The sequence below is a fragment of the Protomyctophum bolini genome (genome assembly GCF_963924005.1).
Source record: "Protomyctophum bolini genome assembly, chromosome: 20".
NCBI lineage: Eukaryota > Metazoa > Chordata > Actinopteri > Myctophiformes > Myctophidae > Protomyctophum > Protomyctophum bolini.
In genome coordinates, this window is record NC_137881.1 from 15,557,385 (window position 1) to 15,618,332 (window position 60,948).

Here is a 60,948-nt window from a genome sequence, read left to right on the forward strand (position 1 = left end):
TCAAAATGGGATTCTTCACCGCCTCTACCACTCTAATCTGAGAAAGAGCCTGTATGGCTTTGCAGGGTTCCTATTCTAAATAGTTGGTCGTCGGTGAGATTGTGATGGAAAAACATGACCATAACAAACTATAAAATGCAGATGCATGCCACCCAGCTGAGGGACAGGAACAGTCCGACAGACACCCTGGTCAGAACAAAAGCCATTGATGTGCAAAATGGTTGATTTAAGTCAAGTCAAGACAGGCCTTCAGACCAAAGTGTAAACCAGCTAGACCAGACATCACCACGTGTGTGTGTGTGTGTGTGTGTGTGTGTGTGTGTGTGTGTGTGTGTGTGTGTGTGTGTGTGTGTGTGTGTGTGTGTGTGTGCGTGTGTGCGTGTGTGGCGCGTGCTTGAGTGCGTTGCACAATCTATGTAAAGGCGCTATATAAATGCACCATTTACTGTACTTAATCTAACAAGAACATTCTCGTATGGGCATTTGGAGGTCATTGACATGAAAATGTTTGAGTAGTGTAAAGTGTACCACTGGTCTAGGATGAGCATGGAGTGAAATGTAACCGTTAAGCCAGAAAGTTTGTTCATTCTTTATTTTGAATATTAGAAATACATTGGTATAATGTCAGATTAGACAAAAGTGTCAGTGGCCTAACTTAATGTGTTTCCAAATGTAACTCCAGTCTACCTACCTGGTCTTATTACCAGAATGAATGCAACGTCATTTCAATTTAACATGCATACTAAACATAATAATAATGCATACTGTTAAAAAGTGTTCTTTGTAAAGTTTCAGACTCCTGCACTGCCCTCCCATAACCCCGTATTCATAGGAAACAACACTGCAGTGTCTTTTACATGTCATCCCGACCAAAGGTAAAAGAACCTCTGCATCTAAGCCAAATGCCTAGCTTAAGTCTAGAACGCTTTGTTATATCCGCTATGCGGGGCAGCTGTAAGAGGAGACTGAGGCATGCTTGACAGCTGAGTCAAGGTCCAAATCCTTCCCGTTGATCTGGATCTTCTCCAGGCAACCTCTCAAGTAGTTGGAGCCCGCATAGCCCTCACCTTCACATGAAAGGGGAACAATGCGGTGGAAAATGCAGACAAATGTATTGTTGTGTAACAGTGGTTTTCAACCCTTTTCATATCACTTATTTGGCATTTGAGGCCACAGACCACCATTTGATGAGATTTAGCCTCTCAGACTCAAAACTTGCTGTTGGTACCATAGGAGAGACTACCGGCAAACGTTGATCAAAATGACAATTATTCTACATTCTCTAATTGTGTAAGTTATGCTGTCTGATGTTTAACAATAATGTAACTCTTGAGAGCGTAAAATGAAACGTTTTACGCTCTCAAGAGTTAAAGATCTACAAGGGTTCATTTGGTTACCATTTAGCTGGGGACCACCTGGAACCCCCTCAAGGACCACTGGTGGGCCCCGGACCACTGGTTGAAAACCACTGTTGTATAAAATGCATTGCTTAAAGGAGCATTCAGTGATTTGGAAAACCCCTCGGTCCGCCCTGGTAACAAGATATGCACATGCACACACTACAGTGGGGGGTACACGTGACAGGCCAACCTAAGGTTTTTTGACCCCAGGGGTTAACTGGGGACATGGAGGAACTCCTTATATGGTCAGCACACTCTATAGTAGGGAGGATTATCACAACAAAACAAAAAAATAAGTGATATTTTAATTATGTGAAATCACTGAATATACCTTTAAAAGGAATGACCAGCTTTTTGGTACACTCACCTAAGAGGCCTCCGATGGCAAAACGTCCCTCTCTCCACATAGCCAAATAGCCAGGCAGGCTCTCTGTAATGATAGACCCCCTTTCGGGCTCTGTGGGGTTCTCATATGTCAGCAATTGCAGTGAGTCCTTTTGAAAGATTATTGCCAGTCTATTGAAACTCGGTGCGGTGACGAGTTCCTCGCTCCCAAATATGAGTGTGACATCCTGCAACTGCAAATGCAAGAGAAAGAAAGGCCTAGTTTACTTATTGTGCCGTAAAGCGATAAGAATCATTATAGTTCGTTTTTGTCCTTGTCTCTGTCTGTCTCCACTTGTCTCTGTCTGTCTGTCAGCCAGCAGGAAATCCAAAGCAGTTATGAACAGATTCACTTTTAACCCAACTGGCCAAACATGCACATAACTTTAGCCGAGTGGTTAGAGTGCATACCACATGGGCTCTAATGGCTGAGTTCTGTACATTAATTACACCAACAGAAAACGTGAAAACAATTTATCATGGTCCGAAGAAGAACTGATACACTGCTCACACCGTTTTGCTGTCAACCTCCGGAGGCCACATTATACCCTAATGTTCTAAACAGGATGTGCCACCAGAAGCATCACAACTGACACCTTGAAGGCAAACTGACACCATTCTCGAGATTTCTCTTTGGTCGGAAAATTAAATGGTATTTCGCTACCCAGCATTGTCTGGGTTATTGTGTGGGTGAAATTGACTCCCCCCTATCTCTCTCTCTCTCTCTCCGACTCCCTCTACCCCCCCCCCCTGCCCCACACACACACTCTACACTCCTCTCTCCCTCCCACTCTCACTTTTTGTCCTTCTCCATCTCGCTCTCCCTGCGTTCCCCTCTCACTGACATCAGGCATGTGTCAGTAAATATATGGGCATATCTGTGCACCTACCGCAGACAAACCGACAGACAGACAGACAACGCCAACCTGCCACAACTTCATAGACTTAAAGATAATAGCTTTGTAGTACCTTTGTGTTATTATTGGCTGCCAGTGTTAACTCTTGTCCAACGGCTCTGATGCTCAGAATGGTCCCATCCATCTGGCTGAAATCTCCCCACATTTCCATCTTCACCTCAGTCGCTTCTTCCTCAAGAAAAAATACTAGAGGAAGAAATATTATTTTATTGAGTTAATAGAATTTACTTTTGACAGGTCAGTTAAACATCCCCCCAATCACTGATGTAATCGCCAAAAGCCAGCTAAATTGTTCGTTAATGTTTCCTCTGTTCCTCTATGATGCTAACCATGCAGGGCCTTACATGAAATAAGAGTGAAGCTATCTTCTGAGAGTCAAATACAATACAATGCTAATTTCTTTTCTAATATTGATTCCTCGGGTTGTCATGTAAAGCATGCCTGCCTTATCTCAGGTGAATACAGGGCTAAAGATTAAACCAGGGGGCTATTTAAAGCCAAAATCATATACAACCAAGTGCTCTGTTTCCACCTGAGGTGTTATAGACAGCAAAACCATTGCCAGTGAAGTAGCTGCCAGGTCGGATGTTTTGATAGCAGGGCCAGAGCTCCTCCTCCTCCGTCTCCCAGGGAGTGTTGAGGTTCAGCCAGTTGCCTTCCTTTACACAGGCATCCATCGCCGGATGTAACTGCAGCAGCAACAAAGAGGGTAAATTACTTATGTGTATATATATGAAACACGCATGCACACACACACACACACACACACACACACACACACACACACACACACACACACACACACACACACACACACACACAAAGAGTGCATTTCTTGCCATTTTGCGAACTGGTTGAACCATTGAGTCGGGTTGAACATGCAGTACTCTACCGGGAGAATTAGCCTCCACGTTTCAGGATCCCACCGACGTTTCAGGATCCCACCGACGGCCATCCGGAGCTGACCCGCCATACGTTCAAGCTCATGTGCTTCTTTAGTGTCCATGCCCACCTCCAAGACCTTGGACCCGTTCACATACAGAAACACAAACTTTCCCTGGCTAGTCAGACCAAGCTGTGTTGGGCAAAAGAACACAAAGGCCCATGTGTAATGGCTGGGACACAACTTTGTTGGTGGGAATTTATTTCAACCTGACCTTGATTGTGACCATGGCCTTGTGTTTGTGAAATAATATAGCATGCCTTTTATCTGCATGAGCTGAGCTTACCTGGTGCCATTGTCCATCATTGATTTTAGGCCCACCTCTTACACTAACTTGCATGTTCTCTTTGCTGACCTCCATCACAGGGACACCCTCATACAGGGATAAGACAAACCAGTCATCGCCACCTTTGGTGTCTCCGTAGAAGACTGTGCCCTCAGGGTCAAATGTCCGAAAGAGAAATGTTGACTTATAACTGCGGAGTAGGAAAGAATGCAATGCATTTAGTGCAACAGTTAGACTGTAGCTTGCTGGCTGTGGACACAGGTTTGGTTCTATTATTAGTATTACAGCATGTCGCTTTGTTGAGCTGCACAGTTGTAAAAATCAGGCTTACAGTACTATATGCTTGACATGATGACATACCTTCTAATCTCTGAGAGGTTAGCTGAGATGTGTATCAGAGGCTTCCAGGCTTTCCTCTGCTGGCCAAGGTTCATGGATGCCTGCCCTGATACCTGTGTCTGTTTCAAAAGGTTTACACTCTTCACAACAATATATCCAATTATATTCTTCATCTTCTTGTACTCACACACACAGAGGATGTGCTGTTTTGCAATCATGTTTGGTAGATATGCAGACAGATACAGTATATCAGATTCATACAGTATAGACTAGAGTTCACCACCAATGCAGACAGTGACTTGCATATTTAAAGGATGATGACATCAAATCAAACTGTATGAAACTTGAAAACCTTCAAATGATAAAACATTCAGTTGACTTAATACAACGGTATGCTACAGCCAAACGTATGAAGCATGTAAAAGCTTCCATGATCAATGTTGATCATCCACCCAACTGTTAGACTCTAACAGTTGGAGGACATTTCCGCAGGTCAATCTCACCTCTCAATCTCGCCAAGAAAACAACCATGGGTTTTCTGGTCATGTACAGAAATAAAAGAAATACTTTGAAGGACAACCTGCTGCTCTCCATGTATGTTCACGTCAGACGGCACCATGGACATGCAGCTGTTGTAACTACAGTAGTACATAGCACATAGCAGGCATGTTGGAACCAGCCGATACAGTTATCTAATCTAATATAATTACCCATCCTGATGGGATGCATATTATACATGCATATTATACATCATTCCGCAGCTGCATCGGAAGGTTCAGCACTGGAAGTGTATGTGGCTTGGGGAAGAATGTTTATATTCTAACCTTTATATTTAACCATCACTTATAGTACTAATACATGATGATATGACATGATATTTGGTATAGCTTGTAGGAGCCAAGATGTCTCTGCTAGGCCTGCCTGTCTTGTTATGGTTCAGCTTGTCCTTGTAGCAGCGAACTATGGTCTGACTCTGATCCCTGTGCTCGTTGGCAGAACTCTGTAACACCGCCACGAGTGTTATTGTACTTCTCCGCATGATATCATGTACAATTAAAGCATATCTTTATCTATCATCACTATAGATTAGAATATTGCCGTCGTCCTCCTCTTGCCTCATCAATTAAAGTACTGATTGATCCAGAATTCCATGACAGGCTGCAGCATAGGGGACTGAATGACTGACTGACTGACATATTCAATGGTAAACCTGGGTGAAAGCCATGAGAGCCTTTCGGAGTGTAGAGGCCGAATCCATTTGAAGAGATAGAACGACTGGACAGACACTGCTCGCCTCCATTCCACTGGGCGACACTAGCTAGACCAGTAAGACGCGCAAACGCGGGAAGCGAACGCAGCTCGTACATATTTGGGTTTTTTTAAGATTTATTTTTAAGTTATTATTATACACAGACAGACGTGATCTGCTAGGTCTCCTAGCAGATCATGTCTGTCTGTCTGTGGGTCCGTGTCTGTGTGCCCATATATGGAGCTGAGTGATTTGTTTGTGATTGATGCAACACACTCCATATTTGGACGTATAGCTGCTTTGGGGACTCCTTATATGGTTATGGCTAAGTTAAAAACTTAACTTAAAAATAACTTCACTAAAATAATAACTTAAAAATAAATCTTAAAAAAACCCAAATATGTACGAGCTGCGTTCGCTTTCCCGCGTTTGCGCGTCTTACTCGTCTGCTAGGTCTCATAGTAAGTGCTCACTGCGTTCGCAATCACTGCGTTCGCAATTATTCCTACACCTCTGACTTTTGAGGATGATGTTGGGGGAGAGAAGTTTGAGGCTGCCATCGGGAGGGCCAAGATGATGTTGTGGCTGTTTCTTCTGATTATGATTATGATTATGAGTGGGAGCATTCAGATGCTTCATTTATTTCTTTATTTTATGAATACAAATCAACAAAAAGACCTTTCTAGGTTTTTGAAATTTCAAATGGACTAATACAAAGCGGTCATGTGACCTTTGCCTCGTGGAAATAATAGCAATAACACAAAATATTTAATATGTATAACGTCCCATGCATGTGCATTGTATTATTATAATCACTATCATTATATAAGTATTTTCTTTTTATCTTCCTTTGAATTTATAATCCTCACCAAGCCATACCCAGGGCACGCAACGTTTTTAAGGCAGTCAAAGCCAATTGGAATGGAAACTGCAAAATGACAGATGAACGCTGCTTCATAAATAAATAAGAAGAAATAGATAAAAGCAATAAAACACTATAAAAACAAGAGTTGATATACATACCATACCCTGTCGGTTCCCGTGTGCCTCCGCTCTCGATTGTAGAAGAATAAGACTCAAAGAGACCAGAAGCGGACCTGTAATAGCTTTCAACGCAGCCATTCTTCAGTTTGTTCAGCCCCAGGCTTACCAATAATGTCCAAGGGATCAACTCAATCCAAACCAGCCTGAGGTAACAGTGGTGGGACAAGCTTTTTGCACTTGTACACACGGCAGTCGTCCACAGAGCAGAGGGCAAACAAGGCAATGGTCAGTGAATCACTTATCGATTCCCGAGATAGTTCATGTTTGCATCTGTCTGGATGTCTGTGGAAATGTGTTTGAGAGTTGGTATAGGGTAAACACATAACAAGAGAGAGAGAGAAAGAGAGATGCAGAACAAGACCATAATGGGAAATGTAGGCTACTGTTTACACACATTCATCCTCTGTAATGTACCGGTATATTACATAATGCATAGCCCTAAATATTATATTATATATTATTTATCTTGGAACTACATTTTACTGTGTACATATTTTGTAATATTGTTATTATTCAGTGTAATGCACCAACCTCATAGAGGCAATTTTGCTTGTGCAAAAATACATACTTTAACTAATTATATTAAAATATATTTATATTATGCCATGTGTGCGAGCAAGACAAAGTTTCACAATGTCACTAAACATTCTCTGTCTCTGGGCACAGTAAATTGGAAATGTCTGCAGGCTGGTTGAGTGACCCATCAAACTGTTGGAGTCTGTTTACCCATCACTCTTCTGGACCCTTGAATGTTCACTGAAGGCTATATGACTCAGTGTGTCTGCCATATAGGCTATGACTCATATGTCTGTGTGTGTGCGTGCGTGCGCACGGAGAAAGCGACTAAGATGAGGAAGAAGCTTATACAATTAGCGCGCGCATGCACGCACACACACACACACACACACACACACACACACACACACACACACACACTCACTCTCTCTCTCTCTGTGCTCTCTGTTGGCAACATTCCTATGACACAATCTTCTTCCAGGAAGGCCACTGTGATGCTCGGAATGGTTTGACACGCACACATGCATGCGTTCGCACAACACACAACACACGTACTTTATCTTGCACCAGAACAAAAACAAATCTTCGTCATTCAACGTTGCATGTTTAGTAATTTCATTTGGATAAGTCTAATCAATTTCAACTAACAGATTTGAGGTTTATTTTCCTAGCCAACTAGCTTTGAGCCTAGATATATTTTCTCTATTACAGGTTTGTGGCATTTAAGTTAAAACTGACAATGCCATAAATACCACATTATATTCCCTTACCACCAAAAGTACAATTTATATTTCCATAACCAACAAGTGATGATGGTTTTAGGAAACCCGGACACAGCCCTTTGACCATTGCAATCCGGCCTTCGAAGTGATTTGGTATATATCAAAAAGTAAAGTGTTATTTCTCCATGGAAATTAACTACTGTAGCTATAATTTCAGCCTATTATATCACAGTTTAGAGGCGCGAGAAGTGTGAATTTGTGAATTTCAGACAACATTCTATGTTTCGTTTATATTGTTGGTTTATTCATATTTGGATAGTGAGCAATTCAAGTTAGGCTTTCTTGTCACCTTTCCCCTATTTGGACTGGCCTAATTTGTCTCTTTGTCAGAGATTGGGGTAGGTCTAAAGAATAACCAAAACAACATGCCCCCAAATAAGTTCACAGCAATCTATTTCAAGAAAAAGCATGGTTGTGTTTTGATCTATCTTTTGAGAGGGGTATCTCAAAAACTAAGGCCTGTTTTGATTACTGTGGTTCTCGTTTAAACCACTGAGTGTCACTAGTGAGAGGGTGTTCACACTTTAAGGCAGTGGTTTTCAACCTTTTTCATATCAAGGCCCATTATTTATTCTGAATTTAAGCCACTGACAACATTCAACATTTGATGACAGACACAAAACAAAATAATATTTTGTTGTCGTTGGATAAGATTGTGTCCACAATTCAGGCAAACGTTGATCAAAATGACAATTATTTGACATCTAATTGTGTAGACTTCTTGTAAATGAATTAGCCTGCCTAATGCAGGTATTTAACACTAATTTAACTCTTGAGAAAGTAAAATGAAACCAATTGGACAGGTCCATTTGGTCTCACTTTACACTCAAGAATGAAAGATCTAATAAGGGTCCATTTTGTTATACTAAATTCATAATTTAGCTGGGGACCACCTGGAAGTGGAAGTGTGGAACCCCTTCATAACCACTGGTTGAAAACCACTGCTTTAAGGAATACATGCTGTCTCCAGTCTAACTCCACACAGTATATTGCTGGCAGGATATAACATACCATTCAGAAAAAAAACATCTGCGTGAGTGGACCCACAATAGAGCAGATTTCTGCCTAAAAATGCCTCCAGCTTTTATGTTGTGCTGCCTCTCACATTACCCAGTAGGATGGAAGCTTGCTACGGCCAACGACTAGTTGGTGAACCCATAACCAAAAGCTGTTTAACAGCGTAACTACAGGTCGCCTGGTGATATGTTTCAACTTTCAACCATGCCACATCCTCAAATGTACACACACACACACACACACACACACACACGCACACGCGAGCACAAACACACACACACACACACACACACGCACGCACGCACGCACGCACGCACGCACGCACACACACATATAATGGGTAACAGAAAGGCATGCATCAGATGAGGGCACACCAGTGATAGAACTACAGCAGATGATGAGACAGGACCAAAGCATATTCTGTTGGGTCATCAGGTTAATACTTTATTTTTGTTTGATTTGCAGCGAAAAGAGAAAGAAAGAAAGGGAGACGGAAACAAGAGGAGAGAGAATGTCAGAAAAGAGACTACAGACTTTGGGATAGCTGTGGCTACAAGCCTTTGTATCAAATCTAAAGACAAATTCGTCAGGCAACATTTAAAACATCTTTTAAAAATAACATTAACATATTTTTGTGGGCTCTATATGGCACAGTATTATCCTAAACATGTACACAATACCAAACAGTGTAGCCACACCCCTACATCTATGACCAGCTTCATAGCAAACTAAGCCACAAGATTTATCTCCAGATCATGACATTTTTCAAGAAATCGCTCATTTACCATATCAAATTTCTTATGCCATAACAAGGCACCTTTAATAGCAGTTGAAATCTGGCAGATCCACATCTGACTATAGATAATTATCATTTAAATATCAAAGCAGAGGCACATTCATTTAAACTAAACATACAGTAAATGTTTGTATATAACCACCAGATTCCAGTCCAGTCACTACAATACGTCGATTTGCATGCTGTTGGTCTATGATAACCATGACGGCAAACTATGGCATAAGAAATGGTCCAAAAACACAAATGTTAATCTACGGGAATGGCTTCCGATAGTGTTTGGAGACAGCAAGGCTTGGCTGGAGAGGTTTACACTGTTTCAAAAAAAAAAAGGAAAAAAAAGAAATCGGCCCATATATTCCCACCGGTTATGTTGCTTAGGCAGATTTATTTTGGTTTTCGTATTCACACATGCAGAAACACTCATTCACAAATACAAACATACACACGGGCACACGCACAAACGTCTTGTAACCATACACCAGAGGAGGCTCATCATGAGCCCCTACAGTTTCACACGCCTGTCTAAACTAAACAGCGTCCCAGTGCTATCTCTCTCACACACACACACACACACACACACACACACACACACACACACACACACACACACACACACACACACACACACACACACACACACACACACACACACACATACTGTAATTAGGAGTTGGTGCAGTGTGTTAGTAGGTACTGTTTGTCTTGTAGTGAAGATATACGTAACTTGACAGCTCTTATATAATGTAGTGATTGTGACAAACATATGATGCAGCTAATTTCAGTTTGAGACTGAGAATTCTGAATAATAATGGAAAAGATTTTTTTTTTAAAAAGAAAGAAAAGAAAAACAACTTAACAGATCTGGAAGGTTGAGAGGCCAAAAAGTGTAAAAGGTAAGAAGACACAAAAGCTGTGCGTGTGTCAGACTTTTTGAGGATTATAAACTGTTAGGAAGCAACTGTTGCTCATGCTTTGTGGATACAGAACCCAAGTTTATTGACATGTTCCTAGGACTACTGCATATATGCATTGATACCAGACATTATAACGGTTCTTAAACAGGTTATTTGTTTCAAAAAACAAAGGAACTGAAACCAATCTACATTTAATGCAGTTGTACTTCATTAACCTCATGACTAAATTTACATTCATATGTGTAGTGTCTGTGTGTAGTGTAACCCCCACGCGTGTTTTCTTTCCCACACTGAAGCCACTTCCAACCAGTAAAAGGGGGCTAAACAACATGAACAAACAACATACTGTAACAAAACAAAAAATAACGGAGATAACATTACACGTAACAAAATAAAAGGCCCAGGGGGCATTCAGGGAGTTCTGACCACCGCTTGGCTGATTTCTTCCAGCCGTATCCTAGCAAATTACACCATTCCTCTCTTCTACAAAAAGCAGAAAAAGAAGGAAATGGTCCAGACTCTTTCCAACAGACATTTCTGTGTCCGGAAAGTTCGTTCTGTAGGAGGTTCTGACTCTGACCCCTGACCTTTCTATGCCCGACCCATTTTTCTTTCCCTACCCAGAAATAACTCAATACCCTGAATCCATTTTCTCTCTTTCCTTCCTTGCTCTCGCTTTCTTCCTGGCCAAGGAAACAGAGTGTGCCTTTGGAAGAGGAAAAGGCCACTGAAGATGGAGGTTGAATGATTTTTATTATTTTCTCTCTGTGAAGGAAAATGAGATGAAACCTGGAAGTGCAATGGTCTATTAGCCTATGATTCAGTGGCCAGCTACATGTCTGGAGCAGCTACGAGTGTTGATATTACCCAAGTGCTATTTTTTTCCTATTGTGCAGATAAGGTAAAAACTAAGGTGAATGCTAGGCAAATCCTACAGAATGCCATCTGGCCACAAGTCATGGATTAGTCGAGACATTAGAAGCTCAGAGGACCTGTTGTTGTCGTGGATTCAAATCCAGCCCAAAACACTTATCGTTGCTGTTATTCAGTTCAGATTTTTATTTATTTTGGGGATATAGAGGAATCACTTCTAAATGCACTGACCTACTGTGGCTAGTCCAACTAGCATAGGAATGCTGTGCACGCCTCAGAACCATTAATGGAATGATCAGCGCGTAGATGGCATACACCAGCCATTCATGCACGTACTCCCGCAACGCACATGAGGATAAGCATACACAATACACACACACCCAGCAACACAAATAACTGTGTAAGCCCAATTCTGCATGCACACATTCCTATATACTGTGCATGTATGTACTCACATACAGCTTTCACAGACAACTTCAACATGGAATACGCCAGTATTTTGACTCATTCACTCACTCACTCACTTTCTCTCTCTCTCTCTCTCTCTCTCTCTCTCTCTCTCTCTCTCTCTCTCTCTCTCTCTCTATCATACACACAGTCAAAAAAGTCACATGTGCACAATACGTTGTTTAATGCTCTGCCACCAAGTGTGTTGAGAAAGGATTTTCTGTCTCATCCCTTTTCCTTGCCTACACAAGCCTTCCCAGAAGAGCTTTTATCCTCATTATGCGGCTACTATAAAGGGAAGCAGACTGAACTTCTTTTTTTCTTCACAGAACACACACCCTGTTAGCAGTTCTTATTCTTATATTATAGATAATATCATAAAGAGTCCGAGAGGGAGGTTAATCAAGCTCTAGAACTACAACACTACAGAAAGACAGGAGAAACACAGAGAAAGGTGAACAGGAGGAAAGAGAGCCCGGGAGGTAATGATACGTCACTGTAATGTTTGTGTCTCCTCCCCGTTTTCCTTCGCTCTTTCTCCTCCCTTCACCCTCACTCCTGATTTCATGCGTAGCTCTGATCTCTACTGAACAAAAGAGAGGCAGGGGGAGACCGTGCGGATGTACACACTAAGCCAACAAGCTCAGAAACCCCTAATCCACGACAGGCCAGGTCGTCTTTGACATATTATAGTATATTCCTCATTTATGGTGCTTCTGCATCCTAAGGTTTACTGCCGTTGCCGTCCCGGTGTTTCTTGCCACTGCCACTGCTGCTGTGATAGAGGTTAGGATTGGCGGCAAAGGGATGAGACGCTGTGCTCATGTAGGGACCAGCGGCGGCCGCTGCGGCTGCGTAGTTGAAGATAGCAGGCAGGAAGGGCAGCGGCTCCACCTTGTCCCCTCCAGGCGCCATCATGTTCAGAGCCATGGGGAGAGCGGCCAGGTTATAGGGGTAGGCCAGCAGCTGGGGCCCGTAAAGCAGCTGGTATGGGTCGTGGTAGAAGGGCAGCTTGGCCAGATCGCCGCCACCGGGGACCATTACCTTCCCTAGTGGCCCAAAGGGAAGAGCTCCCGCAGGATACGACGACATGAGCAAGTTGTCATCCTGCTTCTTCCCAGAGCGGTATCCGCCTGGTACAATAAGGGGCAGGGGAAAGTCCTGCATGGGGTAGCCCATTGAGTTGGCCTCGCCCTGTTGGGAGTCTGAGGAAGAGCCTGTGTCCTGGTGCTCAGGTGGCGGTGGGGCGCGGGGGAGCAGAAGGGCATGGGCAGAGGGGCGGTCGCCGGTGCCAGCTGCACCAGTGGGCAGTGAGAGCCTGTCTAAGGCCTGTAACGGGTGGTGGGCCTGCTGCCGGCGTTTGACTGGAGCTAAGAGATCCCTGGCTGTGGGGCACTGGCAAGGAGATTTGGGAGGGGGCCTGGGCGATGAGGGTCCATTAATAATAGTGGTTTGAGAGGTGATGTGCTGGGGGGATGGCACAGGGCTCAGAGGCTCCTCTTTAGGGACCAGGAGAGTAACTTCCTCCTGTCGGGGGTGGGCTGAACTACTCATTTGCCGGGCCATGTCTGCCTTCTCCCTTTCTCTTTTTCTCTCTAGCTCTCTCTGTCTCTCTCTCTGTCTCTCGATCTCCCTCTCTTTTTCTCTCTGCCTCTGCATCTCTTTCTCTCTGGCTAGTATTGAGGACATAGTGAGGTCTTGTGCTTCGGTAGGAGAGGGGCTCCTGGGGAGGGAGCTGGGGACTCTAAGATCTTGAACAAAAGGTGGTTCCTCATAACCTACAGGGAGGAATGTGCCATTCCCTAACTGCCTGTCTCTATCCATAATGACACCTTCCCGTTTCATGACTCCCGCCTCTGGGCTGGGAACAGTTGTCATGGAAACAACAGGAGCAGCAGTGGTTATTCTGGTCTGTGAGGTCATGGGCATGTTCGGAGAGGTGATAACAGGTGCCATGACATGTGCAGGGCTGGGTATTCTATGGATTTGGCTGTCTAGGCTCTTCTTCCTGTGGGTACGGTAATCCAGACATTCGGAGCTGCTCATGACCAACACACTCTGAAGAGTGGGGGTCGAGGTGGGTGTGGGAGGAGTGAACTCAGGTTTGGTGGGTGTGAGATTAACTGGGCTATCTAACAGGGGCTTTATCCTAATCTGTGGGCTGGGTTCTCTTTCAGGACTTGTTGTTTTTAGTTCTGGCTGATCAGTTTTGTCACAAGTTTCTGATAAGTCCTGCTCCTCTCTAAGCTGGATGGGAGGGTTTTCACACTGCTGGGTTTCTAAACAGTCATCACCACAGGGTGGCTCTGTTGTTGAAAAGCTGATAACTGACACAGACTGAGCAGCGGTAGGAACGCACTGGTCTTTTTCGATATCTGGGTCTTTGCTAACAGTGTCGACCACTGTCTCTGCCTCTTTTGGCTGTGATTCAACCTCCTCCCTCTCTCTTTCTGGGGAACTGCTTAGTTCATGACGTCGAATGTGCCGTGTGAGTGCTGAGAGTGTTTTGCACACCTTGTGACATTGTGGACAGGTGTGTCTGGCTAACGCTCTCCTGCTAAGGCGACTTGGACTGGAGGTGGCCCTCGCTACCCTTCCCGCCTTCTCCTCATCCTCCCTTGATGTTTCTGCCACCCCCACTCCAAACACATCACCTGGTTCATTAAGTGCCATTTTGGGCGGTAAGGAGACGGCCTCGGGGGGCTTGGGATGCTGGGCTCTCTGATGATCCTCCAGCTTTGCTCTGGAGGGGAAAGTGGCTCGGCAGAAGAGGCAGACAAACTCTAGCAGGTGGCTCAGTTCGTGTTTGTCTCGTTTTCGTGGGCTGGAGAACCAGCGTCCGCACGTACCACACTCTGCTGCATTCCCGTTAGTCCAGGGTCGGCGCTTTATTCCCCCAGGAGTGGCTGAGGTAGATGGAGGAGGCTTTGGAGAGCACAGAGGAGGGGTGGAAGCCCTGGAATGAGCTGCCTCAGTGCTTGCCTCACAGGCATCTTTGCTTGTCGCTTCTTTCTCCATTTTCTCCTCATCCTCCTCCTTTTCGCCCTCGTCCTCTTCCCCACCCGCCTCATCCGCTTTCCCATCCTCTTCCTCACCGTGCCTTTTCTCTGTCTCCTTACTGACATGGTTCATGAGTCTCTCTGCCCGCCTCATCAGCCGGAGGGAGCGCTTGTACTGCAGCTTCCGCTGCCAGTTCTTGGCCCTCTGGAAATGTGCTTGAGACTTCCTCTTGGGTTTGTAGGCGTAGTAAGGAAGCCACAAGTCCTCTGCATCATTCTCACTCTCCCCTTGCTGGCGCACCTCCTGGCGGAAGTAGTATTCCCTCACTTCACTTACTTTATCAGGGCATTTGGAAATCTTTTTCCTGACCTCAGCCCCAGAACCTTCTCCTCCTTCCTGTTCTTTCTCAGCACCCAGGCTGGCAGAGCGGTGGGCACGGTGCTTGTGGTGATGGTGGTGAGAATGCGTGTGGCGCGGTTCCTTGGCATCTGGTGGAGATGAGACTTCGCTCCGCTTGCCTTTCGGAGGAGAGTGGCTCTTGTCCCTCCTGAGGTCCGTCTCAGAAATGCTACGCTTGACCATGGCCTCCTCTCCGATGCGCACCGTAATCTGACACAACGGCCCTCCTGATGCGGACACTTGCTTGGCAGTGGACATGTCACTCTTGCTGTGGGACCTGCGCAATTTGTGATGGGATCTGCCTGTTTCTGCATCCTGTCTGCCTCTCTGACCATCCTCTGTTGTGTCTGAACTGTCTCTGGACCTCTTTCTATGCCTCTCTGTGCTCTCTCTTTGTTTTCTGTTTAGCCTTGACGTGGAGCTGTGAGATGTCTGACTGTCACTGGTTTCGGGGGAGGGGCTGTTCACTGGGCTTTTATCACTACCAGAGGCCACTTGGTTGCTATGGACGATGACTGAGGATGACAGTGCTTTTCCATGGACAATGACAGAGGGTTTTGTGTGGCCATACGTTATCACAGACGACATGCCCGCCTCTGTGCCCCTACTGCTTTTGGGAGATTTGGTTTTGCTGCTACTGGACATTTTGAAACTGCCTTCTCTTCTCAAATGCTCTAACTCAGGGGCTTCTGTTTCATGCTTTCTAACTTCGGGCGTGTCTGTTTGGGGGAGGGGGGCTAGTGTGGACAGGTCCCTGTGTTCTACGCTCAGAGAAACAGGGAAGCCATCGAGGAAGGCATCCGGGTCGGGCTTCATACTCTGAGGGTGGGCCCCACTAATGAGGCTCTGGAGGTCTCCAGTACCTAGGCTGCAGTCCAGGCCCAGAGACAGTGGGATGGAGGGTGGGTCAGTGGATGGCAGAAGGAGGCCATTTGGCAGGCCATCGCTGTAGGTCTTATATGGTCTCTTCTGGGAACGCATGGGGAGAAGGCGGTATAGTTTCAGGGCATTCATTTTCTGCTTGTAGCCACCATTGGCAGTCTTCTCACTGGAAATGAGCCCGGGGTTGATGCCATGAATGGTCTTCTGGTGGGTTTTGAGGTTGTAGTAGGTTGCAAAGGCGTCCCAGCAGAAGATACACTGATATCGGCGTTCCCCTGTGTGCCACACTTCATGCTTGGTGCGGTACTCTGCCAGGGCGAAGACCTTGTCGCAGAAATGGCAGGGGTACTTGCGGCGCCATGAGTGTACATTGGAGTGACGTTTCAGGCTGGATATTGTCATATACGACCGCTCACACACAGAGCAGAAATAGATGACATTGCCGTCTACCACCTTCACAAAATGGTTCTCATCTCCCCCCAGCAGCTCAGCGGCTGCTGCATCATCACCTTGGATCCGTGCCAGAATGCTCCGTGCCTTCTTCCCTGGCCTTGCCTTGCTGTCTATTACTCCCCCTGCTCCTACGATGACTCCTCCCTCCACCCTCACCTCGCCCTCTTCCAGCGGCTCTTCCTTGGGCTGTACAGTGAGTGAAGGAGGGCCCAGGCTGTTGGACCCCGCTAGGCCCCGCGGGGACCCGCAGGCAGCCTCATGGGACTGCAGTCTCTTGCTGTGGATGAATGCTTTGCCACAATAGCGGCAGCTGAGGGCCCGGCTGCCGCGGTGCAGCCGCATGTGGACCGTCAGTGAGGAGCCAGAGCTGAAGAGCCGGTGGCACACCCCGCAGATCAGCTCTGGTTTCAGACTGTCGCTGGTGGAGGAGGAGAAGGAGGACGTGTGGGGGGGAGCGGTGAGAGCCTCAGAGGGGAGAGGAGGAGGTGGCTGTGGAGGTGAGAGATGGAGGGTAGGCGGATGAAGTTTCGGCCTGTGGGGGCTTCCCACCTTCGCGCCAGGACCTCCTGTTATTTTTTCCTTTCTTTCTGCGTCCCCACTTCTCTGGCCCGGATAGGCTGCGTTGCCCAGATTGAAAAGAATCTGGGCAGTCGGAGAGGGCGACGCTGTGCCATTAGCCACCCTGTGCCTCTCCTCCCACCCGTCGCCTGTATAACAGCCTCCAGTTTGCCCACTGGAGGACCTGGAGACTAACCTGTTGAACTGATTCTCCGGACTGACTTTGGGGGAACACTTCAGAGGGGGTGGGGATTTGATATCCCTCCTGACGAGCGTGTTAACAGTCATGGGAGAAGAGGAAGAGGAGGGTGAGGAGGACGGAGAGCTATCGTGCCTGGGGGGCTTAAAGGGTCTGTGCTTTACGTCCATGGTGGCATCCAGTTTCCACAGCGAGCCCTCATCGGAACCCTTAGAGCCAGATGAGGAAGGCCGTCGTCGGTGCGGAGACGGACAAGAGGAAGAGGAAGTGCGACAGTGGTTTGGGGAAGTGAGAGTGGCAGGAACAGGGGCGGCACTGAGTGGGAAGCTGAGGGTGATTTTGGCATTCTTGGGCCCGTCGGCCATGTCCTCCAGCCGGTCATCCAGCATGGCCTCTCCCCGGCCCCCCTGCCTGCTTTTACCCTTCATGTCCCACTGCTCGGCCTCCCCGCCCCCCTCCTCTGGTACAGGCTGACCGCCTACTCCAAGTCCACAGCTGCGCTTGTAAAGTCGCCCGGTCCCACTGGGGCTGCAGCGGGTAGTGTCCAAACTGTCAAGCAGGTGGGACAGTCCCAGTAGGCCACAAGAGGAGGCCTGCGCTGGGTGAATGTCCGGAACCACCACAGCCTGTGGCAGGGAAGACGGGGTCGATGAAAGTCGTCTCTGGTGCGCGTCAGCGTCCTCGGTTCCAATGTGCGCGGGGAGTTGCCGGGTGGCTTGGTGCTGCTCGCTCAGACGCGACCGAAGGAAGCCCGCATGGAGTGGGTCCCACACTTTCTCACCGGACACCATGGCCAGCCAGCAAAATCTGAAAGACACAGCAGGAACAGCTCCAATTAGCGTTTCACAGATTATCCAGCACAACCGCAAAACTCGCATAAACGCACACATGCAACATGAAGCAAAGAACTGACGGCAATACCGAGAGCTTGCACAGCAGCCATGATGCTGATGGCACACTTTGTCATAGACGGCAACGAAACCAAAATGCTCCAGCAGTCCCAGGCTCTAAAAGCTCAGGCAGGAATGACATGGGCGAGGAGGGAGAGGCTGGGGGTAAGGAATGAATCTGCGGCAGTGCTGGTTTAGATTTCAGCGTGCCACGGCCAAGCCTTCAGAAAGGCATTCCAGAGATCCATCTCTCTCTCGGCTGTGACACAACATTCCCTTTGCCTAATTGGAAGGCGTTCAGATTTAATCAAGGTTCCCTCAGAATAGTGTGTTGACTTGCATCCATGGCCCTGCTGCACACAAAAATAGTCCTTCCTTCTCCCTCTCTCTCTCTCTCTCGCTTTTAGCAGACTAAAGGAAAGGGGGTGGTTCTGATCAGAGCCTTGTTAGCCATTCCTGGCAGTGGCTAGTATCTGCCGGGCATGACTCTAACCATTTATTTGTGAAGGCAAGGGAGGGAGAGAAGGAAGGGGGGGGGGGGGGGGGGGGGCATTTGTGAGTGCGTGCGGAGAAGGGGTGTTTTGCTGCACTTTGCATCCGGTGAAATCGCAGCTAAGCTCGGGAGAGAGATAGAAAGAGGGACAGATACAGAGAGTGAGAGAGACACAGAGGGAGAGAGAAAGACAGAGAGAGAGGAGGATGAGCCACTGTCGATGGGCACTTCCCATTTCTATTCTAATTCCGCCGCCATGGCTGTGGCTGGATACACAGTCCTAAATTTATTCATGCAAATGCCAGCTGCAGATTTGCCCGCAATATGTTTGTTATAACTCATTTACAACGGGATCAGGTGGTGGGGTCGGCCGACGATTGGACATGGGATTGGAGACGGCATATGGCCACAGTGATGCGACGAGGAGAAAAACCCTCAGTCATGCTTTTCTGCCTGCGTTTTTAAAGCGGCGAGGAAGCCAGGAAGGCAGGCCGCTGTAAAATTCCACAGGCAGCCCTGAACAGGCAGAAACTAGGTCAGCACTGTTATTGCAGAGGGAAGAGGAGGGAGAGGGAGAGCGAGACAGAGGGAGAGAAAGAGGGAAAATGAGAGAGTGTGCATGTGTGTGTGTCCGTGTGCACATGCGTGTATGATAGAGAGAGAGAGAGAGAGAGAGAGAGAGAGACTAAAGGAGAGATAGAGAAGAGTGGAAAGAGAAAGACAGTGAGGGTAAGCCAAAGAGTGATAGAATGGAGGGGGCTGAAGCAGGCACAGTCAGACAGACAGGAGCCCAGGCAAACACATGCGCGCGCACACACACACACACACACACACACACGTGCGCACACACGCACGCGCATACGCATGTCTCACCAGCGCACGCACAAACACAAACACACACACACACACACACACACACACACACACACACACACACACACACACACACACAGCATAAACCTATACATTACCCATGGGCAAGGCATTAACAAACTAGTTTTACACGGATGAGCCCAGTTGGAAATGTCATGCAAAATAAAGTGAATCTCAATACCATGCACCATAAGGACAGGTGGAATGAACTAATGTCAATTTACCACAGTCAAGACGATTCCGAAACAACTGTGCATATAATAATAATATCTGGAATTTATATAGCGCTTTTCTAAGTACTCAAAGACGCTTTACATGTGTATGCGGGGGCCAGGGGAGAGGAGGAAAAAAAAGAACAAAAAAAGACAATAGTACTAACATACTGAATTAAGGTTTCTGTCCTGGATTACAACAAACTATTTTACTCCACTGTATGGCCACCTGTTTTTATGTGCATACTGAAGTAGGCCTTTTGCTGTCACCTTTACCGAGCAGCATTGTGCAGGAAATCCCTCATGCCGAGCGGCAGTCAGGCTACAAGTGGGCGGACGCATTGTGAGACGGCGCAAGGGCTAAAAATGTCACAATTTCATCTAGCATTTGTGTCGGGGACAGGGAAATGCGTACGACGCCCCCTCGCACTTTCCCTTCATCTGCCTGTGACGCACATAGACTCAGCGTTAGCAGAGCCTGCACAGCCACACAACAGACACATAGACTCAGCGTTAGCAGAGCCTGCACAGCCACACAACAGACACATAGACTCAGCGTTAGCAGAGCCTGCACAGCCACACAACAGACACATAGACTCAGCGTTAGCAGAGCCTGCACAGCCACACAACAGACACATAGACTCAGCGTTAGCAGAGCCTGCACAGCCACACAACAGACACATAGGGCTGTATTTTGCGTGTCTTAAGTACCAGGTCTTATTCCCTAACTTGAGTAAACTAAAGACCTGGAGGCGTGATCAATGCCATTTGGCTATTCTGAGTGGCCAAAGAGCATTGATCACGCCTCCAGGTCTTTAGTTTACTCAAATTAGGAAATAAGACCTGGTACTTAAGACACGCAAAATACAGCCCATAGACTCAGCGTTAGCAGAGCCTGCACACAACAGACACATAGACTCAGCGTTAGCAGAGACTGCACACAACAGACACATAGACTCAGCGTTAGCAGAGCCTGCACACAACAGACACATAGACTCAGCGTTAGCAGAGACTGCACACAACAGACACATAGACTCAGCGTTAGCAGAGCCTGCACACAACAGACACATAGACTCAGCGTTAGCAGATCCTGCACACAACAGACACATAGACTCAGCGTTAGCAGAGCCTGCACACAACAGACACATAGACTCAGCGTTAGCAGAGCCTGCACACAACAGACACATAGACTCAGCGTTAGCAGATCCTGCACACAACAGACACATAGACTCAGCGTTAGCAGAGCCTGCACACAACAGACACATAGACTCAGCGTTAGCAGATCCTGCACACAACAGACACATAGACTCAGCGTTAGCAGAGCCTGCACACAACAGACTGGCTGCATGACCGTGACAAGCTGCCTTGAATGCGCCTTAGCGGTGTACACACTATATAGTGCATACGGGCAGACACGTAAAGGACATGCATCTATTCTAAAGCATGATTATCGCTCTCGCAAAGGCACAGATGTGTGTATACAACAGATATCACAAACATATACTGTATACTATATATACAGTACATGTACACACCACACATGTACATATACATGTATATATGTAAATTATATATATATATATATATATATATATATATATATATATATATATATATATATACACACACTGTATATATATATATATACACTGTGTATGTGTATATGTAATATATATATGACGGAAACCCCTAAGCCTTTTGGGGCTTTTACATTTCAAAACGGGAACCCCGTTTAGGTACAGTATGTACAGTATATAGCAACATAATGTTTTTCAGAAAACTTAGGTCAGAATTTAGAAGGCATTTTTAGAATACGCCTCTAAACGGGTCTAATTGGGATATATATTCACATACAGACATACATATACATAGTACACATGTAATGTACGTATGTATTATACAACAACAAAGCCCAAAACAGCCTTCCCCATCACACGCAGACAACCAAGTGGCAACTGGCAAGGAACCTAAAGCAACATCAAAACAAAACCCTGTCCTCACGCCTGTAAGGGACAGGATGTTCTGCACAGACAAACATGTTAGCCTGACCTGTTTTCAGTTAGTGCTACTCTGAAAAACAGATTGTAGCTGTAAAACTCAAAATGTAAGTAACAATTTGGAGTATGTATGATTCTCATGCGTAAGCTCCAAAAATACATAAACAAAAAAACACTTTTTGGGGGGGGGGGGGGAAGTAAGTCTTTAAAGCTTGCATCGCTACAAAACACCACGGCCAGAACAGGTGCTCAGCTGGTGTGGGACAAATTAATAAATAGCCTCACAAAATTGAGGGGAAAAAAGGAAAGGGATACGCATAGGCTAATCAGCAGAAAGAAATTTTCTACTTTGTAGTACACAGATATAACTGGGGCGCCCGCTGGCCTAGTGGTCCAGGCGCATGACACATATAAGCTCTGGCCTGACAGCGCGTCGCGTGTTTGAGTCCCGTTTATGACGACCTTTGCTCCTCTCCCTCTTTCCTGTTATTCTTCACTTGTATCCATCAAAAAAGGCAGAAAAGCCAAAAACAAATCTTAAAAAAAGAAAGAAAAAATTATCTGTATAACTACAGAAGGATGTGCCTTGGAAGACATACGTCACTCTCCATGATATTGTTGAGATCTGATGACGGTTAAATAGGATAGGTGACTGATTTAGATCCAACCTATTACATTCTAAATATTGTTTTTAATTGCTCTATTTTAACTGGCTGTAATTATGTCACCTTAATTAATTAATGTATTATGCTAGCTATTTGAAATGTCTGACCAACAAACCATCAGTCGTGATCCTTTTTAACACAGTGGTTTTCAACCCTTTTCATATCAAGGCCCATTATTTATTCTGCATTTGAGCCACGGTCCACAGACCACCAATTCATTACATTTAGCCTCTCAGACCCAAAACTTAAATATTTTGTTGTCGTTGGATAAGATTTTGTCCACAATTCCATGCTGTATTGATGTTGATACCATTAGGAGAGATAACAGGCAGACGTTGATCGAAATAACAATTCTTCTACTAATTGTGTAGATTTCTTGTAAATTAAGTAATGCAGATGTTTAACAATAATTTAACTCTTGAGAGTATAAAAGGAAACCAAATGAATCACTGATGTGCATTTCAGCCCTGTATTGACAATTATCGTAGTCTACAGAAATGACAATATGTATGATAGAACCCATATTGACACAATATACTCCCGTGGCATGCCGATGCTTTCTATGTCTGCCATTACATCAATCTGATTCATATGTTCTGAAGTAAAGATCGCTAGTATTTAGCCAGGAAGTAACTGTTGTGGCTTTCACATCCACAGATTGTAACTCTGTGACATTATTACTCCAAAACTCTTTCAAACTGAGCTCCCTGCCATCCTTCAGTCAGTTCAAAGGAATGCTCCAGAACATTTTTCACCCGCTTTAATTGATTTATTTTACTGATATAGTTCCTTTGTAATTTATCCTGATTTATAATGTTGTTTGATGTATTGTTTTTTGACTGTATTTTGTGTATTGTAACCTCGGCTACGTTGAAAATGAGGGCTTGGGGGGCACGGTGGCACAGTCGGTAGTGCTGTTGCCTCACAGCTAGAAGGTCCCGGGTTTGATTCCCGCTGGGGACGCCGTGGGCGCTGGAGGCGTGCTCCCTCCTCCGCGTCATCAGTGCCCATACCCGAGGTGGGGTTGGCGAAAGGGCCCTTCTGTGTGGAGTTTGCATGTTCTCCCCGTGTAATCCTCGTCTATAAAACTACCTTCCCCTGGCCAGCCGGTGCGCCTGATGGAGGGGAAAGGAACTGGTCGGAATAACTTGTTCCTTTCACGCTCTACATCCGGCCTCGGAAACTCCCCCCTGTCAGGTGAAAAGAAGCAGCTTGGACTCCTCATTGAAGGAAGCATGAGGTCAGTCCGCTGCCTCCCCAGGTTGGCAGAGGAAGCGTAGCGCCCAGGATTACATTTGATAATTGACACTGGGTGGAAAAATGGGTTGCAAAAATAATGGGATAAAGATTTATTTAGAAAATGAGGGCTTGCCCTCAACTGTATTTCCGAATATAAATGGTGGTGATGATGATTACTGGGGTAAACTTTTCAGCAACATTTCAGAGACATGCAGAAGGCCATTACCCCTATAATAAATATAGACAATATTGATGGTTGTTTTTGGTAGATGCTATAGCTTAGGCCTTGGACCTTGTCATAGTCATACAGCTTATTCCTCACAGCACTGTTTCTACAGATGTGGACTTTTATTACAACCCTGGCGTGAGAGTGTCACAAATAGAGCTCGCGAATCGGACGGTGTTGTTAAATGCAAATAATATGTAAGCCAACACTCAATTGTCTTTGCTTTTGGCATAAAACACAGATTGATTTGTTTTCTGTCAGACTACAGTATGTTTAAGAGACTAATTGCTACAATGCCGCCGTCATGTCCCAACATGCACATCAATAACAGCCAGGATCCTGTGCTTTCATGTTATTCTGAATGACTGAAATGAATCGTGACCAATTTTCCTGATAGCCTCGACGCTGTAACTGTATGTCAAGCTGTGATATACGGCCATTATGCGAGTTTTTGGCGCTGGGGGGGGAAGGGGCGCGGGGTCGGGAGGGAGTGCCTGCAAGGCGGAATGCGGGGGGCCTCGGTGTTCCAGCCGGCAAGCCAGTGGCAGGGAGCATGTGGAAAGAGGAAGGTGTCGGTTGGGCTTTCTCCCCAGCGAGGGCCGGCCAGAGGGGCCCAGCCATTAGAGCAGCAGTTGGTCTGTGAGGGGAGGTTTTGGAGGGGGGGGGAGGTGTAACGTGCATGTGTGGGAGTGCGGGAGGGGTGTTGTTAGCAAGAAGCGGTACTGAACTCTCCACAACCCCCCGGCCAAGAGAGCATGGTGGAGCCAGCCAGATGGGATAGAGGGTGGGAGAGGGAGGAGAAGGGAAGCTGGTATAGGAGATTGTATATGGCGGAGTGGAGGTGTTGGCTGTATAGGTGCTAGAGGTGACTTCAAAAGCATCTCCTCCACGTTCAAATTTCAGTTTCCTTGTGTTTCAGATGCCGTGCAGCATGTCTGCGATTCCCCTTTCCACCCGCCTCTCCTTCCACAACAGTAAACTGTGGTGATTCTGCATGCCACTCCACGCGCCGGCAAGCCAGCCCGTGTCTAAAACGGCATACTCTCCATGGTCTGTTAGCTCCCAACCCAGCACATAATTCCCGTAATTCTGTCCCCCGTAACAGAATCATGGGAAGCATTAGCAGAGAGCAAGACCGAAAAAAGTACCCCAGGAGAGAGGTAACACAACACCAATGACCTCTTTGAGGTAATTTCCCCAAAATCATTTTCAATTTCGCGCACAGTCTCTTCTTGAAGGTGCAGTGAAAGCCTCTTTGGAAGTTTTCAGTGTAAAACAACTGAGGGCTGTTTGTGTGTTAGCTAGCTATGCTTTTTCAGAGTTACGTTCCTACGGTCAGCATATCCGCTGTTAGAATGGCGGTTTAGGCAAGAAGAAATGCTGCACCAGTTTCCACTCAGAGCACAGTAACATTCACATCCCCAAAAAAAACAACAGCAATCCACCATTTGTAGTTGAACAGCGACTCTGAAAAAAGGAATGTGCACAATTTATCCTCCATGAGTATACAGTATGTAAATAGACCACACAGAGGACACCTAATGTTGTTTGCCGTCCTGCATGGCCAAAACACACACACGCCTCATTTCAAAAGCCCACACACTTCCACAAGGTGTGACATCACTGAGCAGACCAGCGACCACACCACGTCAGAGGTCAGATGGTGGACCTGACCTCTGACCTCCAAAGCCCCAGTGGCATTGTGGGTCACATTTTCCATACAGTGCACACAGTGCAGGGGCTTGGGTCGGCACCATGGAGACCAGGGCTTGGGTCGGCACCCATGGAGACCAGGAATGTGGAAGAGATGGCTGCATAGTTGGCTGTTTTTTTGTTTGGGGGGGGGGGGGGGGGGGGGTGGGTGAAAACAAGAAGAAGGGAGAGAGCTGGGGCAGCACCAACGGAACTGTGGTGACATCAAAATGCCCTCTAACGCTGTGCATGAGATAGTCCCCTCCACAACATACTGCCAGGCTGCTGCGCTGTAACACGGAGGACTGGTTTTGCCACGGTTTCACCCGTAGAAATGAGGAAGGGGATTGCAGATGTTTATCGTATAAGCCACATGCAAGCCTTTTCCCCTCCTCAGAACTATTTCTCTCTCCAGTGTTGTTGGTAAGTTGATGTACACAGAGAGGGAGGAGATCGGGCCTGCCACAGTAACACAGCATAGGCAAGGTTTCCCCTCAACAACAAAGCACCACGTCATGTTTTCTGATGTGTGCTTGCTACCCCCCCCCCCCCCCCCCTAAACGAAGCACCCACCCCCTCCGCCCCCCCCGTCTGTCCTAGCTGATTCACAGGGACGTAAGCGCCGTCTCTAAATTAAAAGTTTCATCACAATCTCGAAACGAGTCATCACTCCTGAAAAAGAATTGCGTGGTGCGCCAGCGAGGGGATCGGATGAGGGAGACAAGGCCTCTCTTTGGCTCCATACAGGACACACTGACACTACAGGGCACACTGACTGCACAAACACATACATAAACACACACCCATGCACAGACACGCACTGCACACAGCCATGCATAAGTACGCACACCCCCTCCCTGAGCACTCACACCCAGGACATGCACATTACATAAAAACCCTGGTTTTCTCTTCCTATTCGAAAACAACAACCACAGCAATGGAGTGAGTAGCAAAAACAAGCAGGAAAACAACAGCATTCAGCCTCTCTTCCCCTCATTCCCCCCCTCTACCTCTCTATCTCTATCTCTCTATCTCTCTCTCTCTCTCTCTCTCTCTCTCTCTCATGAAGGCAAGCACACAAGAGAACGTACCTCGGAAAACCTCCTGCTGCATCTCTGCTGCGATGTGTTCTCTCCCTCTCCCCTCACACTCCCTCTCTCTCTCTCTCTCTCTCTCTCTCTCGCTGGCTTGCTCGCACGCACCCTCTCTCTCACTCTCCCTCTAGCTCTCCCTCGGTCTGTGTATGCGCGCGTCCGACTGCGCGTGGCTGCGTGTATGAGGGAGAGAGTACAGGGAGAGGCACGCGCACACGTGCGCACAGGCGTGCACACACACACACACACACACACACACACACACAGGCTCACACACACGCACACAGGCAGCAGTGTGTGAAGACAGAGGGCAGGAGCGATTCTCACACTCTGACTCGCTTGCTCGCTCACTCCCCCTTTCTCGCTTTAACTCTGTCTCTGTTCTCTCTCTCGCTCTTTCGCCTGGACTCTTCTCACCAGTTTTGTCTCTGACACACGGTTCTTAGTGTTTTTGCCCTTTTTCCAGCAAGTGAATCCCCACACGCACACACGCACGCATGCACATACACGCACAAACGCACACACGCACGCATGCACATACACGCACAAACGCATACACGCACGCACGCACGCACATACACGCACACACGCACGCACATACACACGCACACACACACACACACACACACACACACACACACACACACACACACACGTACACACTACTTTATATACACAAAGCCCAGTGATAGGGAGAGGGAGGGAGAGAGAGGCAGAGGGAGACAGAGTGGGAGAGCGAGCAAGAGGACGCCATTTAAGCAGTTTGTTACGAGCACTGCAAGTCCCCAAAATGGCTGAAAACAAACAGGAGCCGTGCCAACTACGAAAAAAAAGAAAGAAAAAAATGGGCACAAGGACAGACAGATAGACCATCGAGTGAGAGCAAGAGAGCGAGTAGGTGAGGGACTGTGTGCGGTGTGCGCGTGCATGCACGTGAGAGAGAATGGACAAACTGACAACGGACAAATAGCGGATGTAGGTGCTCCGTGCTAGAAGAACGCGAGTTGAAACAAAAAAGGCAGATGATTAGAAGGAGAGAAAGAGAGACAGAGACAGACAAGGACAGATAGATAGGGGAAGACAGAGACAGTGAGAGAAAGTGGGACAGGAAGAGACAGACTTGGATTTCGTTTTATGGCCTTAGTTGAAAGGGTTCAAGTGTAACATGGAGCTATGGCAACAAACAAGTGAAGTGTGTGTTTTAGGACACCGTGTTTATGTGCATGCACACTGTGTGTGTGTGTGTGTGTGTGTGTGTGTGTGTGTGTGACCCTTTAACTCTTGGCTCTGTACCTTTTCGCTGACGGGCACCTGTTTGATTTTGCTGTGTTACTCAACCGCACTCTCCCTCCCATCGACCACCACACTATCCCACCACCTTGACCTCTGGTGTCTGTCGTGCTGCACAATAATAAGCCACGTGTAAACGTTACCGTATAGCACACATACATTCTGATTCGTACACAACTGCAAACGCTCGCACTAAACAACTTTAACATGGACTTTCCTCATACTTTGCCCCTGAATAGCTGTTCTCCACCACGCGCGTCATGGTAAATGGAAATTCCGCATACCTCTCCTCTCTTGGCTGCCATGCGCCACTCAACTGCCTCAGACTGAGATGGGGAGGGGGTATTCTCTCAGCCAGAAAAATTACAGAGAGCGTGGGGGGGAGGAGGGGGGGGGCAAAGAATGTTCTCTAGAGCTGCTATCCTGCAACACCATCACACTTCCCCACTGTCCTTTAGTAGTTGTGCAGGACTGCTGCACAACTACCCCCCCCCCCCCCTCCCCTCCCACCCAGCCACACCCCTCCTTCTCCCACCCATACCCACCAACCGAACCTTGACGCCAGCACCCTACCCCCCCCCCCCCCCTCTCTCTCTCTCATTGTATGCTGCCACACTTGTCTCCATGGGAACTGCTCTGGGATTGGATAGTTCCTGTGACCTCTCTGGCTCTCAGAGTTGGAGCTGGAGTTAGAGGACCATACCCCCCAATGTACTGTTTCACGTTTTCACAGCATGTTGGTGTGTGTGTGTGTGTGTGTGTGTGTGTGTGTGTGTGTGTGTGCGTGTGCGTGCGTGCGTGCATGTGTTTGTATACTATGCAGGGGTGGGTAGGTTACAGTGATCAAGAGTGGTTCGAAGATACAAAATAGAAAATGGACCTGTGGTGGTCCATTTTTAATACTCTCAGAATAAAAAAATAACCGACGGTTTCGCTGTGTGCGCACGTGCGTTAATTAGTTTGTGTGTGTATGTGTATGAGAAAGACAGAGGGTGGGAGAGAAATTGTGTGTGTAGCAGATTTCCCGTTGGCAAAGACAATAGTGTGTGTGTGTGTGTGTGTGTGTGTGTGTTCCAGGAGTGCAGCCGGCCGCTCTACACATGTGTGCTAGCATTGTCCCGTGGCTGCAGCCAGCCAGCCACTAACTCTGTATTCAGAGGCAGCCCCCGTCGCCCAGCCGTCTCTATTCATGGGCTTTTGCCCGAACGTGATCATAGCTTTTCATGCTGTGCTACCAAGCGACACACATCAGACTGAATGCACAAAGATGGCAGAGCTAAGGGAGCCATCTTGTTGGAAAATGTAAGCCATTAACTCAAACAGTACCTTGCAACACTTACCCCCTAATATACTTCTTCAGACGTAAAACAACACTGTTTCACAAACAATGGACTGTAGGTCACTTTTACCAAGCCTCAGCATCATTTAAAAAATAGTGAAAATAGCAGATCCACAAGTTTGTAGAACTATCTCTGCTAATTTAATAACATTTATTTGAAAAGTTTTGACGCTTTTTGCCTGGAATGTCAAGCCCAAAACACTGAGGGACACCAGGTTGCAAGTAGATAAAAGACGTTTTAGTGTGACACTTGCTGTGCATTGCATGTCTATATTAAAAATATACGTAGGCATTATTATAATATTATCTGCTCATTATACGAACTCAAATACTAATAATGTTTCATAACAATAAGACATTATAAAGCATTTTATAATTACTTATAAGTTATAAGATCACATTTCTATGCATTGTAATCTTCTACTAATGTTGTATAATTACAAATATAAGCACCCACCCATAAGTAAAACTGGGCTGGCCTTATCTCGCCATTCGTAGAGAACATTGTATTTTATTTATTTATAAGGCCTGTGTGGCAAGCTTCTGTTGTATTTATCCTCACTTTTAATTACAAACCTCCCCACAAGATATCTAATGCGTTCACAGACTTACATTTCACTTAAAAGTTAAAACTCCAAGAATCAACAGTGAACAAGGTTAGACTGCCTCCATCTTTTACGCTCCAGAAAAATGGCAGAAAATCCAGGACTCTCTGAAACTGGACAAGCTGATCTCTATAATAGTCATTTAGGCACTATATTTGATGATGCAACAAACCAGTAAAACGCGCAAACGCGGGAAGCGAACGCAGCTCGTACATATTTGGGTTTTTTTAAGATTTATTTTTAAGATATTATTTTTTTAAGTTAAGTTTTTAACTTAGCCATAACCATATAAGGAGTCCCCAAAGCAGCTATACGTCCAAATATGGAGTGTGTTGCATCAATCACAAACAAATCACTCAGCTCCATATATGGGCACAAAGGGGGGACACACAGACAGTCAGACAGACAGACATGATCTGCTAGGTTTCATAGTAAGTGCTCATTGCGTTCGCAATAACGCCTGTACCTGTTTTCTGTAACCCCAGTGTTAGAATCATAATGTCCACACATAATGTCATTGCGTGTTTTACGAAAAGTGGGAAGAAATAGCATTACATCTATGCAAGAACAATACAACAAATAACTAGTTGCCTTCACCTTCATGAATGTCATTACTTTATTAATGCACCCACTGCCCACGTAAAGTGACCTATAATCACACTACAATGCACTATAACAGTGAGGATAATAATACATTATACAATTATTAATCCTACTATAAATTCACCAAGTCCCTGTGTGTACGTATGTCTGTAATCCACGTAACTCGAGAACCGTTCGACCCACTGACGCACGTGTCAAATTTGAAATTTGACACTCACGTTCCACACGCCGGGAGGGAGTGGAACGTGCACGCACAGGGAGTGCAGTGCCCGGTGTCGAGTCCGTCGGATAGCTGGTTGTCCAGAAACGGCACAAACCATTACCCCTAGATCTCCATATATGAAGTTGTGTTCTGACATCTGCATAGACTCAATATTTGGGCATGCCTGACAAAGAACTCCGTATAATGGGCATAAAAGGGACACAGACGTAACTAGAAATGCACTCTGTTGAGGTGTCAACTGCACTCAAGTAGGCCATACATGGACTACGTGTGCGCAAGCAAAGCGCTCAAGTACTGCCGACCTCTACGAACTTACGATCAGCATAGGAATATGAGAATGAATTCTTATAACTATAATGAATTACACAGTGCTTTTATAAGTAGATTTAAATGCATTATAAGTATGTTTATAAGGCATTATAGACATGGGATGGCAGGGATGCATAGGAAGTGTTACCACAGCAGACATACTTGTGAAGGTTGTCTACAACAGATTGTTCACAAAGGTATGCCGAAGCCTTGTAGTGTCACATTTATCTAATATTGTACACACTGACGCATTTTTTCATTTCAATTCTCAGAGAGATAAAATGAATGACTGGGCACAATGTCATTACTATATTTTAGCTAACATAACACAATCCTGCTTTACTTTACCACAAGCTAAGATGAGTAATGACTGAGAACATAGAGTATGGCTAAGGCTGACAGTGAAGAAGAAACCTGTGCCTGATGTTGTTTTCTTTTCTTTTGTTTCTCTCTCTTTTTTTAGTTCCCAAAAACTGTCCCCTAGACTAAGCAGTTTTAGTGAGGCTGTAAATAATTCTTATATTGTACCTAAGGCAGAACTGTTATAGTTCACCACATAGTACTGACTGCTGTTTGCACTATGTATATAGGACTGGTTGCCAATTTATTAATCCTCATCTTTATTGATCGCTAATTTATTCATCCATTATTCTATGTATATTTTACATTCTGTTTGTTTTCCAATTCTGAAACAACATAAGAGACTGTTTTGACTCTTGTCTTTCCTCTACAAGCTACAGTATTACCAAACTAGACTGTGCTAGGAAAATATTTAATATTGGGATTAGGATGTCAGTGCCCGTATTATATTGTACTGTATTGCAATATTTTGATAGTGTTTTTTGTTTGTTTTGAATCAATTTGTATTGCTCTGAGCCCTAGAGAAAATCATTCTGCAATGCAGAGGGATAAAGTTGCCCAACTGCCCACTTGATTCAAGGTGACTTGATTGATTGACATCATTTTTAACGCTATTTTCAGCAATGAGATACTATTTTTATTTTATTTTAGGTGGGTTGAGCTGGTCATTTTGAAAGTAGCTCTTAAGTCAAAAAACTGTGGGCACCCCTGGTATATATCAATGGATTAGTGTTTATTAGTTTCTTGTATAACTGAAAACTGATTCACCATGCACATATTTCATTTGACCTATTTTTAAATGACAGTGTTTGACTCCTATCATTTTGTGACTTACTCTACGTCCCCCACAATTCATTTTGTGCGGGCTTTCACAAAGGTGTTCTATTCAGTAGGCCTACTGCCCTAGTCTCGCATTGCCAGAAAATCTGAGATCTCCTCCGAGTGATACAGTATGTCTTGGGAAATCTAAATTCAGCGAATGGGTTTAGACGCCGGAGAAAACCAGCAGTTAATAAAACTACGCCCACTTCTTTAAAAACCCAATTCTGATACCATCCCATATGAAGGAAAGTGAATAGTGACGCGGTGACATGACAATATTGATAATGAATAAACTAACTAAGAGAAGCGATGATGAATTTGAATACTGACCTGGTCCCCAGTTGAGTCAGACTGACATCGGCGAGAAGTCAAAAGGAAGTTCCTGAAGATTGAGCATCAAATGTCTTAGAGCTGCCTCACAAAGATGACGCTCAATGTCCAGCCTATAGAAAAGCAGAAGAAATGGCTGACAAGAGCATTGCATGCATTTAACTTTTTATAAATGGACATTACAGAGAAATATGTCAACATTTACGCATGCAGACACAAAATTAAACCATCTTGCAGCACATTATGGCGAGAAACAATTTCAATGTATATTGTACATACGTATGTATGTACAATATTACATACACAGCTGGCCAACCACTTAAATCTTATATACTTAGTGACCGGGGTCCCCCAGGGCTCTTTAGTTGATCCATTCCCGTTGCCCTCTGCTCAAATCTCTTTGTCAAAAATAGCTGATCTACAAGCTCACAACGTGCTGCAACACGTCGACACATGCTGGTACATCTACTATTTTAAAACATTCGCCCCAGAATAAAGGATGCTAGTGATAATGTGGTTAAACTGGCGCGATGGAAAGTGCAGAGCGTGTCACAGGACTAGGGCAAAGGGTGGATCCCTCAGAGTATCAGATGACGGAAGTGGGGTTTCAGCACGAAACGGCTGCTAAGTGATTCATATCCCCGAGGCCAGCGAATCAGGCCATGACCAGCATACTTGCATGAGCACAGCAGTGAGTAGGCCCAAGATAGTCCGTGCCGAGTCACAGTAACACTTTCAGTGCAAACAGGCTAAAGTGCTATGCTAAAGTGCAAAATAAAATTGTGTACACAGGTAGGAAGTACTAGATGAATTTGATATACTAGCAACTACCGGTACAAAGTAAAATGCGCGAAAGGATGCATAAAAGGGAAGGAGAAGAGGAAGAGAAGGTTAGGGAGAGCGGCTGTTGCCAAAGGAGACTGGAAAGGATAGGTGGAAAATCATCTGGGAGGGGTGCCTGATATGGTTCGGGTGGGTGGGGTGGGGACGCAGGGCTGGAGGGAGGGATCGAGGCTGGTTTTTCCACTGCCAGAGAGAGAACGGCTAAATCAAATTAATTAGCTTCTTCATCTCCAGGCAGCTACTCAGGCATGCCGTACTGGCGAAGAGAGAGAGAGATGAAGGGAGGGGGGGGGAAAGAAGGAGCCTGTATGCATAAGAGAATAAGAGTGAGTTCAGAAGGAGCAGCAGGGGTGTGCTGTGGGGTGGGGGGGGGGGGGTGCATAATTCTCTGATAAGCACAGGGGTTGTTTTGCCAGGGCCGGTCCTGTGCTGTGTAATGAGGAGGAGGAAGTGGCTGCAGTGCTGCTTGTTGACCGACGATGAGTGCTGCCACGTTTCGGGGCTATGGTACTTCCTGTTTCTAGATGTATTTTGAGGGCACTGTACCGAGCCCATCTCTTCTGTGCACGTCTTTAAATAGCATCTGCACCTCAATTTGAAATCTTCAGTGGGGGTGGCGGAGCGGGATGGCTTGTAGAGGGGGGAACCAAAAAGGTAGCGTGCACGTGAGCGAGGAAAGGAAAACAGGGCGAGGACATAGTGGAGGATCATGTAATCATACATAGCCATCAAAAACAGAGGGACTTCACTGTAAAGTTGCAGAAGGAAAAGAGGCAGTAATAAAGGGTGGCAAAAAAAAGTGAGGCAGATGGTCAGAGGCAGTGGCACAGTGCCAGAGGGAACACAACGGCGGTACAGCAAAAGAACTCAAGAGAAGAAAAGAGGAAAAACAGTCACGAAAGGCAATAGGGATGAGGAGAGAGTGGTGCATAGTCTGTAGACAGCATGTGGCCATCTCTATGCCTTAGCATGCGTGAGAGCGGGATAGAGGCAAAATGGAGCAAGGGAGCTGGGAAGATGGGACCGAGTGAGAGAGGGCGTCAGAGAGAAATGAAAAGAATGGAGAGGTTCAGAGCATCGGGGAGATTGAGGGGAGGAAGAACCAGTAAACATGTGACAGTAAACAACCCTTGGCTTGTGCTTATCAGAGAATTATGCACCCCCCCCCCCCCCACAAATGAGAAAAAATACAAATATTACAAGTGCTGAAAAGCTACCCTGACACAGTAACGCAATAAGGCTAGTGAGCTGAATTATACCAACTTCAGACAAACGTCTCACGGAAGAGAGATGTGGAGAACTTGAGCATCGCTACCAACCTGGAGTTAGGCTCCATTGTCTGTGAGCTAATTGCAACACAACGCAAGTTATAGATCAATTCATTTATCACCCAGATAGTTCCTGGGTGAGACTATAAGAACCTTCACAAAATGAATATGGATGCTGGGGTTCAAGTGGCTAAAAATAGAAATAAATTCAAAGAAAAGAAAGGTGGTGTGTTCTCTGGAAAAACAAATACTGGCAAATGACTGCTCAAAGTCGACCACAACAAAGTTCTTCAACATGATGCACGCACTTGGCTGTAAAAAGTTGTTAGCATGACAACACTGGAGTGATAAATTATGAAAGGAAGGATTAAAAAAAAGAAAGATGGACACTCTTGGCAGGGGCTTGCTGACACATCCAAAACAAACACTAGAAGAACAGGACATTCCCTCTGCAGACAGAAAGGGCTGGCCTGTTCCAGTGGTCTCTTAGAAGGAGCTCACCCGCACATCCCCCATTTTTGAGTGGTGCAACCACTCCTATAGGCAGCTGTGTGTCCCTGGGTCTGTCCGAGCACGAAAATACAGTTCAGTAAAATTTGCTAGTCAAGGATTTCTTTGTCATTATCAAAAGACAAATGCTTACGTGAGTAAATGTAGCAAATGTAGAAAGAAGGTAACAATCATTGTGTTGGTTATACCTGTTAGTAAAGTTCCACGGTTTCCATCATGCCACCCAATGGAGTCGGTTTTCCTACAGGGATGGCGTCACAGGTGGCTGTGTTCCTCTTCTTTCAATCTTTAGGAAAGAACCGTTTACATATTCACTAGCTAACTTGTATGAAGAAGCAAAAGTAAATGCTATGGGTTTTTGCCTTAACTACAGGGCTTGAAGGTACAATAATTGTATCTGGATTTTGGAACAGAATGCTCTATTACAAATTAATGACTATGAAATTGTCTCTTCCAATTTAATGCACGGTAAGGTTGAAGTGAATTTTTGGAAATGGGCCTGTCCTCCCTAACCCTGCTAAGCGCCTGTCTTCCTGGCCTGCCCCTTTTATTATTGTGCTACACAGCAAGCCCCCCCTTCCCTTACTGCCAGGCAAACACTGACATCACCAGTCAACAGCTCCCCCTGGTTAAGTGAATCTTCACCTCCATCCAGGAAAACTAAATCCTCTACAACAGTGGTTCTCAACCAGTGGTCCGGGGACCACCAGTGGTCCTTGAGGGGACCTTCCAGGTGGTCCCCCAGCTAAATGATATGGAGAGTTGGTAACCAAATGGACCCTTATAGATCTTTAACTCTTGAGAGCTTAAACTGAAACCAAATGGACCTGTATGGGTCCATTTTGGTTTCATTTTACACTCTCAAGACAAGAGTTACATTATTGTTAAACATCTGCATTACTTAATTTACAAGTCTACACAATTAGAGAATGTAGAAAAATTGTTATTTTTATTGTTGTTTGTTATAGTTTGCCAACAGCATGGAATTGTGTGTCAACGATAACAAAATATTCTTTAGTTGTGTCTGAGAAGCTAAATGTCATCAAATGGTGGTCCGTGGGTCAGATTCTGAATAAATAATGGGCCTTGATGTGAAAATGGTTGAAAACCACTGCTCTACAATAATAATACACAAGCAGCAACACTAGAGAAATAACAGGTAAAACAGCCTTGAAGGCTGTTATTAATGCTTGTAAAGAAAGTTTGAGGTATTTTATTACAACACTGCACTCTACTGTACAATACCATATGGCTTTGTTATTCTTGATGGTGCCAGCTTACGTGTACCAAATCATGACGTTGCATTGATGACTCATCATGAGTGGTATGTTCAATGGGACAACAAAATGATTGTTGTCAAAATGATTATATCCTAATATAAATGTACCACGTCTAACTGTACGTACTGTACGTGTTGTAGGTATGTCCGTAATCCAACATGACTCAAGAACCGTTCAACACACTCATTCCACACGACCACAGGGAGTGCAGTGCCCTCTCCCAGTGTCAAGTCTGTTGGATCGCCGGTTGTAATATAGAAACCCCAAATATGGGTATAAACGAGTGGCATCGTCATCATGACAAGCATCCAGTCAGTGCCTAGACTCTGCATATACTCCATATGGAGCTGGCCTGTTCTGACATCGGCATATACTCCATATTTGGGCATGCCTGACAAATAACTCCATATATGGTCATGAACAGACATAATAACTGGGTGGGGCATTCATTTCCAACTTGCATCGTTCCAAGTAGTAGTAAGTTATTTTTGTATATTCAGCTAGTGTAGATTATTGTCCAAAAAAAAAACATTAAATAAATACCATTGACAATGAATGGAGAATTTATGTCATGTGTCTGAGCAAATCGGCTATTTCTGTGTTAACAAACATTAAATGCCATTGACAATGAATGGATGATGTACGATAAGAGCACCCCTCACTTCACACAGGTGTGATTTTTAAATGTGTAATTTGCACATTGCCTGCCTGTTATTTACATTCATTGCAGTTACAATGACAATTACATTTGAGTGCAGGTCAAAAACTGACACTCAGTTTAAATTAAAAGGTTCTCCCCTTCTATTATATATATATATTTTTTTTAATCATACAAATTTCTATTTTAGCTCAGTAAAAGAAAACACAACTTAAAATCATTTTCTGATCCAACGTCTTGTACAGGAAGCCATGAAGTAGATTAATTTCTGATTTCGTATATTTAGTGATAACGGACGAATCCCCTGATTTCTGTCAAGTGGCCATGTGACCTGTCACTTTTCCATATCATTATGCGCAAACCTCCTCCGAGCAGTAGAGGGAGCAAGGATGTCAGCTTGCATCCTCTATGGCCAGCATTCGGCCTTCTGGAATGCACTTCCGCATTGAAAGTATGGTTGTGCAATTTCACCACAATGGTCTTTAGTCTCTTTTTTCACCAGAGGAGGGTGCTAACTGCAATATAATAGCTCCTTTGTATGATCATGGAAGCTGCATGCCTGGCACATGGTTAACACAGCGGAGTGCGATCACATATTCTTTAATTAGGCCTACATGTTAAGTAACATTTGTTTCATGCAATAAGGATACTGCAGATATAAAATCTGTCCCTGCTCTTGGACTTGAGAATGTCATCTTCCTCTGTGCTGAACCTGCCAAAAACACATGGTCAAGCATATAGCAGGTTCATCACAAGGCAGTTGTCAAGGTGTACTGCAGGTTACTCACACTTCAGATATAAATAAGTCATAACAAGTTTGTTCAATATCTTTATTTGAATATGGTTATCACTTACATACAGGATGGTTCAATGCAACAAGATTAACAAAACATTCACTTCTGACTGGATAATACATCAGGCATTCCAGAATCCACACGGTCATGGCAGAATATCATCTTTAAACTGTACATTACTTGAACGTTGTTCACATCCCTTTTGATTGAAAACTTACGTTTGCAGAAAAAAGCACAGTAAAGTACAGTTCACAACCCAAGAAAGCACTATGGCGTGCTTCCATTAGTACTTCATTTTCAATTAATCTGAACATGTAATTACACAAATATACATACAGTAGGCTACTATAGAAATCAAAATAAATAGTAGGCTACATTAAGGAAGGGGGCTTTGACTTTTTTTTTTACTGGGGCTAGTTTCAAATTGCCACCCATTACTGCTCTTTGAGAGCGCTTTTGAAGGAGTATGGATTCACACCCTAACCCTAGTACATAAAATGAAAATAAATACTAGTCATGCAAGATTCACCCATTAACATTGAATAAATTATTCGAAGGAAAAAACTCTTCCATCTGTCAAATACCTTATAGTAGAAACCCTATACAACTCTGAGTAGAAAGGTGTATGTTCTCGATTGTGACCAGTCAACATCGACTAGCTACTTGTCTAGACTGTCCCCAAGGAAGGACAGGGGGAAACAACCTAACGTGATTAATGTGCACCATTGTGTAACGGGCCGTTTTCCTCAAAACAATATCAATGCTAATACATGTCCTTTACATTATCAAGCTGCCAAAAGTCAAGTTGTCTATGTATGAAGTTGTCCACCTAGCTACTTTTAGTGGTCAATCAAGTCGGGAAATCGCCCGAGTAGACCGACTTGATGGAGCTCTTCTTTTTATATATTATTATAAAGAGGCTTGGTTGTGCAGTGTGTCCTAGGCTGCTAGCTAGCTGGCAAAATGGCTTCACCACGGACTAGTATTAGTACTAATAAGTTAAAAATGTTATGCCTGTATTTACTGTTGACTGTGAGGACATGGACTTTCTTATCAAACGTGTTCTCATTCAGCCCGTCGGATTAAAGAAAGAGGGACATCAGGTTGAGTGATCAAGTTAACCAACAAGACGGTCTAGACTCCATTTGTCTGGTTCACAACAGCCTACAGAGCAACACACCGCCGCCATATTGAAAATTCACGGAACAACACTGTGGCTAACACTATTAGTTAGCCACAAGCTAGCTACTAGCCAACATAACTTCAAATCTATCCTGCAGTGAATATAATTTAATACAACACGCAGTGTGCTATCCATTAAATAACATTGATCACCATGACTGTACCAACCAAATAAACATTTATCCCGCTGGAGACAAAACAGACTCGGCTAACAAGATCAGGGGACTATAGCTAGCTAGCCAAGAGACTACACTACAGTACACCGACACAAATTACACAACTCGTATACAAAACACGACCATGATGGCCTAATGTTGCGTTAGCATGCATTTATCAGGTTTTAAAACAAGATGCAAAAGGCCTAAACAGTGATACAAACGTAAATACATTGGTAACGTTATAACACTACCACAAGAAAGGTATAACAGGAAGACTATAGTCCGATATACGAATGATAGACGCACTTGTTCATGGCCAACAGATACATCGTTTAGCTGGATTTTGCGGCTATATTAGTTTGTTTACGCTGGTAAAATATGTAAAACACTGAAGTCAACCAGCACTATGTTTTGGTAATGGTATTGGTAACATTTACCATTTACATTTCAACCAATTCAATAATGTAGCCCTAATCATTTTTTAAAACATCTCGAATATGGCCTGAAACCAATCTATGCTGCCACACCAAGTCAAATGTATGAAAATTAAATTAAGACTTACTAGTAGTCAGAAACAAAACCAAGAAATCAAAACCAAAACCAAAAAATACAAGGTAACTTTCGACTGGGATAAAGAAAGTTCTAAAGCAAAAATGCATATAGGAATACTCTTCCGAGTTAGCTTAATGGCCATTAGGTTGATGTACTACAATTGTATACTTTTATCTTACCTGCCAAAAAAGTTGAACTGAATAAGTGACTAATTTCGTGATATGTCAACGTCTTACCGCCAAAGCCAAGAGGCGTTCAGACTGCTCCGAAAAACCGTGGCCTGCAAACAAACGTAACATTTTAACAAAGAAACGATTTTTAAATGCAAATTTTGTTAAACAAAATTAAGTCTAAGATACATTCACAGCCAGTCTATACAAATTAGACAACATTCTTTGCTAAAATGCCCTTAATTCAACATTGTAGGCTTCTCCCGAACTTTCCAGATAACGGTGCGGGCAAATGCAGTCCTTTAGCCAGTCATGGTTCGCACGCAAGTCCGAGGATTGAGGCAAAGTCCCGTAGATACAACAATCTCGTCCTAAAAAAATAGATACTTCGACGTGTACTGATAACTGCAGTAAAAACAACCAGTGTGAAAATAGTTTGAGTTGAAAATGTTTAGAAAATATATGTTTTTCCTATGCTTTCATCAAGCACATTGGTAGGCCCGAGCCCTGAGCTTCTTTTCTTAGAGCAGAGGCTGATCCAGAGCGAGACGAACGAGACAGCACAGATTTTTTTTTATTTTAGCTCTGAGGGAAGAAATTCACATCGGACACGTTCGGCAATACTCGGAAACAAGGCGGGTTCTTGGCCTAAATTATTCATAGCCTTCATATACCAGCAGCGATTGGTCGGTGTTTCCTCTACCGTTACATATTAATGACCCTAACGGAAAATTATGCGAAAAACATGCATATTCTAAGCTAAATTTAAATAGTACGGCCTCCTTGCTCTGAATCTAGCCATTGAGATTACATTTAACCTGAATGGAACGCCCTCCTCCTGTTTTCATTCGCTGGGGGATATAAACGTGCGTCCTCACTGGTTGTGCGTACATTCACGTTCATTATTAATGCGGTTTAGTGGTAAAGCCAATGAGCTCGGGGTTGCCAGATTGTGTGAGATAAACAAGCAACCAGGTCATGAAAACAAGCACAAAAAGCAAGCACTTTGTCCTTTAACTGTTAAAGTTTAACATGTAAATACATATACAAAATACTATTTCAAATAAAGAAAGTTTGAAAAATATAATATATTAAACACAAATCTAAAAATTAAACACAAATCTTGTATGGGGGTTCCTGCATAACATGTTTTGAGACGGGGGTCCGGCGGTCCGCAGACAAATATATATTAATTTGGGGGTTCCATGATTTGAAAATGTAACCCAGGTTTAAACAACATTAGTTAACAAGTAAACAGCACCGCAAACAGCAACTACAAAATATTTACAAGCAACTTTACAGGAAAAACAAGCCCAAAGTCGCTTATAATAAGCGGACATGGCATCACTGAATGAACTCGTCACTACATGAGTTGACGTCACGCCCCCTGAGCGCTCAGCCCCTGCTTCTTCGTGTGGGCGAACCCGTGGCTCGCGTTCGCTCTATATAAGCGGCAGTTGGACCAGTTCTCACTCAGAAGCGCTTAGAGAGCGCTACAGTGTAGAACATAAAAAGGGAGTGGGACAGCCGTTAGCCAGAACAGTTGGGAATAAAACGTAAATAATTCGGTCGTTAGGGGCAACAAACATCTAGGGTCTTGGGATATCGCCTTCGGAGACATTCCGGTCACCGTTGGCAGCCTGGCCAGAGCCCGGTGACAGTTTTAAAGGCTTGTTCCTTCTCACAAAGCGGCGTGCCGAGGGAGGACGCGTCTCTTTGAATAGACAGGATGCATGGACCGCCCTCCGGCGACAGCGCATGCCCACTGCGCCTCATCAAGAGAGTACAATTCGGAATCATCAGCCCAGATGAGCTTGTAGGTTTTCTTTTGGGGAGCGGGCCTTTTCTGTATTCTGCAAACATTCACATATTACATGCAATATATGGCTATTCTTCTCATAGATACACTGTTGATGGTAGTTGACTACATGGGTCTGTTTTTACCAAGACAATGGCAATGCTTGCAGTTAGCCTAGCTAGCACATGCTAAGCTAGTGGGAGCTTGGGCTAACTAGCAAGTGCATGTTGCAGGAAGTTTGGGAAAACTTTCAGTGAGCACAACACTTATGAACCTGATCATAACATGAAATAAACGTCCTGTTGTATCGAACATGTAAATTCACACACAACTAAGACTGATTATTGTTTGATTTATTGACATGGTTCGTTAAATGTGTTTTTACGTAGATCACACAATGCCTTGAAAGTAGCAACGGTACCGTTGATAAATCCAGTTTGTGTCGTTTATCGCCAAAACGGTGACAAACTTGAAAGTGAATCATTTAAACACACGTAGCCTACATGTTATTCGCTGTCCTGTGTAGGGAATTGGTATCATTTCAATGCTTTTGTAATATAACCACTAAATTGAAGACATTACTTTGGGAGCTGCAAGGCATTATGGTCTATGTTAAAAATACTGTTTTGTCTGAAGATGTGCATGCATCTATTGTGAAATAAATAAATTTACAATAAAATGTAACATCAACAGTCAGTGTTTTGTTTTTTATGAACTGTATATTCCTTGGTGAGCACCTCCATACTTGACAAACTATAACGTGCAGGTCTTGTCTATTAGCTCATGTACTTTTGTTGCATGATTTTTTTTCTTCTAGATTTACCATTTAAACGGGTGGAAAATGTATCGGTTTGTCCATTTACATGGTAACTGTTTCCCCAGAAACGGATGTCTGTCACAGAAGGGGGAATCAAATACCCCGAAACCACAGAAGGAGGGCGCCCGAAACTTGGTGGCCTTATGGACCCAAGGCAAGGGGTTATCGAACGATCTGGAAGGTGTCAAACATGTGCAGGTACAGATGGCATCAATCATATTAGCATTTTATATCAATGAAACGACGTACCAGTCAATGACAGTTCTACTTGGTGTCACTCCCATCAGTGTCCTGTCCACACGTGCTGTTAACATGATTTTTCTTCACGCTCTCAGGTAACATGACAGAATGTCCAGGCCATTTTGGACATATAGAGCTGGCAAAGCCAGTCTTCCATGTGGGCTTCATAACGAAGATCATGAAGGTTCTCCGATGTGTGTGCTTCTTTTGCTCCAAGCTGTTAGTGGATTCGGTTAGTACAGCCAACACAGTCTTGCATATGCTTAGATCCCACCAATGTTGCTCTTGGGATGAACTGTTATTTGAATCATGTTTGTGACTTTTTAAACTTTGTCTTCTGTTGTCTTCACGTCTAGAATAATCCAAAGATCAAAGACATCCTGGTGAAATCTAAAGGGCAGAACAGAAAGCGCTTGACACATGTATACGAGTTGTGTAAAGGCAAAAATATCTGTGAAGGAGGAGAGGAGATGGACAACAAATTTGGAGTCGAGCAGCACGAGGCAGACTCAGAAGACATAACTAAGGAGAAGGTACTTGGGCAGTATATCAGCCATGTCAACTGTTTTTTTGTTAATGTACTGTAATCATCATATTTGTACATCAGACTTATGGATCTTTTCTCTCCAACCCACTCAGGGCCATGGTGGCTGTGGACGCTACCAGCCCCGTATCCGCCGCTCTGGCCTGGAGTTGTATGCCGAGTGGAAGCACGTCAATGAGGACTCCCAGGAGAAGAAGATCCTGTTGAGCCCTGAGCGTGTGCATGAAATCTTCAAGCGCATCTCGGACGAGGAGGACAATATTCTGGGCATGGACCCCAAGTTCTCCCGGCCAGAATGGATGATTGTCACTGTTTTGCCAGTGCCTCCACTGGCCGTCAGGCCAGCTGTAGTCATGCAGGGCTCTGCCCGCAACCAGGTGAGCCTACAGTATATGGTCCTTGATTACTTATTTTATTGAGTTTCCCCATTTCAATCTGTTGCTGAGTTGTGCTGAATTTCCATATTGTTAATAACTGCAGCAGTAATCATTAATGTATTCTTTAATACAGGATGACTTGACCCACAAACTGGCTGACATAGTCAAGATTAACAACCAACTGAGAAGAAATGAGCAGAGTGGTGCTGCGGCTCACGTTATCGCTGAAGACGTCAAGCTCCTTCAGTTCCATGTAGCCACGATGATAGACAATGAGCTGCCAGGCCTGCCCAGGGTAACTATGCAATTCCTTACGGTCTGATTTAGAGTAGTGCGTTTCGACCTTTTTCATATCACAGCCCATTATTTATAGGGCATTTGAGCAATGGACCACCATTTGATGAGCTTTAGACTCTCAGACCCAAGACTTAGAATATTTTGTTGTCGTTGAATATGATTTTGTCCACAATTCCATGCTGTATTAATGTTGGTACCATAGGAGAGATAACAGGTAGATGTTTAACAATAATAATGTAAATCTTGAAAGTGTTGGTTTTCATTTTACAAATGGTAATTAACGCTCAAGTGTTAAAGATCTATAAGGGTCAATTTGGTAAACCAACTCTCCATCATATAGCTGGGCACCACCTGGAACCTCCTCGAGGACCACTGGTGGTCCCTGGACCACTGGTTGAAAACCCAGGGCTACCAATTAAAACCCAATTAATTGGTAAATGACTGATTTGTTGTGTGTTGTTGGATGGATAGAATTCACCCATAAACATATCCATTTTTTATCTTCAGTTGCTTTCATATGGTTTCCTAAAATTGTTCATTTGGTCACAATCTTTTCGTCTCTTCCATTTCTCAGGCAATGCAAAAGTCTGGCCGGCCACTCAAATCCCTCAAACAGCGTCTAAAGGGGAAGGAAGGCCGTGTCCGTGGTAACCTGATGGGGAAGCGTGTGGACTTCTCAGCTCGAACTGTCATCACCCCGGACCCCAATCTGCAAATTGACCAAGTGGGCGTTCCACGGTCCATTGCAGCCAATATGACCTTCCCAGAAATAGTCACACCATTTAATATTGACAGGTACAATTAACAGTAACATCACAGTTGCTTAACAAACTTTTAAACAAACCAGTCTGTGTGGTGTGATGTGCAGGGTCCTTGCAAGTGAGTACATGTGTTTATTGTTGAGTAGTATAGTTCACTGTTGAGTGTTTGTATTTTCTTCTGCTTATTTTTATTTCAGGCTGCTGTAAAACCTTGAAATTCCAATCGGGGGGGGGGGTCAATAGTGCTATCTATATATCACATTTTGTTGATGGCATAAGTTGCTTAATTTGTAGTATATTTTATGTTTAGTACATTCATTGCGTGTAGTATACATAATGTATTGTGTAGTACATTGCATGTAAAGCTTAACAAAACATTTTGATGGCCTTTCCAGGTTACAAGAGTTGGTACGGCGAGGCAACAGCCAGTACCCAGGAGCCAAATATATTATCCGTGATAACGGGGACAGAATTGACCTACGGTTCCACCCCAAACCAAGTGATCTTCATCTACAGATTGGCTACAAGGTAAGATTCTCTAGATGAAAATGTCCTATAGAGAAAAGGAGTCCAATATGAATAATTGAATGTCTTCATGCAATTTATTTTTCCATATCCTTTTCTCCTGTTAGGTGGAAAGACACATGTACGACGGTGACATTATCATCTTCAATCGACAGCCCACACTACATAAAATGTCCATGATGGGCCACAGAGTTCGGATCCTTCCGTGGTCCACCTTCCGACTTAATCTCAGGTGCCAAATTAATTCCCATTTGAACTAGACAGAACTATTACATGGCACATTTACTAATAACTAACACGGTGTGTAAAGGCCTAATGAAATGAGTATGTCGTATGATTTGCAGTGTGACCACCCCATACAACGCTGACTTTGATGGCGACGAGATGAACCTGCATCTGCCCCAATCCCTCGAGACCAAGGCAGAAATCCAGGAGTTGGCCATGGTGCCACGCATGATCGTTACACCCCAGTCCAACAGGCCTGTCATGGGAATTGTGCAGGATACGCTCACAGCTGTCCGCAAATTCACCAAAAGGGACGTTTTCTTAGAGAGGGTAAGTTCGAGTTTACATGACCAACCAATACAACAGAGGTCAGTGATGACACAAGGACATAGAATTGGTGTAATTGTTGGGATAAAGGGGGAGAAAAAAATAGAGTTTGAAAAAGTATGTTTATAGATAATTCAGTAATCGACTATATACTCATAAACAATGCAAAGAGCAATCACTTGATTAACTTCTCAAAAAATTTCCGCCCCCCATATTTATCCCACTCCAGGGTGAGGTGATGAACCTGCTCATGTTCCTCTCTACGTGGGACGGGAAGGTGCCGCAGCCAGCCATTATCAAGCCCCGGGCCTTTTGGACAGGCAAGCAGATATTCAGCCTCATCATTCCCGGACACATCAATGTCATACGAACGCACAGCACCCATCCTGACGAGGAGGACAGTGGACCTTACAAACACATCTCCCCTGGAGACACCAAGGTACTACAGAACTCTGCACTACGTGGTGTTCTCAGGCTTAAACATGACATGGTGGTTTATAAATAATAATGTCACTTCACTGTTCTGTTCAATATGTTGCCCTATGGCTGGTGTGGTACCCTCATCTCCCTGCCTCCCTGCCCTCTTTTACTTTCCCTGTGTAAATAAAGCAGGAGTAGCTTATGCACACTGACACAAATGTTTTTATTGCCAAAGCTGTAATACTTTTGAACTGTTTTCACCCAGGTCATAGTGGAGAATGGTGAGCTGATCATGGGCATCTTGTGTAAGAAGTCTCTTGGAACATCAGCTGGCTCCCTGGTCCACATCTCCTACTTGGAGATGGGCCATGACATCACCAGACTCTTCTACTCCAATATTCAGACTGTGATTAATAACTGGCTGCTCATTGAGGGTAAGTCAAATCATGTACCTGATTTATTGACTAATTGAGAAACAAGTATTTGGACATTCGCTTGGAAAATGTGGATATCCAAAGCTTGAAAGAAGTTATTGTCTGCATTTATGTTTATGGCCCTTCTGTACGGCACCTTTGTCTAGGTCACTCCATCGGTATTGGTGACTCCATTGCTGATGCAAAGACTTACCTTGACATCCAGAATACCATCAAGAAAGCTAAACAGGATGTGATAGAAGTAAGCACATTAAAATTTCGCACAATGAATGAAAACGGACTGAACTCACTTGCTTGCAAATCTGTCTGACACTGTGCACGTACTCCCCCAGGTTATCGAGAAAGCCCACAACAACGAGCTGGAGCCGACCCCAGGTAACACGCTGAGGCAGACCTTTGAGAACCAGGTCAACCGTATCCTCAATGACGCCCGTGACAAGACGGGATCCTCTGCTCAGAAGTCCCTGTCGGAATACAACAACTTTAAGTCCATGGTGGTGGCCGGGTCCAAGGGATCCAAGATCAACATATCACAGGTGGGCTGCAGGCCTCAAGAGAAAGTGTTGGGGCTCTGTGTGTGTGTGTGTGTGTGTGTGTGTGTGTGTGTGTGTGTGGCTTTAAAAAAAAACCTGAGCCCCATGCATACAATTGACAGCACTTTACATGGCTATGACCGAACCATTATACCATGTCTCACCATTCCTTATCTCCATTGCGCTCTATAGGTTATTGCAGTGGTGGGGCAGCAGAACGTTGAGGGTAAGCGAATCCCTTTTGGCTTCAAGCATCGCACGTTGCCCCACTTCATTAAGGATGATTATGGCCCTGAGAGCAGAGGCTTCGTAGAGAACTCCTACCTGGCCGGCCTGACGCCCACAGAGTTCTTTTTCCATGCTATGGGAGGCAGAGAGGGTCTGATCGATACAGCTGTCAAGACTGCTGAGACTGGTAAGTGTTTACAGATTACATTAGTATAGTGGGCAGACCGGGCACACTATCGATAAACATACAAAATCACCTCTTTCAATGAATTGGTTATGAAGTTGGAAACGATGGATAACACCGATTTCACTATGCCAAACTTTTTGCCTTCCCTTCAATCTCAAGGTTACATCCAGCGCCGTCTGATCAAATCCATGGAGTCGGTGATGGTGAAGTATGACGCCACGGTGCGTAACTCCATAAACCAGGTGGTCCAGCTGCGCTACGGCGAGGACGGCCTGGCCGGAGAAGCTGTGGAGTTCCAAAACATGTCCACGCTCAAGCCCTCAAACAAGGCCTTCGAAAAGAAGTGAGTAACACTAAAACACATACGTAGAGATGGAGGAGTAGAAGAAGCCACACAAAAGATTCACTAACATAAACAATTATTTAGTACTTTGTTACTGGACCATCCATGAAGTAAATAAATATAATAATCTATTATTGGGCCATACATGAAGTAAATAAAAATAATCTAAAATCTTTGAAGCTCAAAAATTGCTAAATGTGTTTACTATTGTGGCAAGGAACGGTAAGTGCACTTTCTTTTTCCTAACTTTATTTTCTTTATTTTTTTTATTGGTTGTTGCTGCCCTTGTAAATGCAGTGTAAAAGTTTTGGCAAGGTTGGCTGGTTTTATTCAGGGATCTTCCACTGTATTGGGGAATCCAGCTCACACTAGAATTGTCATGATCTCGTTAACTGCAGTTAGTTGACTGTAAGTGAACTCTAGGTCAGTGGCTTAACTGTCTTATCCCCCCGCCTTAATCTTTCCAGGTTTAAGTTTGACTACACTAATGACCGGGCACTGAGGCGCACCCTGCAGGAGGATGTGGTGAAGGACGTGTTGGCCAACGCTCATGTGCAGGGCTCCTTGGAGAAAGAATTTGACAAGATGAAGGAAGACAGAGAGATCCTCAGGGCCATCTTCCCCACTGGTGATAGCAAGGTGTGTGGGGTTACTTGGCCTGCATTTTATTCATAAATGCAAAATACACATGATGGTGATGATGAGTCTAACAGTGTTGCAATGCTCCCCCCGGGCTCTAGGTGGTGCTGCCATGCAACCTGGCCAGAATGATCTGGAATGCCCAGAAGATCTTCAGAATTAACATCCGCACCCCCACAGATCTCAATCCTTTTCGAGTGGTCGAAGGTATGCCTCAGAAACTGCACCTTTGTAAACGGCTTGAAAGAGCAGCCATTTTTAATTCCCCAACAGTGTTAACTGTTCTCACCATATCGTTAGCCCTAGTGAATCAGGTGAAGAACTGACTATGGGGATTACTACTGGGAGGTGATAGCATTGCCTCAAGAACTGCTTATATGGCTAAATAAAGCCTGCTGGTCTCTCTAGCCCTGTCTGGTTCAGAGTTGCAAGGATCACACGGGAAGATCGTAGCAACGTAGCATCGTTGTGTTACCAGTGCCATGTGGCGCATACAGTTAATAGAGTTGTGAACTTGTCATGTGGTTGACTGTAATGGCATAATAAAGTACCACATTAATCAGAATTAAATATACCTTTAATAGGCAGGGTTTCTCCATTGCAAGCCATCGTGTAGTATTTCCTTCTTTTATGAAGGCCAACTTTGAGGATATTTAAATGAATGCTATTCTAGTGTGAGGACATTAAAACCTGACACAACGCTTCTCAATGAGTCGTCTTTCGAGCTTGCTCTACATGCATAAAAAGTATGCAAAATAGGTCTTGAGATTTTTGTATGTTATGTGAGTTTTTGTACCTTTTGTTGATCATAGATTACACTAGGTGAAAACGTTAATTCCCCCGACTGTGCACAACATAATGTTCAATCATGAATTTCCTTCTGACCCATTAGGTGTCCAGGAGCTGAGTAAGAAGCTGGTGATTGTGAATGGTGAAGACCCACTGAGCAAACAGGCGCAGCAGAACGCCACACTCCTCTTCAACATCCACCTGCGCTCCACCCTCTGCTCCAAACGCATGACAGAGGAGTTCCGCCTCTCCTCAGAAGCCTTTGAGTGGCTCCTAGGAGAGATTGAAACCAAGTTTAACCAGTCCATTGTAAGTTTGGCACGTATACTACACGCTGCTGCATACATGTAAGCGTGCAGTGTTATACAAGTTTACACAGTGGCCTATGGGGCTAAATTACTAAACTTGTCAAAAATGGTTGTATCTTGCACCCAAGATAAAGGAACTGCAGCCAACAAATTGCTCCCATTCACTCCTTATTCATCTCCCTGCTCTAGACCCACCCAGGTGAGATGGTGGGTGCCCTGGCTGCCCAGTCGCTGGGAGAGCCCGCCACCCAGATGACCCTGAACACCTTCCATTACGCCGGTGTGTCGGCCAAGAACGTCACACTGGGTGTGCCGCGTCTCAAGGAGCTGATCAACATCTCCAAGAGACCTAAGACCCCCTCGCTGACGGTCTTCCTCTTGGGCCAGGCGGCACGTGATGCAGAGAGGGCCAAGGACATCTTGTGTCGTCTGGAGCACACCACCTTGCGAAAGGTTAGACTTAGGATGGAGCAAAAGTGGAATGAAAAGTATAGGTTTTAAAACAAATCAGTTGGAAAAGACAGAAGAGCTCCCCCTTGTGTCTACGTTATAGAACTGTAGTTACACTTTTAGGATATCTACAATCCTTGACATCCCTAACGTGAGATGCACAGTTGCCTTTTTTGACTGATCAAACCTCAAAATGTTTTACTATATTTACATGCAATGACTAAACTCTCCCTTTTCTGCTATAGGTGACGGCCAATACTGCCATCTACTATGACCCCAACCCCCAGAGCACAGTGGTGAATGAGGACCAAGAGTGGGTGAACGTCTACTATGAGATGCCTGACTTCGACGTGACCCGCATCTCTCCCTGGCTGCTGCGTATTGAACTGGACCGCAAGCACATGACTGACCGCAAACTCACCATGGAGCAGATCGCTGAGAAGATAAACGCCGGTGAGTGGCTCATATAGGCCAGATTATTCAATAATATTCAAGACATTGGAAATACCCCTCACACACACAGTCCCCAGTAACACAAGCATAATGTTTCCCCCCCCCCCCAGGTTTCGGTGATGACCTGAATTGCATCTTCAATGACGATAACGCAGAGAAGCTGGTTCTGCGAATCCGTATCATGAACAGTGACGAAAACAAGTTCCAGGAGGTGAGAAACAGCAGCCATGTTATAAATCATAAAGCCTGGATAAGAACTATTGCCATAGTATCTAAAACTGGTTTACACGAATGTTGTCCAGCCTACCAGGAAACGTCCTGTAGTGCTTTATTTACTATACCTCTTACACGCTTTGAGCAATAGGCTTTTTTTTTTTTTTCTAGATTTATGGCTTTTGACCAATTTTTCTTTGTCTAGGACGAGGAGGTGGTGGACAAGATGGATGACGATGTTTTCCTGAGATGCATTGAATCCAACATGCTGACAGACATGACACTACAGGGCATCGAGCAGATCAGCAAGGTACTGAACGGAAAGGCACACGATCACACTGTCAATTCAGATATAGTCTTAGAGAAAGATTCTGTTTTTTATGAACACTAAACAACGGAGCCCTGTCTAGTACCGGTTACAAGAGTCAAACCCCCCCCCCCCCCCCCCCCCAACAAGTGAAAATACTAAATCTACAAGCTCAACGCAATGTGCGCTTGTAGATTGGCTATTTTATTATCAAATGGGGCTTAACCCATTTTGGGCGAGAAGTTAACCCCTTTTGGTGTTTTAAACATTATGTTGTAATTTAGCTATTGAAAAATAGCAGATCTACAAGCTCATAGCACGCCACTCGTGGGTTGTAGCTCTGCTATTTTTGAAAAAAGTAAAAATGTGTCGCAAATCTTTGAATATATACATATTCTTTCAAAGTGAATGTTTTTAACTCTGGTCTAAATGGGGCTTAAGTGGTTAATTCATAATGTATTTGTGTTCCGGGGAGACGCCACATTTCTATTTTGGGTCTCGAGTTGAAAAGGCGTAGGAACTGCTGGTCAAACGCGTCTCATTCTCTCTCAGGTGTACATGCACTTGCCCCAGACTGATAATAAGAAAAAGATCATCATTACGGAGGAAGGGGAGTTCAAGGCCCTGCAGGAGTGGATCCTTGAAACGGACGGAGTGGGCCTCATGAGGGTCCTCAGCGAGAAAGATGTGGACCCTGTCAGGACCACCTCCAACGACATTGTGGAGATCTTCACGGTACGCCATGAACACAAGTAGATGCGTTTTAGTCTACTAAAACTACTACTAAACTTCTACTACAGTTATTATAGTCAATATTGTACAATAATATTATACAATGTCATATTGTGCTGAATTCAATATTTGTGCTTTAAAGTTTTCCTTGTTGAGGTCATATTGAAGGGGTAAAATGTGGATTCTCTAAGTCTTTCAAGAAAGTACAATTGAAGACCCTGCTCTCTACAATGCAGGTGCTGGGTATCGAGGCTGTGCGCAAGGCTCTGGAGCGTGAGTTGTACCATGTCATCTCATTCGACGGTTCCTACGTCAACTACCGTCACTTGTCCCTACTTTGTGACACCATGACATGCAGGGGACATCTGATGGCCATCACACGTCACGGCATCAACCGGCAAGACACGGGACCTCTCATGAAGTGCTCCTTTGAGGAGACGGTGAGAAACGAGCCATCACGTATTATGCAGAGATTAGCCGATGCAGTATAATTCCATTAATAAATCGTTTTTGTGATCAGTCATAATAGTTGCACTGCTTGTGTAATCGGATACATTTTTTCACCAAATAAAATAATTTGCATTTCATACTGATATTCCCATTTTCCTTGCCGATCCAGGTGGACGTGCTGATGGAAGCATCCTCCCACGGAGAGAGTGACCCAATGAAGGGTGTGTCTGAGAACATCATGCTTGGTCAGCTGGCTCCAGCTGGGACAGGATGCTTCGACCTGTTGCTGGATGCCGAGAAGTGTAAATATGGCATGGAGATCCCTACAAACATCCCTGGCATCAGTGTGGCAGGACGTAAGTCAGGGGTGGGGGGGGACACTTTCTGGACACGTGTTCTATTAAACTCATTATTTTGTTTTTATTACATGAATGCAGAGCATTGATATTGACTTCTCTGCATCCATCTTACTTGCAGCCACTGGAATGTTCTTTGGTTCGGCACCCAGCCCCATGAGTGGCATGTCACCTGCCATGACCCCGTGGAACACGGGAGCGACCCCAGCATACGGTGCATGGTCCCCTAGCGTTGGTGAGTTACACGCCTTGGATTCACATTGCTCATCCTTTTTTTTTCTTTCTCTCTCATGTCTGTGTATTGACTTCTGCTTTTTAACCTCCAGGAAGCGGCATGACTCCAGGAGCTGCAGGCTTTTCGCCCAGTGCAGCATCCGATGCAAGCGGCTTCTCTCCAGGCTACTCACCAGCATGGTCCCCTACCCCTGGGTCGCCTGGGTCACCTGGCCCAGCCAGCCCATACATCCCCTCTCCAGGTTAGACAGCAGAGTTTGAAAATGTGTCTTCAATTTTCCCATGGAATTATAATGTTAATTTTCAGTTACACAATGCAATGACAGATTTCTTTAATTTAAAGACGATTGCATACCGTACAATGCAACAGGTGCGTATGAGAATAGTGAAATCCAAGAGTAAAATGGAGTGTGTGTGTGATCCCACACTGTAATTTTTTTGTCCTTAGACCTCCACATGGACAAACGAGATAATTTAGAGTTTAAAAAAACACAGGCAAAAGCAGGCTTAAACAGCTGAGCATTCAAAAATGTGGAGGAGAGGTTGTAAAGTTAAAACAAAGTTTATTGTAGAAAATGCCAACATGTTTCAACCAGTTAATGTCTTCATCAGGGTGAGAACTGGCTAGTTTATTTTGTTGTAACATTTTCCTCTGTCACTTCAGGTGGAGCCATGTCCCCCAACTACTCGCCCACCTCCCCAGCATACGAGCCTCGTTCTCCTGGTGGCTACACTCCGCAGAGCCCGGGCTACTCCCCGACGTCGCCCTCCTACTCGCCGACATCCCCCTCTTACTCCCCCACCAGCCCCAACTACAGCCCCACCTCTCCCTCCTACTCTCCCACCTCGCCCAGTTACTCGCCCACCTCCCCCTCCTACTCCCCGACTTCCCCCTCCTATTCGCCCACGTCGCCATCTTACTCGCCGACGTCCCCGTCGTACTCCCCTACCTCCCCGTCGTACTCCCCCACCTCTCCCAGTTACAGTCCGACGTCGCCAAGCTACAGCCCGACGTCGCCCAGCTACTCGCCCACGTCTCCCTCCTACTCTCCCACCTCTCCCTCTTACTCGCCCACGTCACCATCCTATTCTCCCACCTCCCCCTCCTACTCCCCGACCTCGCCCTCCTACTCGCCCACCAGCCCGAGCTACAGTCCCACTTCGCCCAACTACACTCCCACATCCCCGAGTTACTCCCCTACCTCGCCCTCCTACTCCCCTACATCTCCCTCCTACTCGCCCACCTCGCCCAACTACACCCCCACCAGCCCCAACTATTCTCCCACCTCTCCGTCTTACTCTCCCACCTCTCCATCCTACTCCCCCTCCAGCCCACGTTTCACCCCCCAGTCGCCCACCTATACGCCGAGCTCCCCCTCCTACAGCCCCAGCTCGCCCTCCTATTCCCCTACCTCTCCCAAATACACCCCCACCTCCCCCTCCTACAGCCCCAGCTCTCCGGAGTATACCCCAACCTCCCCCAAGTACTCCCCCACTTCCCCCAAGTATTCCCCGACATCACCCAAGTACTCGCCCACCTCTCCGACTTACTCCCCCACGACTCCAAAGTACAGTCCCACTTCACCCACTTACTCCCCTACGTCCCCTACCTACACCCCGACCAGCCCCAAATACTCCCCGACCTCGCCCACCTACTCCCCCACCTCACCCAAGTACTCGCCCACTTCCCCCACATACTCGCCCACTAGTCCTAAAGGCTCCACTTACAGCCCCACCTCCCCGGGCTACAGCCCGACTTCACCTACATACAGCCTCACCAGCCCGGCCATCAGCCCCGACGACAGTGATGAGGAGAACAACTGAGCTGCTACAAAGACGGGGTGGCAGCAGCTGAGGAGTCCCCCCTACTGCCCCCCCCAACCACCGTGACCACCACCACGTTCACCTAAGGGGTTGGACAACTGAAGGATGGCACCCCCAACCCTGCTGGATGGCGCTTTGAGTCACAGCTAAGCAAAGCCACAGGGGCTCCACTTGTGAATTTCTTATTTTTTTCCTTTTTTTTTTACTTCAGGGAATCCCCTTTTATTGGATAACCTGTGACCCCAGGCCTGACCATCTTAGGGAGGGGGTTCCCCAAAAACATATTTACTATTTGATAGACTTGAACCAGGAGAAAAAGCCTGCCTTTTGGAAATTAGCAATTGTTTTTAACTATTACACACGGGGTATTGAAGCAGAATTGAAAGTCTGTGAACTATGAGAGGGATATGTGGACACATTAGGGAGGGGTCCATTTTACCCTCCATTTCACTGCATCCAGTCGCTCTCTCTCTGAATTTCAGTGTTGGCTGTATTGCCAAAAGCCTTTAAAACCCTATAAACGGATTGTATTTATCACTTAAAGCATAAGCTTAAAAAAGCAAATATATAGGATGTTGCGCTATAGGGTTGCGCTGATCTTTATTTCATATTGCAGAGGCGAATCTTCATTAACCTTATTTTTGTTTTGTTTTTCCTCTTTGGTATATGTGTAGTTGCTGCCAACTATTAGGGGGTTTTGCGTGAGGAAGAATGACAGATTGTCTCTGCAATTCAAAGTTGATAATTAAATTAATTCAGTAGTTCATTTATGTGCCCTCTGGGCAAGTCTAGCATAGTGCTGTTCTGTAGTGGAAGAGGGGGCTCAAATCACAGATTGACATGTATCCAAGACGGGGAGAGAGAAACTGGAATAGAGGGGAAAACCTTGTCCTATTTAATTCCCCTGTTCATTCCCGGTTCCCGGCCACCTCCACAGCATCCTGCCAACACATCCACATGTATCACCACCCTCCCCTCTTGTCCTTTCAATGCCCTAAGAGACAAACTTAAAACGATGTCATTAAACATCCACCAGCATCCTTTTGTCCTTTACCATGTGGTAAGTCGATGAACGCAAAAAACTACATTTTTCTTCAGAAAGTATCCTTGGACACTCCTGGGAAGTTAAATATTTATAAAAAAAATGTTAATGATATCACGAGAGTTGTGCTTGATTTGATCTTATTTTTCCAAGGAAAAAGTCAGGGCATAGAAGATTGGCAAGGGATTCTAGTTTGACATTGCTGCTTTTGTCACTGTTTGCATGAGTAGCACATGTTTAAACCAGCTTTAGGTTGACTCATGGGTCCCTCCCATTCTAAAGTAATTCTATGCCCATTTCTGATTATCTAATGTGTTTTCACTTCATTTGGACTCTATTCAATTTATTTATGTAAAAGTTAACTATTCTGTGTGAATGAGAATAGAGTAAAAATAATACAACTTTTTGCTTTTCTTAATTTGCTTCTGGTGACGTAAAACAGTTTGCAGCATCCTGCTTTCAGATATTGTGGATGAAGGGGCTGTGGAAGGAGGGGAGTAAAATGTGAGAGCATCAACTCAGAATCCACTATCCTTTTCCCCTAATAGTCCAAGTTCTGCTTCCATGGCTCTCTTAATTAAAGCAAGATGAGTTATAGTTTATTCAGCAGTTGTACAAAATGTTGCATGCTGTCATTCTTGAGGCTTCGTTCTGTAATGGTATTACCACATTGTGGCGTCTCTTCAGTTCAGGAAGCGCTCACTCAAGTGTTGGACACAGGAGGGCGGCTTGCCTTCTCTGGAAGCCAGTTCACACTTCCTAAAGAGTAACGGACTCAGTTCAATCACTCTTGGTTAGTTAAACATGTTTCAGACTGTCTAATGAAAGAGCACTTTTTTGCCTCTTATGTTCTCTACCCACTACATTAGTGTAATTAGTTTTGGATCTGATGGACTGTTTTCAAGATGCTTTCATGTTATAACGAAGTATGTCTGAATTTAGGGAGCAACGGTGAGTTCACGTGCCTGACTGACAATGGAACATACTTTTTCTTCCCCATGTTCTGTATTATCGGTAAAGCAGGTAATAATTGACTTGATTCCCGATTAACAATTAGTTGGGTCTCCTCCATTTCCCCTCTTCATCCACAATGGATCCTGGTCGTTTATGTTTTTCTTTTTTTTTTTAAACCAGTGTATGTACCTATGATGATTGAGGTAAGCTTGGAGCAGGGGAGGGAACACTGCATCCGACTGGGAGTCTGCAGGAAGTGAAATTTTGACCCCAGAATGGACCACACCCATAAAATCTTTGTTAACTGTCTGAAAACTTTGAAATCAACCTAAACTTTATGACAATTACCAGATGCTGAAATTATTGTGCATCTTTGACCTAATGGTCTTTAAATTCACACTGGTTTGGCTTTGTCATTGATGTTTGCAAGTATTGTGGTGGCTATAGCTCTGGTCATTTTGGCGGCCACCACCATAACATCCAGTCCTATTGTCTTAATTGTGCCGTCCATTCAGTTCAGGATGTCGGGACTCCCAGTTGTATCAATGTGAGTGAAAGTGCGTGTGTGCGTTTTTTTTAGGCTGGGTTGAGTGTATGTCAAAGGCGACAGGGTTTCCTCAAGTTGGAGAAGAGACAAGTCACGTCTTGGGAAAGGAAGGTTTAAATTAAAGAAAATGCCACTGTATAGAAATCAATCCAATATCTCATTCTCTGTATCTTTGTTTTGTTTGTTTTTTTGACTTGATGAAAAATAATAAAAGTTTTACTATATCTTGTCTGTGTTTTTTTTTAACTTATTTTAGTTGCTGGGGTTAAATGAGTACATCAAGCTGGAATGTGTATAGTTGTCAGAAACCTTGAAAGACCAAATCTACTTGATAGATATACTTTCAGGATTTCAAGGGCCTTAATAAAATATCTGCAATTACCCCATTGGTTTTAGTGCAAAGTTTGAAGGCAAGACCTGTGTGTCACTGTCTACACTTTCCTTATCTTTGCCTTAGTGGTAGTACACTGCCACCTGGTGTCCAAAATACAGCTACTTGTAGTTGCAACTATTGCAGGTGCCTGCACTATTGTAACAAAGCGTACAGTACAAAAAACTTAATTTATATCAAATTCCTGTTCTTCAAATGCCACTCAACGATCGGAATAAGTGTTTTATTTTTCATTCAAACATGAATACATTGAAAAACAAGTTGTTAGGCGACATCATCAGTATCGTGCATCTATATTTTTGCATATCCTCTATATTTTTTGCATATCTAATATCATTCTTCCACAAATCCGAAACAAATCATCAGTTTTGACACTGCTTTGCACTACAAATTTTGACAGTGTACTGTCCAGAAACAGTCCTGTCTTGAACCAACGGTGGCTCTTTAGCCTCTTTATGTCCGGGATGGAGATGCGCCCCTCTGGACTGGCCGTCGTCGTTTAAACAGCAGACTTGTGAGATTTATTTCGTTCCAAGGTGTCAAGTAGATTTTCTTCTCGAGCAAGTCTGTCACTGGCCTTGGATCAGGCCATTCTGTCACTGGCCTGATCCCAGGGCAGCTTTCCGGTCAGCCTGGCGCCTATGCTGTGATGATGTGAGCAGAAACTGCAAGTGCTTATTATTTCAAATATATAATTTATACAATTGTTCAGATTTGTATTACGTATTATTTCAAATATTACCATTTTACCCTCAATATTAATCGGTGCTCACATCGTAGCCCTCGCCTCTGCAGGGGTTGGTCTGCAGATACGGTTCTCAACCAGTGGTCCTTGCAGGGATTCCAGGTGGTCCCCAGCTAAATGATGGAGATTAGGTAACCAAATGGACCCTTATTATTAGATCTTTAACTCTTGAGAGTCCATTTGGTATTCATTTTACACTCCCAAGAGTTAAATTATATTGTTAAACATCTTTACTGATCAACGTTTGACTGTTGTCTCTCTCCTAATGGTACTGTGATGTGTGTGTGTGTGTGTGTGTGTGTGTGTGTGTGTGTGTGTGTGTGTGTGTGTGTGTAAACCTTAATTTGATAAGATATAGGATAAACAAGTGAAATTGGAAGTGAAGTAAGGCACCAAGAAATTACTTTTTTTTTTAACTCATGTCATTATAATCTTTTTCAGTATTGTTCCCGCTTAAGACAGGGCAGGAAAGGGCAGGAGACATGTGTTATGGCCAGCCATAATTAGGTTTTTTTTGTATTTGGTATTATCTGTTGTTTCCTTTGTTCTGAGGTGGAGAGTTGATGAGAGGAGGAGGAGACCTGTGTCATCATGGGACTGATTACTGGAGAGTGCTTGCTACTGTGGGGAACTAGTCCTCTCCATGGATTGGCCGGCTCTGATGAGCCCTATGACACCAGCAGTGGATTGGGTGGTGGCCACAACGGAACTATAAAGCTCAGTGACAAACAATAATATTCAGAGGACTGTCAGCTTCAGGGCAGCAGGGAATCGGTCCCCCTGTCCTCTCCCCACATCATCACAACCTGTGACCATCCTGTCAAGCTCTTTATTTGGGATAAGTTTTGAGTTCTGTTTTGATTCAGCACTGATGAAGGCCTGAGGTATTTATTTTTAAGCAAGTAGGCCTAACCTTGTTTTTTTTGTGTGCGATCCTTCTGTCTTTATAATAGTTTGGTACAGGGAGGGGAGCTCCAGGTGGTTGTCTTTCTCATCTACTGGATAGGCTTTCCTACCTTTTTGGATAGTAGCCTACAGTGTAGTTAGAGAATGACAGGAAACAGGAAGAGAGGGAGATGGGGAGTGCCTACAGAAGGCTACAACCACTCCATCCATAATCCTGACTCCCAAATTGACATTTATTAGCCTGCGGACCCCCATTTGAAAAGGATATGCCCGCTAGGGACCCCATAAGAGAAGAATTGTATGGCTCTAGCAGTGATTCTCAAACATTTTAATTTCAAGGACACCCAGTTTGACATTCATTATTCTACGGGCCCCCATTTAATGGCATTTCTATCTCTGGGACCCCAATTTATATTGTTGATTTAACTTGATGAGAGTGGTTCCATTTGTACACGTTTTGAGTTACAGAACCATAAGGGTCCATTTGGTTCCTATATTTATCATTTAGATATTGGGACCCCCTGAAACTCCCTCAAGGACCCCAGGGGGTCCCCGGACCCACTTTGAGAACCAATGCTCCTGACATCCTTAACCATTCAGGAGACTAAACTCAGCAGTGCTGCTCTGTTCTTGAACCAACACAACCTCAACACCTGGTTTCACATGTACTTTTCCAGCAGATAAAGTATGTTCAGAACAAACAGAGGTGGGGCAGCAGCACAATCCTATAAGCATTTTGCTCTTCCAGTCTGTCCACAAAAAACGGAACGCTACTAGCTAATGTTCTAGCATAGGTAATTAGGCATAATTGCCTATGGTGAAATCTTCTTGTATTGTGGTTGTGGTTACTTTTTTGAACAGGGGTTTGGTCGGGTTCACATAGGGTGACCAGATGTCCCCCTTTGCGTGGGACCAGTGGCGTATTCACAATAAGGCAAGGCCAGGCCACTGTCTGGCCAAGTCTCTGATGGTTCTAATTTAACCATTACGATGAGAATATTTTTATTTTATATTTTATTGGTGAATAATGTAAGTCTTAAATCATAATAGTTATAGAAATATAGGTATCAGGTACGGTCGCCAGTAAACCATCTCGCCCCTCGATGAGAGAAATTGCCTTTTAAATACCATCCAGGAAATGGATTAACCTTTAAACCCAAAGTAGAAAGACACAAAAATAGTAATTGCAAAGAACGTGTTGCAGATTCGAAGGTACAATTACATAATACAATTTACAGAAATAATCCAAATGTCCGAATGGTTCCAAATAGTTTTCTGAAGCTTTGTACCGTCTTTTAAGATGGGCATGACGTCAGTTTGTTGTTAGTTCATGGGAACAGTCCAGATCCAGGACTGTCAAATTACAAGGTCATCTGGGGTCAGCTTTTCAGCTGGCCAACTTGTGATTCCTGCATTCGCTACTGCGGGACACTCCCTCGTTTCCAATACTTTTCAGGCGTCCCACAAATTGAGATCC

General features: G+C 44.8%; 3 protein-coding genes across 3 annotated transcripts; 1 reads left to right on the forward strand and 2 right to left on the reverse strand.

Moving 5' to 3' along the window:
- Positions 1-796: 796 nt before the first annotated feature.
- Positions 797-4,364, reverse strand: shbg (sex hormone-binding globulin; the record flags this gene model as incomplete). The annotated part of the gene is made up of 7 exons (XM_080792236.1): positions 797-1,067; positions 1,768-1,978; positions 2,754-2,887; positions 3,234-3,390; positions 3,594-3,776; positions 3,931-4,120; positions 4,291-4,364. 7 exons carry the CDS (start codon positions 4,362-4,364, stop codon positions 940-942), a joined length of 1,077 nt encoding a protein of 358 aa, XP_080648362.1. The 3' UTR covers positions 797-939.
- A 4,931-nt stretch (positions 4,365-9,295) lies between these two features.
- On the reverse strand, positions 9,296-26,917 carry zbtb4 (zinc finger and BTB domain containing 4). Its single transcript, XM_080791741.1, has 2 exons — positions 26,777-26,917; positions 9,296-18,205 (listed from the first exon to the last, which is right to left on the reverse strand). Exon 2 carries the CDS (start codon positions 18,187-18,189, stop codon positions 12,631-12,633), a length of 5,559 nt encoding a protein of 1,852 aa, XP_080647867.1. The 5' UTR covers positions 18,190-18,205; positions 26,777-26,917; the 3' UTR covers positions 9,296-12,630.
- A 14,651-nt stretch (positions 26,918-41,568) lies between these two features.
- Positions 41,569-57,653, forward strand: polr2a (RNA polymerase II subunit A). The gene is made up of 29 exons (XM_080791740.1): positions 41,569-41,891; positions 42,756-42,888; positions 43,026-43,162; positions 43,287-43,463; positions 43,570-43,851; positions 43,985-44,146; positions 44,723-44,943; positions 45,305-45,437; positions 45,542-45,666; positions 45,779-45,989; positions 46,216-46,425; positions 46,672-46,840; positions 46,987-47,081; positions 47,173-47,376; positions 47,566-47,788; positions 47,948-48,131; positions 48,599-48,770; positions 48,872-48,977; positions 49,663-49,868; positions 50,057-50,320; positions 50,563-50,770; positions 50,881-50,981; positions 51,189-51,293; positions 51,843-52,025; positions 52,259-52,462; positions 52,642-52,828; positions 52,950-53,063; positions 53,155-53,304; positions 53,727-57,653. The coding sequence occupies exons 1-29, from the start codon at positions 41,805-41,807 to the stop codon at positions 54,884-54,886; spliced, it is 5,913 nt and encodes a 1,970-aa protein (XP_080647866.1). The 5' UTR covers positions 41,569-41,804; the 3' UTR covers positions 54,887-57,653.
- Positions 57,654-60,948: the final 3,295 nt, after the last annotated feature.

What these genes read in the sequence shown, in the direction of transcription:
- zbtb4 (XM_080791741.1), bottom strand. Translation starts at nt 18,189, where the DNA reads ATGGTGTCCGGTGAGAAAGTGTGGGACCCACTCCATGCGGGCTTCCTT.
- polr2a (XM_080791740.1), top strand. Translation starts at nt 41,805, where the DNA reads ATGCATGGACCGCCCTCCGGCGACAGCGCATGCCCACTGCGCCTCATC. An exon ending in GGGACGTTTTCTTAGAGAGG is followed by an intron (nt 45,990 to 46,215) that starts GTAAGTTCGAGT and finishes ATCCCACTCCAG; the next exon opens with GGTGAGGTGATGAACCTGCT. An exon ending in ACGAAAACAAGTTCCAGGAG is followed by an intron (nt 50,982 to 51,188) that starts GTGAGAAACAGC and finishes TTCTTTGTCTAG; the next exon opens with GACGAGGAGGTGGTGGACAA.